This window comes from Mixophyes fleayi, chromosome 1, assembly GCF_038048845.1.
Source record: "Mixophyes fleayi isolate aMixFle1 chromosome 1, aMixFle1.hap1, whole genome shotgun sequence".
In the NCBI taxonomy this organism is placed as follows: domain Eukaryota; kingdom Metazoa; phylum Chordata; class Amphibia; order Anura; family Limnodynastidae; genus Mixophyes; species Mixophyes fleayi.
The window spans coordinates 412,053,877-412,125,965 of record NC_134402.1 but is presented as its reverse complement, the minus strand read 5'-3'; the positions used below and the strand labels follow the sequence as shown (position 1 = coordinate 412,125,965).

Here is a 72,089-nt window from a genome sequence, read left to right as displayed (position 1 = left end):
GTTATAATTTTGTGTATTGAATTATTTATTTATAGAGCCCAAGATTGTGTTTCCATGAGAGTATTCAATTTTTTGATTGATTATACATGGGATTATAAAGAAATATTTGTAGATTTTTATGCTGGCTTTTGTGAAAGTCTTTCTATTTTTACACTCCTATCTGAGGTGCATTTAGCGCGGCCTATTCAGCCTTTTTACTGTTTTTATTTGGAAGACTGCAATATCTCCTATGTGGCCACCAGCTTTCTGTACCTCACATAGCCGTATATTGTGTACATTGTATATTGGCCACATCACTTTGCGCCAGAGCTTTGTGTTTTTTACTTAAACTCACTAAGTGTTATCTTTGGCTCAGAACTGTCCTTTGTTCCCCATACAAATACTGTTGCATACTTCTAAGAAACACCTCCGAAATACACGTTTCTCATGCAAGAAATTGCATATAACCTCCTGTCACTGTGTGTAGCCCAGGGGGGTGCATAGCAAGTAATGCACCTCCTAACCTGCGCTTTCTGCTCTGCCCTGGCTAGCTCTTGGGTGTGGCCATAAGTCACCAGAGGGCTCTCACACATGTGGGTTTTACAGTAATGTCTCTTAAGTGTGGACACATGTAAGTTTAGTGCTAGACCACCACTATATATCAAAATAGGAACTCTTATTTACACTCCTCCTTCAACCCAGCACATTCCTAAATGGTTCCAATAATAAATAAGATATATAGAGCTCCCTTTCTTCTCCTGCATGGATCTTAATAGTTACATGTGTATATATTTCAATAAAAAAGTTACAGTTAAAGTAGTGCGTCAGCACACATCCATTCTCTCTCAACAGGGTTTCACTCACCCTTCTTCTGCGGGGTTAACTATTCATTTGTTTAGGCTCTAACACTTATTACTGGTGTTCTCTCAACGCTGCTTACCCCTCTGTGTGGGAGTAAGAAAACTAACTTATTTGGGCTCTGCCACTTACTTGCTAGTGTTCTTTCAGCACCTTCAATGTATGTTGCTTTTCTGCTCCCAGCAGGATGGCTCTGGGACCACTCACTCAGATGCTGTGTCTCTCGGTCATACCGTTATATTTTGAGGAAATGCGGTATATTCCCCCTGACTGAGCACTCATCTGTCACACAGCCATATTCTCAGGTAATATCTAGCTCAAATCTGTCCTTATATTTTCATTGTGATAATATAATTTGGCCCACGTGACAGCAGGACACGGAAATGATCCCTCCCCAGATTGCAAGGGTAAATGGCTGACACTCCTTCATCATGCAGGTTCTCATACAAGCCTTATGTTGGTAAGCAACCATTCCTGGTGTGAACATGCAGAAACTTTAATTCATCCCTTTACAATCTCCCACACTACCCCCTAGCTAAACTTTTATCCCTACATTCCATTTTGAAAACAATGAATAGACTAATTTTCCTTGCCAAACGTTCTAGTGCTACTTTGTTCTGCCAATAACTACATTGGTTGCCTGTACTTTACCGAATCCAATATAGCTTACGTCTACTAACATACAAAGCCTTTAACAAAACTGCACCAGCATAACTTATCCCACCACAAGATATGTGCCTCTAATCAACACTAAATACTTGCTTCTGGTCCCTCTTTTTTGGCTGCACCCACTCTGTTGGATTCCCTGCTTCTTACTACAAGACTATACCCTAGACTCTAAGGGCCTGAGTCATTAAGGAAAGTAAGGCAAAAAGAAAGGAGTAAATGTTCTCCGGGACAAGCCATGTTACAATGCAAGGGGTGCAAATTAGTTTATTATTTTGCTCGTAAGTAAAATACTGTCTGTTTTTTATGTAGCACACAAATACTTGATAACTTTATTTTTATACTGAAATTTAAAGTCGATCTAGGACATGCCCTACCCCAACTATAAATATATCTCCACGTTTTAAATTTACCTCCCCCTCCAATGCAACATGTTTTTGCCCAGGTGCAAAGTTACTCATTTTTTTATGCTTTATCTCCTTATTGACTCAGGCCCTAAACATTCAAGTGTTCACTGAAAACACACTTCTTCAAGGAAGCTCATCAAATTCACAACCATTCTCTTAAGATCCGTAGGCTATTCGATCTGATTACCACCCACCTACACAGTTACACAAAACTTCCTATTGCCAAACAACCAACTGACGACCCCAAACCAACACTGGTGTCAGACTGGATCATATAAGCACTTTTTCCCATTACAATATGACAATCTGGGGCACTTAATATCATGTAACAAACTCCTATTTTCCCATAACCTGTCAATGCCTTTCTAAATTAATCCCCAACTTGAATTTGAGGTCATGGCAAGAGTTGGGTATTAACTTATGTCTCATTTTGGAGGACACCTCATTCTCTTAAAAAAACATAAGCGATATGTCCACATCCTTATTGCTACTAGAGCAGCGATTTATACAGTCCTGGAAGTCCCCCCCCACCCCCCCCGACTCTTTAAATTATTGTAGCCAAAATCCAGAGGAGCTATGTTACAGAGACTCTAGGTCTCCCATAATCCTCGTCAGCCTCTTCCCATTTGATTAAATGGTTTGATTGGAGTACTTATTATCCAGAGAACACCAAGCCCCATCACAGGTTATCCCTCTTTGTAAATACAATATAACACTACCAGCTTCTGAAGTACAACTTCTACTACTGTCTGGAGTACACGTTTGATGTGTATTAATGTACCCCCAATGTCTTCCCCTCCTCTTCTTTCCCTATTATTATGTATGTGTTGTAATTTGTTATCAACCCTAGAATCCCAATAAAAATTTCATTTGTTGAAAAAACAAAAAACAATGGGTTTTTACCCCCATGCATGGCACAAGTGTTATAAACACTAGTAAAATGAATGTAATCAATGCTAGTGGCTATGGTGCCTCACTGTGTACCTTTTCAACCGTTACTGTAGCTTCTATATTTATGTTCAATACCATGTATCTTCACAAGATGGCGCTATCAGCACACCTTTATAAGCTATACATTTTCTGTATCACCCATTTGTTATCCTTTAACATCCATTACATATTACAGATTCCTTTATATAAAAATTCACTTGTTAACAACTATTATGTTTTTTTTTTTAGAGATGGTCTCATACATAAAACAAATACAGAATGGTTCTGTTTTACAAATGTTACAGAAACCTTTTGGGACTTGATTCTATAGCTACACAGAATGGAATAATTACTCTACGCAATTGACATTCTGCAGGATATAGTCATCAGTAAGTCAGTATAACAATTGTTTTTATTTTATCTAAATATTGTTTTACGCTTTGGTGAAATTAATTTGCTTTAATTTGTTAAACATATCTAAAGCACAAGAAATTATATTATACAGTTTTTGGCTGGCTGATACTCTATATGAGTCCTATATATAAATTCTTCATAGTAAAAGCATTGGAAAGATGTACTGTATGCTGTGCTATAACAGGCAGGTTTAGTTTCTGTATATGTCCCTTGCAGTATTGACATTGCTATGACTTGTTAATATCTCATATACACAGTGTTCCTATTTACTCAATGATAAATATTATCAGTACAGAGAGGTCCAACCTATGCATGCTTTGTGTCTGTCTGATTTCCTGCTAGTCTCCCATTGGTCGGTCTGGGAGGTGGGGCAGATGGTCCCATTCCTAAGGAGGCTCTACAGCAGTTTCACATGTTTAACTCTTTAGTACAATAATCTTATGACCTTTCAACGGGGAAAATACATTCCTCTTTTTAACATAAATTTACAGCATATGTCTTTTAATTGATTTTTACACTAATCAACACCCATGAAAAATGAACCCTTTAAAGACGTAGGAGGTCAGCAGAAGGGGATGATAATTAGTTTGTATTGCTCAATCAGGCAATATGCAGCTGATGAATAATCCAATTCAGAGTGGAATACAAATAATGCAAAGGGTGACATTATTGTTAAATAGAAATCAGCAGACGGGATGTCGTTTGTACATTGCTTCAACACATTGCGGTTTGTTTTAGACAATAGTAACAGACTTTATTATATAGTTGCTTACATTTAAATATACATTTCTGCTAGACAGGCTCATAGTACAAAGCACAATGATTGATAGGACACCCTAAGCATGATACCCCATAGGGCATGTTTTAATAGGCTGGGTACCTACAGATGTTTGATTTGTATTTATCACATTGAGTGAATCAGGCAGCAGCGGGACGCTGACTCAGCGCTCCGTTACATGAGTGATATCGCAAGTGGGTATAGGTTCATTGGAAACTAAGGTTTCCAGTTACAGACCTGTTGTCGTGCATTGCACTAATGTTAACAGTTCTAGTACGATGCACAAATTGGGTGCCAATGGGAATAAGGCCTTTTTTTCATATTTACAAAATTGATGCCAGTGGACAGGCGACATAATTTTTAAAATCATGCACATGCAAAATTAAGGCACTGTACTATACTTATATCACAAGAGAGTAAGGGGCACATATTATTACCATTACAACAGTAATTTTGATGTGGATTTTTTGCTTCGAGTTCAGAGCTGCGAGCAAAAATCAGCGTTGAAATTACCGTAATAATGTGCAGCTATTACCGTAGTAACGGTAAAATGAGCAGGTATTACTGTAGTGACGGTAATTATGCGCAGCTATTACCGTAGTAGCGGTAATTATGCGCAGCTATTACCGTAGTAGCGGTAAGCATGCGCAGCTATTACCGTAGTAGCGGTAATTATGCGCAGCTATTACCGTAGTAGCGGTAAGCATGCGCAGCTATTACCGTAGTAGCGGTAATTATGCGCAGCTATTACCGTAGTAGCGGTAAGCATGTGCAGCTATTACCGTAGTAGCGGTAATTATGCGCAGCTATTAGCGTAGTAGAGGTAAGCATGCGCAGCTATTACCGTAGTAGCGGAAAGCATGCGCAGCTTTTACTGTAGTAGCGGTAAGCATGCGCAGCTATTACCGTAGTAGCGGTAAGCATGCGCAGCTATTACCGTAGTAGCGGTAATTATGCGCAGCTATTAGCGTAGTAGAGGTAAGCATGCGCAGCTATTACCGTAGTAGAGGTAAGCATGCGCAGCTATTACCGTAGTAGCGGAAAGCATGCGCAGCTTTTACCGTAGTAGCGGTAAGCATGCGCAGCTATTACCGTAGTAGCGGTAAGCATGCATGGCTATTACCGTAGTAGCGGCAAGCATGCGCACAATGCAGAACAATGCAGGGAATTGTATCTGTCCTTAAATTATTCACTTTGTTATGATCAAGTACTATTTATTAAAGTATTCTACTAAAATACAATATGTTTAAAGTTTTAACAACATTTCTCAGGATTCGTATTTTATAACTTATAATGTAAAGTGCATTATTATGAGGCAAAAAATAAACATTACTAGACATGTTTACAAACACGTCCTCAGGTCCTCCTAAGTGTGCCAGACGTGTATTGCTACACCTATACTCTGGTAGGAAAACTGGTAAACATTCACTGAGGGCAGGTTAGACAACCTTAAGGTGGAACTAAAGCATTTTTTTTTATTATTATATGAGGTATCTGTTCATACATTTTTAAAATGACAAATTGATTTTAATTGGTCAAATAAAAAAAAAAAATCAAAGTGAAATAAAAAGTAAAATAAAGTAAACAGCACATATTGTTGCTCAGGAATTGATAAAAAAAAAGTGAGTAAGGCCTCATACCCACTAACATTGCATTACATTTTTTAACACCAATACAAATGGGGTGGGGTACGAGAGTGCGAATCCGAAAATCCCGACAAGATTTACCCCGACATGGTAATGGCGAAGACTCTCATTGCCAACATATTGCAATGACAGACTCCTTGAAATGACTACCACAAAGATGACCTGTAATGACTACCACCGCGCACACATCATAACCAGAGTTATTTTGTCATTCAAGGGAATGCAAAACAATATTTTCTTTTTTAGATTTAGTTTCACTTTATAAAAAGGTGTAAATTCTTATTACCGTACTGGAAGGGTGTCCTATTGTTCCATACTCTTTTGTTTGGTAAAGATATTGCCTCTGTCACAGATGTAATATAAATATTCTGTCAATGCAATGTAATAAGGGGATCTATCCCAAAGGAGCACTGTGCACACTAAGAATAGAAAGTCGTATTTCAGACCTGGTAATGTTTTTTTCTGTGACTTCATGACAACGTATTAAGCAGACAGAAGTGAGACATAACATGTAAGCCAGTAGCAGGAGATGACATGTAAGGCAGCCAGTGGTTAGGGATAATATGTTAGGCAGCCAGTAGAGTGTGATTGCATGTGAGTGAGTAGTGGTAGCAGCTACTAGCAGAAGGTGACATGTCTGTCAATCTCGGGATCACGTTAGGCAGCTAGAAGCCGGAGGTGACAAGTTAGGGAGTCACTAACAGGAGGGGACATGTTAAGCAGCCTGTAGGGCAGCCTATAGCAGGATATATATGTTATACAGTGAGTAGTGGTAGATAACATGTTATACAGTGAGTAGCGGGAGATAACATGTTAGGCATCCACATGCTGGAGATAATTTGTAAGGCAGCCAGAAGTGAACATGTTAAGCAGTAACAGAAGATAACATATACAAAAGTGGAAGCTGCTCAAATCAATTTATAGGCCATAACAGGTGCTGAAAGGGTGGGGTTATCCTGCAAGGAACATACACACAACATTTTTCCCCCCAGCACACTGCTATAGCCAGCAACAGATCTGCCATTTCTACTGTAGATAAAAATGCAAAAGTCTTTGTTGCACACATTTGCAAATGTATGTTTAAGCCATCCTGCCACGCCAAGGCGCTTTTGCATATAGGATGGTCCTACTCTAAACAATGAGAGTCCCTATATTTGGGCCATACATATGTGTTTTTAAATTGAGAGCTAACTTACCAAAGAGGTACCCCAGAAGCCTCCAAATAGCAATCCAATGTCAGCACTCCCCCTCAGCTACTGACACCAACATGCCTCTCAGACAAATACAAAAGTGGAAGCTGCTCAAATCAATTTATAGGCCATAACAGGTGCTGAAAGGGTGGGGTTATCCTGCAAGGAACATACACACAACATTTTTTCCCCCAGCACACTGCTATAGCCAGCAACAGATCTGCCATTTCTACTGTAGATAAAAATGCAAAAGTCTTTGTTGCACACATTTGCAAATGTATGTTTAAGCCATCCTGCCACGCCAAGGCGCTTTTGCATATAGGATGGTCCTACTCTAAACAATGAGAGTCCCTATATTTGGGCCATACATATGTGTTTTTAAATTGAGAGCTAACTTACCAAAGAGGTACCCCAGAAGCCTCCAAATAGCAATCCAATGTCAGCACTCCCCCTCAGCTACTGACACCAACATGCCTCTCAGACAAATACAAAAGTGGAAGCTGCTCAAATCAATTTATAGGCCATAACAGGTGCTGAAAGGGTGGGGTTATCCTGCAAGGAACATACACACAACATTTTTTCCCCCAGCACACTGCTAAAGCCAGCAACAGATCTGCCATTTCTACTGTAGATAAAAATGCAAAAGTCTTTGTTGCACACATTTGCAAATGTATGTTTAAGCCATCCTGCCACGCCAAGGCGCTTTTGCATATAGGATGGTCCTACTCTAAACAATGAGAGTCCCTATATTTGGGCCATACATATGTGTTTTTAAATTGAGAGCTAACTTACCAAAGAGGTACCCCAGAAGCCTCCAAATAGCAATCCAATGTCAGCACTCCCCCTCAGCTACTGACACCAACATGCCTCTCAGACAAATACAAAAGTGGAAGCTGCTCAAATCAATTTATAGGCCTTAACAGGTGCTGAAAGGGTGGGGTTATCCTGCAAGGAACATACACACAACATTTTTTCCCCCAGCACACTGCTATAGCCAGCAACAGATCTGCCATTTCTACTGTAGATAAAAATGCAAAAGTCTTTGTTGCACACATTTGCAAATGTATGTTTAAGCCATCCTGCCACGCCAAGGCGCTTTTGCATATAGGATGGTCCTACTCTAAACAATGAGAGTCCCTATATTTGGGTCATACATATGTGTTTTTAAATTGAGAGCTAACTTACCAAAGAGGTACCCCAGAAGCCTCCAAATAGCAATCCAATGTCAGCACTCCCCCTCAGCTACTGACACCAACATGCCTCTCAGACAAAATACAAAAGTGGAAGCTGCTCAAATCAATTTATAGGCCATAACAGGAAATGGCAGATCTGTTGCTGGCTATAGCAGTGTGCTGGGGGGAAAAATGTTGCGTGTATGTTCCTTGCAGGATAACCCCACCCTTTCAGCACCTGTTAAGGCCTATAAATTGATTTGAGCAGCTTCCACTTTTGTATTTGTCTGAGAGGCATGTTGGTGTCAGTAGCTGAGGGGGAGTGCTGACATTGGATTGCTATTTGGAGGCTTCTGGGGTACCTCTTTGGTAAGTTAGCTCTCAATTTAAAAACACATATGTATGGCCCAAATATAGGGACTCTCATTGTTTAGAGTAGGACCATCCTATATGCAAAAGCGCCTTGGCGTGGCAGGATGGCTTAAACATACATTTGCAAATGTGTGCAACAAAGACTTTTGCATTTTTATCTACAGTAGAAATGGCAGATCTGTTGCTGGCTTTAGCAGTGTGCTGGGGGAAAAAATGTTGTGTGTATGTTCCTTGCAGGATAACCCCACCCTTTCAGCACCTGTTATGGCCTATAAATTGATTTGAGCAGCTTCCACTTTTGTATTTGTCTGAGAGGCATGTTGGTGTCAGTAGCTGAGGGGGAGTGCTGACATTGGATTGCTATTTGGAGGCTTCTGGGGTACCTCTTTGGTAAGTTAGCTCTCAATTTAAAAACACATATGTATGGCCCAAATATAGGGACTCTCATTGTTTAGAGTAGGACCATCCTATATGCAAAAGCGCCTTGGCGTGGCAGGATGGCTTAAACATACATTTGCAAATGTGTGCAACAAAGACTTTTGCATTTTTATCTACAGTAGAAATGGCAGATCTGTTGCTGGCTATAGCAGTGTGCTGGGGGAAAAAATGTTGTGTGTATGTTCCTTGCAGGATAACCCCACCCTTTCAGCACCTGTTATGGCCTATAAATTGATTTGAGCAGCTTCCACTTTTGTATTTGTCTGAGAGGCATGTTGGTGTCAGTAGCTGAGGGGGAGTGCTGACATTGGATTGCTATTTGGAGGCTTCTGGGGTACCTCTTTGGTAAGTTAGCTCTCAATTTAAAAACACATATGTATGGCCCAAATATAGGGACTCTCATTGTTTAGAGTAGGACCATCCTATATGCAAAAGAGCCTTGGCGTGGCAGGATGGCTTAAACATACATTTGCAAATGTGTGCAACAAAGACTTTTGCATTTTTATCTACAGTAGAAATGGCAGATCTGTTGCTGGCTTTAGCAGTGTGCTGGGGGAAAAAATGTTGTGTGTATGTTCCTTGCAGGATAACCCCACCCTTTCAGCACCTGTTATGGCCTATAAATTGATTTGAGCAGCTTCCACTTTTGTATTTGTCTGAGAGGCATGTTGGTGTCAGTAGCTGAGGGGGAGTGCTGACATTGGATTGCTATTTGGAGGCTTCTGGGGTACCTCTTTGGTAAGTTAGCTCTCAATTTAAAAACACATATGTATGGCCCAAATATAGGGACTCTCATTGTTTAGAGTAGGACCATCCTATATGCAAAAGCGCCTTGGCGTGGCAGGATGGCTTAAACATACATTTGCAAATGTGTGCAACAAAGACTTTTGCATTTTTATCTACAGTAGAAATGGCAGATCTGTTGCTGGCTATAGCAGTGTGCTGGGGGAAAAAATGTTGTGTGTATGTTCCTTGCAGGATAACCCCACCCTTTCAGCACCTGTTATGGCCTATAAATTGATTTGAGCAGCTTCCACTTTTGTATTTGTCTGAGAGGCATGTTGGTGTCAGTAGCTGAGGGGGAGTGCTGACATTGGATTGCTATTTGGAGGCTTCTGGGGTACCTCTTTGGTAAGTTAGCTCTCAATTTAAAAACACATATGTATGGCCCAAATATAGGGACTCTCATTGTTTAGAGTAGGACCATCCTATATGCAAAAGCGCCTTGGCGTGGCAGGATGGCTTAAACATACATTTGCAAATGTGTGCAACAAAGACTTTTGCATTTTTATCTACAGTAGAAATGGCAGATCTGTTGCTGGCTATAGCAGTGTGCTGGGGAAAAAATGTTGTGTGTATGTTCCTTACAGAAGATAACATGTTAGACAGCCAGTAGCTGGGAGATATTAGCAGGATATTACATGTTATACAGTGAGTAGCAGGAGGAAACATGTTAGGCAGCCAGCAGCTGAAGTTAACATGTAGACAGTAACATATTAGTGATCGGGAGATAACATGTTATACAGTGAGTAGTGGGAGATAACATGTTATACAGTGAGTAGCGGGAGATAACATGTTATACAGTGAGTAGCGGGAGATAACATGTTATACAGTGAGTAGCGGGAGATAACATGTTATACAGTGAGTAGCGGGAGATAACATGTTATACGGTGAGTAGCGGGAGATAACATGTTATACGGTGAGTAGCGGGAGATAACATGTTATACGGTGAGTAGCGGGAGATAACATGTTAGGCAGCCAGCAGCTGAAGTTAACATGTAGACAGTAACATATTAGTGATCGGGAGATAACATGTTATACGGTGAGTAGCGGGAGATAACATGTTATACGGTGAGTAGCGGGAGATAACATGTTATACGGTGAGTAGCGGGAGATAACATGTTATACAGTGAGTAGCGGGAGATGACATGTTATAAGAGAGTAGCGGGAGATAACATGTTATACGGTGAGTAGCGGGAGATAACATGTTATACGGTGAGTAGCGGGAGATAACATGTTATACGGTGAGTAGCGGGAGATGACATGTTATAAGAGAGTAGCGGGAGATGACATGTTATACAGTGAGGAGTGGGAGATAACATGTTAGGCATCCACATGCTGGAGATAATTGGTAAGGCAGCCAGAAGTGAACATGTTAAGCAGTAACAGAAGATAACATGTTAGACAGCCAGTAGCTGGGAGATATTAGCAGGATATTACATGTTATACAGTGAGTAGTGGGAGATAACATGTTATAAGAGAGTAGCGGGAGATAACATGTTATACAGTGAGTAGCAGGAGGAAACAGGTTAGGCAGCCAGCAGCTGAAGTTGACATGTAGACAGTAACATATTAGTGATCGGGAGATAACATGTTAGGCACCCAGTGGTGGAACATAACATGTAAAGCAGCCAGGAGTGGTAGATAACATACAAGTAAGCAAGTAGTAGGAATTTACCTGTTTGGCAGCCAGTAGTGTCAGATAACATGTTAGGCAAACAAATGTGGGAGATGATATATTAGGCGCCCAGAAGTGGGACATATTAGGCAGTGACCATAAGATGACATGATAGACAGCTAGGAGATAAGTTAGGCAGTAGCAGGTGAGGACATGTTACGCAGACAGTAAGTAGTGGGAGATGACATGTTAGGCAGTTAAAGGGTTAGGCAAAGGGCCTAATTAAGGGTTCTGGTCGCCCTTGGCTAATACACCCCTAGCGCCCCACTATTCCCCCCCCCAATCTACAGGCGCAATAACATACTTCTGAATATGAATGTTTACAATTATTCTCCGACATTCACATTTAGTCAGATTGTGCCATTATCCCTTACCTGTTCTTGCTCTTCTCTCTTGCTTGTTCTTGCAGCTTTGCTGTCTGCTCGCTGGATTCTGGAAAGTCAGGGTCCTGTTTTGAAAATGCAAAAACTGTATTATAATGCAAAATGTTAACAAACCCTGAATGATTAGGCCCTTTAGTTAAAACTAACCCATTGTTCAGGCATAAATAAGCAATATCTGAACATTTGTGGTCAATCGAATACAAACCTCTACCAGCCCCATCTTACTAGTATTTAGTATTCTTGTGATCCCTGAGACCACAGAGAGCATCCATATAACCGCCACACAATAACGAGATCATGCCCCCCAAGCTGCTCTATTTTTTAAATACCCCCTGCAGTCACCTTCATTACCTTAACCCGCCCTGCATCCACTTTCATTACCTCCCACAATGCAGCTATTCCCCCCCATCTCACCCCCCCGGCAGCCATTTTCCTCACCCCTTCTGCAGCCATTTTCTTTACAGTCCCCCTGCAGCCATTGCCCCAGGCGTGCACCCAGGAGGGTGTTTCCAGTTGCCTGGAAACTTCCCTTCCTCAGGGGAAAATAGTGTGGTCGTGGACTCGGGACAGTATGTTTACAGCTGCCTGGCCCCTCCCCAGGACCTGTCGCCTTGTATGTGGCCGTGCATCATCTTGATCCTTTCCCCTCTGTGTGTCCACGCTCCTCTCTATCCTGCTGATACTTCTCGCACAGTGCGCACCACCAGTGTCACAGAGTGGTATAGGAAGAAACTCCATCTACCGGTATGCTCCATCTAAAGGAACCATCCAATAAAGCACTTTTAAGTAGGTAGAACAGCAGGGAAAGTTTTAATTTGACATCTAGGTTCTTCTTATGCAAAGTGTTTCAAAATCATCAGAGTTTTGGACTAACTGTAATGTACATATTTGAAGTACATAGAAGTCCATTTTATGTAGAGATGGTCACTGACCCCCGTGTTTTGGTTTTGGATATGGATTACCTTCGGGTTTTGGTTTTGGTTCTGTTTTGTTTGGTTTTGTTTTGTAATTTTCTTTAAAAATCAATTTTTTGGGGCTAAAATAACCTAATTTAGTGTTCCACCTGTTTCTTGGATAAGTAAGGTATTTCTAAAGCTAATCAATTATGAAAAAAACTGTTTAATTCCTGGTAGGCCGTCCTTAATTCTACACACAAACCAGATTGTCTTCCTCTCCATCTATGCCTATTGGCAATGCAGCCATCGTCTTTGGATGTATATTACACCCTACACTTATAGTTAAATATAAAAAGAAGCAGCCTGCAAAGACAATTTTATAAATACAAATGATCAAAGCAGATGTTGTGTTTGGGTGTATAATATTCCCTTAGATTAAAATATAAATAGACAAAGGGAGTTTGATGACTGTCTGTATTTCACCCCCTCCACATATAGGTAAATAGAAAAGAAGACGGCCTGCATAGACTGTGCACTAAAAATAGAAATGGACAAAGGCAGTTTGGTGTCTGTCTGTATCAGTCCCCCCCTGCACTTGTAGTTAAATAGAAAAAAAGCAGCCTACATAGACTGAACAATAAAATAGAAATGGACAAAGGCAGTTTGGTGTCTGTCTGTATATTACACCCTCCACTTGTAGTTAAATAGAAAAAAATCAGCCGGTATAGGCTGTACAATATAAATAGAAATGGACAAAGGCAGTTTGGTGTCAGTCTGTATCAGACCCCCCCCCTTCCACTTGCAATTAAATAGAAAAAAATTCAGCCGTATAGACTGTGCAATATAAATAGAAATGGACAAAGGCAGTTTGGTGTCAGTCTGTGTATGACACCCTACCCTTATTGAGAAATTGCCAAAACAGCAGCCTTTCAAGACTGTACGTGATATAGAAATGCCCCAAGTCCCTTTCCTATTTGGGGGTAGATTGCACCCTACACTTATACTTATACTTATTATTTTTTGGGTGTGTTTTGTTCCCTGATTTAAAAAGACTATGTACTTTGACATAGGCTTTACCAGATGACATACAGGGAAGACTACCATCAGGACTGGTGCCAGCTTGCTGATCCTGCTCATATGTGGACTGATTTGAATCCATTTTAATGAGCCCAAAGCACTTGTAGTGCAAAATATTCAATAGATAGTGCTGCTAGATAAAACTTTCAGCACCAGAAACATTGTTGTTTTACACTGGGGAATATGGGACACCCCAAAGCACTTGTAGTGCAAAATTTTAAATAGATAGTGCAGATAAGACTTTCTGCAGCCAGAACAATTGTGGTTTCACACTGGGGAATATGGGAGACCCCAAAGTACTTGTAGTGCAAAATATTCAATAGACAGTGCTGCTAGATAAGACTTTCTGCAGCCAGAAAATAGTTTCTGGAGGAGGGAGGACACCCCAAACTGTTGGTAATGTTTACAAAAAATGCCTCCTCTATCCTCCTCTCTTCCTGCTATAACAATTGCTAGAAGAATTGGTAGAAGAATTTCAATAATAATTGCAAGAATAATGTATAGAATAATTGCTCTCTCCCTGCTCTAATGCTGCCTGCGACCTAACCCTGCTCTCTCCCTCCCTGTCAAATGAGCGTTTATTATTGTCGGGTAGTGAAAGCTAAAACACAATCTGCACACTGACCTGACTCTGGTGGTGCAGTAGTGGTTATTCAGTCAGGACTGCTTATGAAGTGGGAGCTGCATGCATGCAACTTTTCCCATGTATTTGAAAAGGATGGGAACGGAATGGAGAGTGGCCTAGTGCTGTCTAAAATTATAGCCACGCCCCATGCTGGTCATGCCCACTTGTGGCGTGGCATGGAAACCCCCCTTTTAAAATCTTCTGCCTTTGCTCCAGTGCTCCCCACCTGCAACCATGAGGGAAGGAAAATTGCTGCAGGATGGCGGGGATGGATGCAGGGTGACCTGGGGGGCATTTTTTTTTCTTTTAAAATTTCCCTAATAGGCAGCTGAGTCCTGTCTTGCCCCTCAGGCTAATATTTGCCTGCCCTTCTCTGCTTGTCCTGTAGGTATTTTCCTCACCCCCTTCCAGCAATTTTTCTTAACCCCCCCACCCTGCAGCCATTGCCCTATCTACAGCAATATTCCTTACCTCCCACCCTGCATCCATCCCCCCCTCCTGCAGCAATTTTCCTTACCTCACACTCTGCATCCATTCCCCACATTGCTAATTTTCTCACTCCCTTCCCCGCAGCTATTTGTTTCACCCCCCTCACAGCTATTTTTCTCACCCTCCCTGCAGCTATTCCCCCTCCCCCACAGCTATTTTTCTTACCACCCACCCACCTGCAGCTATTTTCTTCATCTCCTCTCTTGCAGCCATACCCGCCCCCCTCCCGAATCAATCACTTACCTCATTACAGCAGTCATCATCTTCTACGACGGGCAGCCTGTCTGTCAGTGCAGGGGCAGAGAATGCATAGTCAAGTCTCGCGAGATGTGGAAATCTCGCGAGACTTGATTAGGAGCTCCGTGGCTGCACTGACAGGCAGCTAACGGCATGGGATTTGCTGTCAGGTTGTCTGTCTCCATAGTGACAGTCAGGAACGCCCCCTTTGGACCAGGGGCAGCCCCAATGTCAGACAGCAATGTAGGGCATCATTTTAGGAAACAAAAAATGTTAAAAAATCAATTGTCGGCAGGGCCGGATTAAGGGAATGGAGGCCCCTGGGCTAAGGGGGCCTCCATTCCCCCGTGAGGCCCCCAATGTGAGCTGCTCGCTGCCCCCCATGAGGCCCCCCAAAGCGCTTACCTGTCAGTGCAGTCCTCCTTCCGCGGCACGCTGTAAGCTCCTTACTGAGGAGATCACGAACTGTTGCGAGATCTCCTCGGTAAGCAGATTACTGAGCGCCGGGGACGGAGGACTGCATTGACAGTGCTCAGCAGCATTGATCGGGGTGGGGGCGCCCCCGGACCGATCAATAATGCTGCTGAGGACTTTGAAGGGCCCCCTGGATGCCCGAGGCCCCTGGGCTATAGCCAGTGTCGGACTGGGGCATGAAGGGCCCACCGGGGGCTGCAACACCAGGGGCCCACCAGAAGGGGTGTGGCCAGCCATCAAAGAGGCAAGACCGTCAGACACTAGAGGGGGTGTGATCAGCCCACAAAGAACAGCTAGCACCCTAGTGTAGTATATAAAGAATGCAGTGTGTATATAAAGAGTACACAGTCTTCACCTGCCCCATAGATTGGGCAGAACAGTCACCAAAAAAATAAGCTAAAATCAGGATTTTCCCACTAAACTCAGAACATTTGACAGACTGTCCTACCTGTTCTTGTCACCACCTGTGGCTGCTGGTTTCTTTAGTTGCGGCTTGTCTGGATCCTGGAATTTTGGGGGCCCTATCTGGAAAAAAATGAGTACATTTAGAAAATTCCAACCAGTCCGATCTTAAATCAATAGGACCCACAATTAATACTTAAGTCTTCCTAAAGCCCCAACATTAAAGTAATAGCATTCCCATTTAATAAATTAACCTATTTCCCTCCCTTCAGACAACCCCAGCAATAAATTAATAGCATTTATGTATAATAAATATACCTATTTCCTGCAACCGTCACTGCCATTAAATAATTCATATTCACATTTAATAAATAGAGCTCATGCTCCTTACAAAATAGCACCCATTAGTTAGCCACCACCTACCACACACACATTACACTTCCACAAGCCCGCTGTGCCATCACACATTACTGTGCCCCTTCATCACCATGCTGTGCCTCCTTATGATCAAACTGCGCCCTCCATGCTGCTTTTGCTCCTCCCTTCTCCTGGCCCCCCATCATCACCCTGTGTTATGCTGCTTTGGGCCCCCCCTTCACACTCTGCCATGCTGTGCTCTGCCCCCCCTTCACACTCTGCCATGCTGTGCTCTGCCCCCCCTCACACTCTGCCATGCTGTGCTCTGCTCCTCCCCGCTTCACACTCTGCCATGCTGCACTACCCCCCCCCCCCCATTCACACTCTGCCATGGCAGTTCACATGCCCTTATTTCCCCTCATCTTTCATGCCAATTTGTTTCTCTCCTCTCTTCCCCAAAATGACAGGCTGCACGCTATACTGACCTTATCAGAAATGGCTTCTGCTGCTCCTGCATTGTTCATGTAGCTCCTCTGGGCGGCAGGAGCCAGGATCTCTCCAACTGCGGGCGGTTCTTCTTTCCAGATGAGTCATGTGACATGACTCATCTACCAACCAACGACTGTGCTGTACAGCGTATGTGCAGAGAGCAACAGTCGCGTCTGGGCTCTCTGCACTTCAATCAACTGTCACCTATTTGGAACAACGGACACAGCGGGGGCGTGGCTAACGGACCCAGCGGGGGCGTGGCTAACCAGCGTCGGGGCCTACCGGTGGATTGTCCGGCTCCCCGGCAGGCCAGTCCGACGCTGGCTATAGCCCAGTTAGCCCTAGGGTTAATCCGGCCCTGATTGTCGGCAGCGTCACTCCCCCACGGGACCCAGTGCCCAGGCTGCAGCCTAATGGTTGATCAGGCTCTGGTTAGGCAACCAGTAGCAGAGATAACACAATAGTAATTTAGTTCCGAGAGATAACATGCTAGGTAGCCACTAGTGGGATATAATATTTTAGGTAGCTAGTAGATGAAGACAAATGGCCTGATTCATCAAGAAGAGATAGAACGCACGGAATTCGGGTCTGTGCGTGCCCGAATTCAACAAGGAACAAATATCAAGATATGTATGCTGATGAATTCATGTGTAGGCATTCTTCTTCTACACAAGACACTGCGCTGATATTGGATACGTCCAATATCTATGTGGAACATAAATTCCCGAATACAGGGAGAGAAAAAAAATCAGGCATTAATGAGAAAACAGTAAAAAAAAATAATTAAAAAAATATATATTTTTTTTCCTTCCCATGAAATACGTAGTTGTACCTGATTGCAAACATATTTTATAGCATGCATGCGCGACTGTCATCACTAGTAATCAAGACTGAGACTAGCCCTGTAGCTGGAGCAAAATATTAGACTGATATTAAATTGGTGCCCAGAGCTTGAACCGGACACTTCTGCGTGCGCTCCCAATTGGCACGCCCCTACTGTACATTGACTATGGCCAAACACCTCTTCCGCTGCCCTGTTCTGCCCCTGAAATCGTAGGCTGTCCTAATTTTTGTTGTCATTTGCGTTTGTAGATGAATCGCTGTGTTCACTGGTGTATGAACCGATTCGGGGCATACGTAGATACGTATGATACGCACAATATCAACAGATACGCTCTTTGATGAATCAGGCCCAAAATGTTTAAAATGTTTGGCAGCCGGTTACATGAGGTAACATGTTAAGTAGCTAGTAACCAGAGAAAGTATTTTAGGCATCCAGTACTATGAGGTAACATGTTATGGAACGAGAAACAGGAAATGACATGATAGGCAGCTAGTAGTAGGAGATTATATACATTATACCACTTATTCCAGTTGCTGCTGGTGGCAAGAGAATAATGCAATAACTGTAGGTGAAGTAAAGATAAGATAGAAGAGTGGCAACTTACCTATGATCAGGGCAAACAGAAAATAACAAACAAGAGCAGGTATATTGAGTTTGGCACAGAAAGGACAAATTAAAGGTGTTTACAACTCAATGATCAGGATGGTTATCACAGTTTAGTAATGTTTCATGTAAACCAGAGATAACTTTATTAGAGCTCGTATACATGCATAGGCAAACCAATGGGGGTTTCCAGGCACTAGGAAACCCCCCTCCAAGCCTGGGGCACTGTATAATTAAGGTGGCTGGACCCTGCTCCCGCAGCACCCAGCTCTGCTTCAAAAGGGAGAGCTGCGTGCACCTAACAGTAGTGCACGCAGCATTGCCCATGTAAATTATGTGGATAGGAAGAGTTGGAGAGCAGCCAAGCACTGTCTAAAATTATAGCCACGCCCCCATGCATGCTGGTCACGCCCACTGGTGGCGTGGTGTGGAAACCCCCTCTACAAATCCTGTATTTGCCGCTGGCATGGGCATTCATTTTAAGCGTTTTTTGCCGAGTATTCCCTTTGAGCTAATATCAACGCTGCCTTCAGCATTTAAATGTGTTTATAAATTAAACTGGAGTTCTATGGAGTGCTCAATAAGTTAAACAAAATGTTACACAGTGCTGCAGGAAAGAGAAGAAGCTTCAAACGCTCTGTTAAACTTAGGATAAGTACAAGATCTTCATTTTTAACTAGTGTTATTTTTTAATGTTGGGTGTATGAGCCCTTCGGCTATTCGAGTGATTACATTTTTATTTTTATGTTTGGAGAGTGTACACACAAAGGTTTCTTATAATAAATATATTTTTATTTTATAAGGATATCTTAATAGGAGGGACATCTGGTACGAATGTACTTAGCTGCTGACTTAGCTTCCTCTTCTAACACATCGCTCCTATGACATTGTACCATCGGATGAACCTCCGTTCGATCCATGGATTCAGATGACTCAACTTAACTCCTAACATACATATTGTGTTTTATTTTTAAACAGAAGATATTGTGATGAGTTAAAAAAGACTGATGAGTTTCCCCTATTGTGTAATCTAGTGGAATCATAGCTGACATGCCATCTGTTTTCAGTGATTGGGAAGCTGGGAACTAAACCAAACGACTGACAGCAGCCGTAGGCCTGCCATTGGCAGTAGAGACTGTGGACATTTAGAATTGCACGTAATTGTATTTGTGCATTGTAGCTTTGCGTAATGTGCACCTCTATTTTGAGTTGTACTTACAGCTCATTCAGAGTGTTGGGAGTATTCTTTGCAAGTGCAGTACAGTTTCTAATAAAAATAGAGGCTATAATGGATATCATGTGAGTGTATTCACAAAGGGGGTGCAGAGAACTCACTTTTTTTTTGAGACATTTTATATTTTTACTATTTTTTTGTTATTTTTCTTTTTTTTCTGCCTGTGATTGTACATATTATTAATGGACAAATATAAGAACTTTTTTATATTTAACTAGGTGTTGAATGATAATTGCTTTATTGCACAAGGTGCACTAAATGTTTATTTTTTGAGTTTAAGTGGCATTTAATACTCAAATTATATTCATATATTATTATAGAGCCTGTTTATAGAGTGCAGGCATCTCATTGCTCATACGTGAAAGGTGCATCCTGGAACGCTGTATGTAATGTCTAGTTACTCCTAGGATGTTTATAAGTGTTCTGGGGTAGTGAATGTAGGTTTGTAACACTGCTTTGATTCTATGGAGGCTTATTACATAAAGATCCTTACAAAGCCAGACCGTGAAGAATGGGGAGGGAGGGGATTTCCGTGCGGTCTAGAACTTGTAAAGCACTAGCCACGCCCCCACAGTAGGTTGACCACGCCCACTCAACGATTGCCACTCCCACTTAGATGGGGGCACCGGTGCCCTGTCTCGCCCAGGGCACTAAAATGTCTAGTTACGGCACTGTGCATAGGTAAATTGTGGTAGTGGGTCCTTAAAGACTCCTACCTGAGGCTGGGTACACACTACAGAAATCTCCCCTGATGCGATATAGTTAACGATTTTACCAATGACTGAGAGAAAAAAAATAAATCCTGATCAGCATTCTGATTCATGTGCACACACTTAACACATTTCATTTTCAGATCTGTTTTCTTCATCTGTCATAACCATCAGCTGAAAAGATCATGACACTGCACACTGCATAGAGATCTATGGACACTGCCGGTCATGAGTGCCTACACACTGCAGAATTGGAACATCAACAACATTGTTCCATTGTTGAATGAGATTTTTAGTTTGGTTTAAAAATCAAATGAAATGGTACTATGGGCTTTAGAACGATAATAGTCCATTGATGGAACCTACACACTAATGGGATATCGGGCCGAACGGCCGTTTATCGTGTGATTGGCCCGATAATGGGCTGAAAAACCTGTAGTGTGTACCCAGCCTGATAGTAGGATTAAGTCAGTCCCCCAAACATGGAAAGGTATGCACCAAAAATGCTCCCTCTATAACCCTTTATTACATTTCAATATATCGCTCCATAAAATGTGGCGCAGCAGTGTACTTTACTAGGATCACCTTGCCCTCTGGTTGTGTGTGTGTGTCTGTATCAGGAGTTCTTCTCTGGATTCTTGCTTCATAAAACCGTGCAGAAATCCTGAGCACAACAAATCAAGACATGTGACGGGTCCAAGCTGCTGGCGCACAGCACAGCCAACGTTTTTTGCTTCAATAAATGTCGTCCTGTTCATCTTGCACAAATAAATCTGCCCTTCTATAGCAAAAGGTGCGCCCTTGCCAATTCTGTGAAATGTCAGCGGCACTTGCAGGAACCCTGTGCTGCACCGCTGGTTCATACATGTCTGAATTGTTACTGAGGGTATAGTATAAATGTATTAATGAAATCTAGAGGAGCAGCGGGAGAAGAATGGGTCCTCATTCAAACCTAAAACATAAAAATAGATATAAAAGCAACACTTAGCAATCAAAAAAGAAATGCAAACATACATCATAAGAGGGTATTAGTTGTGGATTTCACTGTATTATACTTTAAAAGAATACAGTGAAATAGTTATAAAGAATTGTTGCAGAAAACCTTGCTTCTGTGTGCAGGTGACATGGTTCACATCGCCAATGTTCATTTCTGTTCCGATATTATACATATCCTAGGACAGTGATGGCTAACCTGTGACACTCCAGGTGTTGTGAAACTACAAGCCCCAGCATGCTTTGCCAGTAGATAACTAGCTGAGAGCTGGCAGAGCATGCTGGGACTTGTAGTTCCGCAACACCTGGAGTGTCACAGGTTAGCCATCACTGTCCTAGGAGATGATAAAGCAAAACACAAAGTTGAATAGTGAATGATTAATTTGTGATTAAATTACAATTCATATTCATCTACAAAAGTGGGAAATGCAAGGCTGGTACATTTGTTCCATGCTTGAAGACTTTGCAGACCTACTCTTCATGAATGCAGAAGACAAGTCTACAAAGTCAGAATGAGCGGGGTCATGCAACTTGCATCATCACAACCTGCTCTCTGCTGTAGGATGATGCATTTTGTATTGTGTCATTGGGCCTTCATCCCTGCCCATGTCTCTGGGATAATTGGAGACTTGGCAGAAGGACTCTCAGAAATCTGGAAGCTTCCTAGACATCCAGGAGAGTCGGCTAGCATGATTTGTGTTTATATTCCAATTCAGTGTACGTATACATTCAGACTGTACAGACTGCACCACTAGGCAGAGATATAAGCCATGTCCGCAACAGAGGACTGAATTTTTACTTTTTGACATATGTGCTGTATCATCTACTTTTTGCTGAGTATACTGTTTACATTGTGGTTCTCTGGAATCTTGGAGTCTCCACTGGATGAGTGCACCAAGCCGGTACGGCCCTCACACTGCTCGTGGAACAGGATACAACTGGTTACAATCTTCTTCTGTAACATATAACTAAAAAAAAACAGAGAAACCCATATGAGAGGGAAAACAATGTATTTAGATTCACAATCACCTATATTATGGGCAAACTGATTAAGACTGGTTACCCACTCATGTCTGATTCAAGCAGCAGTGAATCTCCATGCATTTTGCACGCGGTTGCGTTACTCACATTTCGGATGTCGTAGGCGGTCACTCCATTGACCTCAATCTTCATCATCATCATTTTGTTTATATAGTGCCAGCAAATTCCGTAGCGCTTTACAAATTACACCAGTGGTATGAGGTTATGTTCACATGTTATATAGATCAATATCTTCTAGGTTATCCTGTAAAATTTATTGTTTTTTTCTTCCTAGTTTCCTTCTCAGACATACCTTTGTATCACTGGGCAGAGTTGGTACTTTTTATTTCCATTGTATCTGATACATAGTATGGATTCCCTTTTTGTCTTGCAAAAACGCATGTACAAACCAAAAACTGAAAGTCATCTGAGGATGGAAGCCCCTTCACTAGTAATAGTATGGTGATGTATCAGTCATTGCTAAAGCATGTTCATGCTTCTGTAATATTTATGATTTAGTAACTAATGCTCTTGGGCCCTTCAGTTTTCCCCCCTTTCTCTCTACGTTACTATCAATAGCTTAAAACTCTTGGGATTTTTGTAAAATTGTGTTATATCATGCCGGAGTTCAATATAATTATGACCACCACCCACTTAGCTAAGTTCTCTGGAAATGATGACTTGAAAAGCTAAACTGTTAACATGCTGTTCAGTGAAACCCTGTGCAATGGATTTTGTCAATGCATCTATTCAGTTTGGAGTACTCATTATATTGAACTTTAAACTCTTTAATTTCCACATTGTCGAACTAAAAGCAACAATCACACAGTTTTTTTTTCTTTCAACAGCAAGTTAAGTACCTTTTTAACTATGCATCTTTTTAGCTGTCCTCCTACAAATCATCATCTCCTTTTCAAAATCTTCCTGGAGGACTCGCAGCCCCTAGCTGTCATGTGAAAGCAAAGGTGGAGAAGGAGAAGGGGGATTTTACAATGCACAGTGCAGACACAGGTCATATGGGCGTCCCAAAGTGTCTCCGCTCACTACATCATATGCCATGTGACTGTGGTTGCCATGGTAGTCACACGACAAACTGTAAACTCTGTGGAATTAAAAACCAAGTTAAAATAGTAATTACCAAGATTCTTCGTATAGCCTGCCACAGTGATTTATGGTGAAAACAATACTCTTATTTTCGCAGAATTGCTGCGTTAAAGGAAACATTGTACCACAATTGCAAGTTAGTAATTCACTAAGCACACAAATGACTAAATATAATATAGCCAAGTGTCATTCTTATATTGACCTTACAAGAAATGACTACCATATGTAATGAGGGAGTGGGAGATTATGCACAAGCCATTCTCCGACAGCAATTTTAACAACATGCTGACAGCTAACCTGGCCGTAAAACAAGAAGTCCTAGGGCAGTTACACCCTGGGGCTCCGAATGTTTAGCTTGATTAAAATACAAGCTAAAAATAAAACTCAAATCTCATTTAGAACCTCTCACATCAAATATTGTTGTATAATAAAAGAGAACATATACAGATCAGCCACAATATTAAAACCACCTGCGTTATATTGCGTAGGTCCCCCTTGTGCCGCCAAAAAAGCTCTATCCCATCAAGGCATGGACTCCACAAGACCTCTGAAGGTGTCCTGTGGTATCTGGTTCCAAGATGTTAGCAGCAAATCCTTTGAATCCTGTAAATTCCTCAGTTGCTCTATCGGATTGACATCTGGGGCATATGGGGGGGCAACACCTCAAAAACCTTAAATCAAACCTGAACAAATTCTGCTTCCAGTGCAGACCCGGGCCCCAGTATGCCCCACCCCCTTCTCGGCGCACATGCCCATGACCCTCTCTTCGATTGTCCTACCTTGGACCACTTTTGGTAGGTACTAATCACTGCCTATCGGGTACACCCCCAAGACCTGTCGTTTCGGAGATGCTCTGACCCAGTCATCTAGCCATCACAATTTGGACCATGTCAAAGTCACTCAGATCCATACACTTGCACATTTTTCATGCTTCCAACATATTAACTTCAAGAACTGACTCTTCACTTGCTGCCTCATATAACCCAGCCCTTGACAGGAGCCATTGTAATGAGAATATCAATGTTACTCACTTCACTTGTCAGTGGTTGCAATGTTGTGGCTGATCGGTGTATACTGTCGACACCAATAGCATCCATGTCTCTAGTATGCTTCAGCATGTGCTGAATACCGAAGGAAGTGACGACAAAGGTTAAAATGACCAAAACAAAATGGGAGGGTCAAAGAAGCAGAACCCCTCCGCCCGCAGTCAATCTGAACCCTCTCCTGAATAATGCATGTACCCACTGCCCATGCACTGGACCACGTATGCTCAGAAAAAGCTGGGGGCCCCCGGGAAGCTACATTGCATCATCAGGCCTCCCCGTTCTACCCATGAGTCTGAAAGTTGTCATCATGAATTTAATAAAAATAATTTTACCGAGCAACTAGTGCAGACACTTGATTCTTATGATCTGACAAACATGAAAATTCCCAGTATGGAAACATACCTGGGTGTGTTAATGTTACATTTAAGTGAGATCCTGGAGGCATTTACTGAATTCTAGGACAAGCAGCACAATTCTTAAAACAGCACAGCAGCTAAACGTCTTTGAACTTGTCCATATTACCATACACTGTACTGGGAATACTGAAGATTGAACTAGCAGCTGAGAACATATCAATCACTATCTGGTTCTTTGCCAAGATCACAAGCTCCCTGATCTAATGAATACATTGTTCACAGGCTCATTTGTGACAATTATCAGACTGCAGTTCTGGGTAAGTGTAATGCATTAATGTTCATTAATAAAAGATTTAATTTGTATGAAAGTCACCGTTTTACAATTTCCAATTTATCTCTGAGAGCTGGTTCTACTTGCATAGCAACACCTTCTTGTAACATTCAAAGACCATTTACAAATATAGATGTAAAGGTTTCAAGGGATTATCAGAATGGAAAATATTGAAGACAAAGTTGTGATTGCGGTGAGAGTCATTTCAATGCACTATAAGACTATTGCAGACAGACTGAAATAGCTGATATAAGAGAATAATTGCATGCACTCTGCTCTATCAATATTGTTAGGTAATGTCAAATATTTCAATTTATGGTAATTTTGACATACATGCTTGATAGTTTTGGTAAAAATGTCTTATTTGGTATTTAAGGTAATGAAAATGTAACTAATGGATTATTTTCTTTTCACCTTCAATAAAGCAGAGTACCAGGCTACACTGTGCCCATATTGTCCATAAACCTGTGATTGACCACTTACAGACAATACCTATTGATCTTACCTGTGACCTCTCTGAAAGTGGATAGCTAGAGAAATGCAGGATGAACACACACGGCAACATGGGGGTTCTGGTAATGTTGATGTAACAACTGCTGTTCTAGAAATGTTGTTCTAGAAGTGGGGCCAGCGCCATGCAGCAATCTGCTGAATAAGCTACAATTAGCGTATGAATAATGTAAGAGATGATACTTAGTCTTGCAAGCAAGTACTGGGTTGTAGATAAATATATTCCTGACTCTCATTTCATATTAATAGGGTAGTAGTTGCTGAGTTAACCTAGGTCATGTCACTGTGTAAATCCATTTTATCTGTATGGGGTGACTGAAATAAACATTCTTTAAAAATTCGAGAAAAGTATCACAAAATAAGAATATGAAGCAGTCATGTGTTTTCATTTTGGACTTGCATAACCATAAGTAGCGGTACATAACCCGGGGGCATCTGCCCTCCACCCCCACCAGGCTGGTCCCATAGGGCTACCTTGGGCTGGATCCCTGGGCCACCTGCATTTTTTTCCTTTTAAAATGTTCCGAATAGGCTGCTGAGTCGAGCCTTGCCCCCCCGGGTTACAATTTGCCAGCCCTCCCCTGTATTTAACCCATAGTTAGAGTAAATCTTAGCAGAATCCATAACATGTATGTCATCATTGTGCAGATATAAGTATTCTCTTATTTGAGCTGTGATCTTGAATGAAATCAGATAATATGGATTTCAATTTTGTTTATGTTTCTAAAACCCTGAAGCAGTTTGAGATGTTGATTTTGGGCTGTGTAAGATCTTGGTTGGAGTTTTGTGATCTCAGAGGTATCTGTTACCCCCATCTTGCATTTATATGTTATGGATGTTCAGTGATTTAAGCGAACGACCACAAATCATGTCAATGGATCACATATGTTTTAAAGATGAAGGTGCTAACTTCTAAAAATAAATAGTATTTCGGAGAAGCACAAGAAATCTAAACTCCATTGATTTCAGCTATTAGCTTGAAGTTTCCAGTCATTGGTGTATGAAAAACCTATGAAAACCACGTTGTGCGAGATTTGGGCTCATGAGACTGAAGTACAAGGACACTTGCGATCCATCGCCCCTTTCTGCGTATTAAGCTGTCATCATCTCGCTGCTTTACAGTTTATTGTAATTTATGTTCATCTGTGTTTGTTAACATACGTTATTATATTCCATGCGTATTTATGTTACTTGTTACATGTTAAATAGATGTTTACTTAAATATCACCAGGTGGAGTAGTTACTCAGGGATAGGACAGAACAATATGTCTGGGCTAAACAATGAGCGTATACAAATACAATACTATCAAACTTATCATCTGACCAACAAGGTCTCCTAAGCATCTTCTCCACAGGGAACCAACGGTCCACAACCAGCATGGGGAGGATACTTCGGGATAATTTTCAGAGATTCAATCTCATCAGGCTCAGTACCAAGGGATTGGCGAATAGCAGATGTGGTGCCGTTGTTTAAAAAGGGGACGAGATCACAACCAGAGAATTATAGACCTGTAAGCCTGACATCAATAGTGGGGAAACTACTGGAAGGTATTTTAAGGGACAGTATTCAGGATTACTTGGTACGCAATAAAATTATTAGTGGGAATCAACATGGATTTGTGAGGGATAGGTCATGTCAAACTAATCTAATTAGTTTCTACGAGGACGTTAGTGGGAACTTAGACCAGGGCAGGACAGTAGATGTGGTCTACTTAGATTTTGCAAAGGCCTTTGATACAGTGCCACACAAGAGGTTGGTTTACAAAATAAGGGAACTGGGTCTAGAAATCAAAATTTGTACTTGGATCGAAAACTGGTTAGAGAATAGGGAACAGAGAGTTGTGATAAATGGAACATTTTCTAATTGGTCAAAGGTCTTAAGTGGAGTTCCTCAAGGTTCCGTGCTGGGACCACTCCTTTTTAATATATTTATTAATGACCTTGGTGATGGTTTAGAGAGTAAAGTTTCTATTTTTGCAGATGACACTAAACTCTGTAAGGTAATAAAATCAGAGCAAGATGTAGCTTCTCTACAGAGGGACTTAAATAAACTGGAGGATTGGGCGGCTAAATGGAATATGAGGTTTAACACAGATAAATGTAAGGTTATGCATTCAGGGATCAAAAACAAGAACGCAATCTATAAATTAAATGGAATTAATTTGGGAGAATCTATAATGGAAAAGGATTTGGGAGTGCTCGTAGACAGTAGACTTAGCAATAGTGCTCAATGTCAAGCAGCAGCTGCAAGGGCAAACAAAGTATTGGCATGCATAAAAAGGGGCATAGATGCAAGGGAAGACAGTGTAATTTTGCCACTGTATAAATCATTGGTAAGACCTCATCTTGAATATGCAGTACAGTTCTGGGCACCACTCTATAAAAAAGATAATTTGGAACTAGAAAGGGTTCAGAGAAGGGCGACAAAATTGATAAAGGGTATGGAGTCATTAAGTTATGAGGAAAGGTTAGCCAGTTTAGGCATGTTTACTTTAGAAAAGAGGCGCCTAAGGGGAGATATGATTACTATGTACAAATACATTAGGGGTCAATACAGAGAGCTTTCATGGGAACTTTTTACCCCAAGGACCATACACAGGACACGTGGTCATCCCCTAAGGTTAGAGGAGAGGAAATTTCACAACCAACAAAGGAAGGGGTTCTTTACAGTAAGGGCAGTCAAGATATGGAATTCATTGCCAGGGAAGGTTGTGATGGCAGATTCAATAGATATGTTTAAGAAAGGGTTAGACAAATTTTTAGCGGAAAGGTGTATCCAGGGATACGACCGTTAATTTAAAATAAAGGATAGTAGTGGATATAGGGTAAAAATTGGATTGCAATATTGAGTCTGGGGGGATTTTCAAAATTGAAACAGATGGGCGGTTGCCTACTCTGGATTAATTTCAAATATAAGTGCAGGATCGCAGGAGATCCAAAATAGGTTGAACTTGATGGACTGGTGTCTTTTTTCAACCTCATCAACTATGTTACTATGTTACTATGTAACCATTAATCATCTTCCTACCTATCACAAGCTGGTTACCATCCTAATCTGCCTCTCACTCCCATTAGCTTTATCACCGTGGGAATAATAAGAGGTATATAACCTGTGCTTCTTGACTGTATTGTCTCTCTTGGATTAGTGCGCTTCCGTAAGATGTGTTCATGGTGCTTTTAAGGACTTCAGTGACTGGTGACCCGTCTGTATTGCCATCTACTGGATAAACTGCGTTTTGGTTGAAACAATCTCCCCAGAATATTACAAAGAACCCACCAGGATGTATGGTCCTCGCAGAAACTACCAATGATATCACTGGACTTATGCTGCACTTATCTCAATCATGGTCCTGATTTAGAGATGTACATAAGTGCATTTGTATGATGTAAATAAGTGTCTTGGTGAAAAATTGATGCATTGCGCATGCAGACAACTTGTGTCTGTATTTAGCATCTTTCACTTGCATGCCCTGGATCTTGGAAGGTGAATCAGGGGGTGATGTGCAACAGCAATGTAAGGATGCGCAGACACAAGTTAAGCATGTCCCATTTTATGTATGTATATATTTTTAGTACAACAGATCTTGGAATACTGAATACAATAATGTTACTAAGGGAAAAGGTGCAGTAGGAAGGGAATAAGACTAAAGGGGACTCAATTGAATGTTGGTTAGTATTAAATTGTGTTCATGTTCATACTGCAGATGTCACTGTCAATTTAAGAAGGATGGGGGTTTATACTGCTGTTGCAAATATTTTTCGACCCCTATTCCATCTCCTGTATAACCCTTTTTGTGTTGGAAGTGATCTTCCTTCATTATAATAAGTTTTTTCCTTTTAAACATATATGTCACAAGGAATAGTTAAGTGCATTCTAATTTCACAATATCAAACAATTAGATCAGAAGTCAACTATCACAAAACAATTTACATCCACTGTTCGATAGATTAATAATTGAAAACATGTGGATGTAGTTCCTGTGTCTCTAAATTCCTAGAAACAATAGTGTTCCATTTAAAATAGTTAATTAATCCGATTTCCACTCATTGCAGTCTCTAGATACGATGGTAACTTGATTCAGTGTAATTGAGTTCTCTACAGTTTCTCCATTAGCAGATTACATGTAAAACAAAGAGAAGAGGAGATCGACCATAGTTTAGTTTTGTTCAAAATTGAAAACATAGCGTCTTTACGTTCACTGTCACACAGGTCCCATATTTCATGGACTGTAGCAATGGGCTATTGATGTTTGCAATATAAAGTAAACGCAAGGTAAATATATGCATTGCAATTTAATAAAAGATCCATGAATCAATTTGCTCGAAATAGTAAATTGTTCCACAATCCAAGCAGCAGAATATTTCTTAATTTGCAGTTGTTCCTTAAATAAGCTCCAAAATGAAAATTTATGACCCACAAAAGCCCAATGCACAAATTCTCTTTTGTGACAGTGTGCCTACTTTAGCCAGTTTTACTATGATGCACTTGTATTTGCAGAGCAAGTTAGCAGCATCTGTGTGCAGCTTAGTGGTTAGCACTTCTGCCTCACAGCATTGGGGTCATGAGTTCAATTCCTGACCATGGACTTATCTGTGTGGAGTTTGTATGTTCTCCCCGTGTTTGCGTGGGTTTCCTCCGGGTGCTCCGGTTTCCTATCATACTCCAAAAACATATATAGTATGTTAATTGGCTGCTATCAAAATTGACCCTATTCTGTCTATGTGTTTGTTAGGGAATTTAGACTGTAAGCTTCAATGGGGCAGGGACTAATGTGAGTGAGCTCTCTGTACAGCGCTGCGGAATTAGTGGCGCTATATAAACAGCTGAGGATGATGTGTGTGGATGACAAAGTTTGCACCTAGTGCTGGGAGGCTCTGTGTGGCTTGGGGGAGCTCCTTGATAAGTACGGATTAGGTGCATGAGTACGCCTACTTTTGAACCAACATGCATAAGCAAGATTTTGTTTTGCAAGACAATAATATTTAAATTATTTAAAGGGTTGAAGAGGATGCGCAAAGTTTTCCTTCACCGCAAAAGTACTGAAATTTTCCACCACCTCTAAAGTGCCAGAAATCAGGTTTCCTCCAATAATTTGAAAGGGTTGCATTTTGCACTTTCCAGTTGCACCTTTGTGTAAATGTCAATTTCTAGACAACCAATGTTATAAAAGCCTTCACACACAAAAGTGACACATGTAATAAAGACAAAACGTCTCCTCATTGTCAAAATGAAATGGCTAAGACATAAGTGAAGCTATACGGAGCAGTGTTTTAAGAGTAAAATTGAATTCTGCATCTTCTTGGTCTCCATCTTTTTCAGGACTCTTTATCCAAGGCTTATGGGTTCCTTATTATTGTTTGATTTAATAATGGTATGGTATTGTTTATATCAGATCTGATATTGTGGCTGTTATTTTATTCACTATTATTTTGATTAGGTGAGTTCCTGTGTTAATAAGGTTGGTGTTAATTTCCTTTTAGTATATAGTATAGTGTCACGGTGCTGGCAGCTCCCAGGAAAGAACCTCTTGGCTGGGGTAGCTAACAGAGATACACCACGTTAGGCCAAGCTGCTTAATATTGAGAGGACTGGCCATGAGGTAGAGGGGGCGAATCCAAAGTCAAGGGATTGGAGAAGGTAGGGTTGTGGGGGTTAAAGCCATGGTCAAAGGATTGCTGTAAGTAGAGTCGTGATGTACAGTCAAACAAAACAAGTCTTCAACGTACAAGATGAGAAATCCAAAAAAAACCTTTGTTCATGCAAAGGTTTGGTAAAACTGAGGGACTTTATAAAGGACACAGACAGTTGAGATAAATTATTCTGATTGATTTGACCTTTTCACTTAAGGGCTGCTTGCAGGGAAAGCTGTGCAGTAGTCCAGGTAAGGTTACTAGATAGATTGCTGTTCTTAGCAGAGTGCTGATTATAGGAATTGAGAGCAGGTATGTGTAGCTGTCATCTGCAGCTAGTGTTGTGAATCCTTACATATAGGAAGTTTTTCTGTTTGTTATTTCTTTTGTATGCTTTGCTGAACATGTATTGTAGCCCCTAATAGTTACTCCAATGGGGGTGTCATCCAAATGGGGTTCTTCAAAGACTGGGTACACACTATACAAAATGTCTCAACATGCGATATCCAACCAATGACAAAAAAGAAATCAGCATGCCGATTCATGTGTACACAGTAAACACATTTTGCATGATTTACCTTCAGATCTGTGCTCTTCATCTGTCATAAACATAGACTGGAAAGATTGTGACTCTGCACACTCCATAGAGATCTATGGACACTGGTCGTGAGTGCATACACACTGCAGAACTGGAACAACATCATTACAGTCACGTTTAAAAATCAAATCAAACAATACGATGTGCTTTGGAACGATGATCGTTCTTTGGAGCGTACACACTAATGTGATATCAGGCTGAACGGTCGTTTATTGTGTGAATGGCCAATAATCGGCTGACAACCCTAAAGTGCATACCCAGCCTAAGTGTCTATGTAAACTTAAATTAATTTAAAATAAAGAAAACAATCTCAAGAAAAATCTCAGGTGTTAAGCATATATAGTAATTTAGAATGAGTTCATAATGGCAGCATGTATAAAAAAAAATCTGTATTTATTTTAATGATCACATGATTAAAATGAAGCATATCCAGAAAAATTCACAAACATGACTCACCATGAAAAATATTAATAATTGTGGAATTGTATAATCCACATGAATTATCGGAGTAATTTAGAACATGAATCATATTTGGAAATACAGTACATTTGCAAAATTTTACTCCAAAAAAAAAGTTATTCAAAAATCATTACCAAAAATCAAAATAACATGATGTCCCATGAAAAAAGTTAATTTATTGATATAGATATATATATATATATATATTTTTAGTGTCTAATGTCTACACAACTAAAATTCATCCATCACTATGCAAATTGAAATATATATTTCAATATATCTTCTTAAGAAAAATATATGTCATTAATTCATAATATCCAGGGCAATTGGGTCATGCATAAGTTATATGTTCATGTTCCAATTACATGAAGCTGTATTCATACTATAAAATGGCAATATGACTTATGAAACAATTCGAAAGTAAATTGCAGTCCATCAGAGGTTAACCAGGAACATTTTGATCAGTTTCTGAGCCCATACTGAGCCATCTTGGGGGCAACGGTCCTAAATTATAGGATGTTAATACTCCAATTCATTAGACAAAAATTGTATAATTCTCATTATAATGCTTCGATCTTCCTCAGCATTGTATTAAAAGAATGCAAAACTTTCTTCTGGCTTGCAGAAAGCACGATTGCTTTTGCTATCTATTGAAAGCATTTACCAGATGTTACATTGATGGTAAAGTGTAGAATAAAACTGCAACAATTGAAAGGTGTTAAATTTATTGATATCATTACACAAATGGCTGAAATGATTAAGTTACGTTTTTAATCAAACTGCCTATCAGAACATAGCACAAATTAAGTTTAGAATTATAGTGCTGCGGAATTAGTGGCGATATATAAATAAATGATGATGATGATATGTGAAACAACACAGATGCCTTTAACGTCTAAATTCACTCTAGTTTTTTTTCAATCTGAAAATAATCATTTGACGAATGTTTAGGACTGATTAGTAAGAAAAGCCACAGACTTGAGAAAATACATACAGTACATTTCAAAATAGTGCATCCAGATATGATATGTCTTGTGAGATTGGATTGTGTGCCCTGCAGGGGAGGACTGGCAAAGGGGTAATGCCCCCATTGGTGCTTTATTTTTTACAGATGAGGGCCTCCACCGCGAGAGTAACTAGGCCCAGCTGGACACTGTTGGGCAAATGACATATGTGACTACATGTCTGCATATTGGATATGGCTGGCTTACAAGAATAGGCATTCAGCTTATTTAATTACAAGGTTTCGGGAATTAATTATCTTGCTGGTTTGACTGCATGGAAACAGCAGTGAAACCAACATGGTTTCTGCATTTCTTTTTATTACCTTAGACTAGTATTATACAGATTACTGTGCAAGAGTCCTCTTACATCATCTGAAAGTACTCTCCTGAGCCAACTTTTTTCAGCCCGTCTCTAGTATCCCAAGCTAAGGGTTCAATACTACTCCCGATGCAGAATGAGAATGCAATTACCTTCCTGAAAAGTGAGGTATTATTTATTGTATAAAAAGATCATAACTTTTTGTTATAAAAAATCTAAATAATGTACAGTAAAATTACTCCACTGAAAACTCACGTTGCACAACCTCTGGCAGTTGCAGTGTCGGACATATTGACTTCCCAAGACCAATTTGACTCATGGTTGTGGCCAGAACCATAGTAAAGAATGTAATTTGCCACAGGTGAAGGACACATCCACTATTAAATAAAAGCTGCACAATTGTGGTGGTATAATTTCATAGGCTGCCGACCAAAAGGTGGAAGAGTAGTCAGGGCCATCGCAAGGTTTCACGGCACCCTAGGCAAACTTTGTCTTCTGCCCCTACTCCCCCCAATACCCATTTCACAGCCCATCACACGCGTGACATTTGTAAAATTAAAATAAATCTTACGTCCTCTTCGTTGGCCATCCTGCTCTCTCCTACCTGTTCTTAGAACTTTCACTACCTATGGCTGCTGGTGTTTTAAGTTCCATTGCTATTTATCTGGATCCTGGAATGTTGGGGCCCTATTTGTAAAAAGGTCAGGTACATAAAACTTAGAAAGCCCCGACCACCCCCCAGGCTAAATAATTATCACCCATGTTTAATAATTAGGCCTCCCTCCCAGCAACGACCCCCAACTATTAAATTTAATTTAATGAATAGTATTCACACATAGTAAACAGACCTATTTCCCTCCAACCAGCCCTGACATTCATTTAATAGCATACACATTTAATACATAGCCCTATTTTCCACCAGCTAGCCCCAATATTAAATTAATAGTATTCCAATTTAATAAATAAACCTATTTCTCTTCCCCAAAACATCCCTGGTAATAAATTAATAGCATTTACATTTATTAAATATATCTGTTTCCCACAACCATTCCTGGCATTAAATAATTCATATTCACATTTAATAAATAGCCCTACGTCTCCCCAAACTCAACATTTAATCAATTAATAGCCCCCAAGCCACCCCATCATTAAATTAAAGAGCCCATTATCCCACCCTAAATTAATTAATAGGCCCCACAATTAAAATAAAAAAAAAACATTACCCCAAAAATTAATTAATGGCACCCACCGTAAAGTAAAGTGCCCCCACCCACAATCCACCATTAAATGAATTGGCCGCCTGTCATCCTCATTACATTAAGACAAACCCCCTCCCCCCTGTCCCCTTATTACCTTAAAACATCACCATCAAAGTAGTGTAGGAAGATTGGCAGGAACAAATTGAGAAACATAATTTGGTTATAGGTAGCTTCATTCATCAAATTCAGAGCCTGGACAAATGGTAGGCAATCAGAAATAAAAGCTTGGGGACCAGGTGATACTGTTGCTGTTGTCTAGCTGCTTGTTGCTATTGACAAGCATAATGCCGATATCAGATCAATTTCCTTTCCACAGATTGCTATATTTACCACAAGAGGAAAGATTGAATAAATGGTGTTTATCTTACTTGTCAGATCACAACAGGGAATATGAGTTAAATTCAAGTAAGTACACAAAAACATAATAGAAAATAACAGCTAGTTTCTGTACAAGGAAAGAACACAAACATCTAATATAGCAAAGTCGAAGACAGCTGAACGAGAATCTACCACAGGCAAAAAATAGGCCTCAAGACAGGCAGCAGACAACGAAGTCCAGAAGAGGCAAATTACAAAACCAGGCAATCCACCAGGAGGATAGAGTGCAACCTGGGCCAGAGTAGGACCAGGGAGATGCACATTCCAGCTGAACTGAACAAATGAAACTGTCAGGGAGGCATCTAGACCATATAGCATCCCTGATTGCAGAGACAGGTGCAGAGGTGTTGCAGGACCTTTAACTTTAAACTAGAGATGTTCACTGACCCACCATGTTTTGGTTTTGATTTTGGATCTGGAATAACTTTGTGTTTTGGTTTTGGCAAAATCGCCCTCATGTGTTTTGGTTTTGGATCCCTATTTTTTGTGTAAAATCCCTATTTTCTTTGCTAAAATCACATCATTTGGATCTTTTTTGTTGTTCCTACATTATTATTAAAGTCAATAGCATTAATTTCCAGTCATTTCCAGTCAATTTTTGTCAAGTGACAAGAACACTGCTACCCATCCTGTTTCTGTATGAGCAATGGCACTGGAGACTGTAGAGTGCCAAAAATACTGCTACCACTGTTTCTGTGTGAGCAATGGCACTGAGCAATGTCACTGGAGACTGGAGAGTGACAAGAACACTGCTACCCATGTTTCTGTATGAGAAATGGCACTGAGCAATGTCACCGTAGAATGGAGAGTGACAAGAACACTGCTACCCATCCTGTTTCTGTGTGAGCAATGGCGCTGGATCTCCTGGGGAGGAAGGTGCTTATGGAATACAAAACCCGCGAGATTCAACAACGCAACAATGACGTTTTGCCTCGATTCAGATCCGAGGACGCTCGCAAGCCTGCTTGGATCCCCTAAGTTCGGGTGGGTTCGGTTTTCAGAAAACTGAGCCCGAGCATCTCTACTTCAAACGTGTTGGACTGCATACCAAAGTAAATGCTGCAGAGAGGAGCACAGGATCTTGACAACTGGGTCAGGTGATTTTGTACCTTTCTGCCTCATTTATTTACACAATTCTACCAGTTTAGCAGTGGGAATCCTATCAATCCATTTTGCAATAAATCAATAAACATTTGCTGTCTATTGAACTATAGTTGTTTTGTTTACAGCACAATTTCATTGAGGACTTACCTGTCCACTACAATTTACCATGCTGACTTAAGATGTTGACTTAAGAGATTAAGTGATTATATGTGTCTGTGAGGTGTCAGAGATATCACTGAACACAGTGCGCATGTTTCAACAACTTTTGATTTACAAGCTGCTTCAAAGCAAGACAGATCTGGTCCAAAACATCCATGATATCTGCACCTTGTCGGGAAAAATCTCCTACTAAAACACACACACACACACACACACACACACACACACACACACACACACACACACACACCCACACCTTTTATCACATTCTGCATTCCTTCAGCTATTGTCCTCCGAGGAGTAAAAAGCATAAAGTCACTAGTATTCTGATACACTCTTGCCTACTCAATTGCATAATGTCTAGCAGTGTGTGATTTTGTGGCAACTGCACTGCATTGTAATTTTTAGGCTAATCAATCCTCCATGATGAAATGCATTGTTGTACGTGTGAAGGTTTCTTCCCTATAGCAGTTCCTAAGGCAGCAGCCCCCACCCCCCTCTCATGTACATCTCTGAGCTATTCCAGCACTTCTCTTCTGGAATGTGTAGAGGCAATGTGGGTGGGTGTATAGCCCAATACATAACTTTAATGTCTATTCTAGCTTCTGAATATTGTTCTAGCTGTAACCATTCCTGTGCCTGTTACTGTATCATTAGTCTGTATTCCATTAGTCTGAATCGATCTCCTACCCAATTTTCATGTTTTCTTTAACTTACAGTATTTAAAGCATAGTCTTGCAATTTTTCTTTATAGTTCCTCAGTCAAATAGACCAAAAACACTCTTTAATGAGAGACAGTTTGTCATGGACTGTCTGCATTTCTACATCCATTGCCTTTTGAAGCAATGTCTTTTTTCATCATTCGTTTGTGAGAACAACTGAACCATTGAACCAACAGCCGTCTGCTTGGACTTGTTCATGGGGCTTAGATCAAAAGACTGATACCAACAAAAAATAGTTCCCAAAATGACAAAAAAACATTACAAATATAATTTTTTTTGCATCATTCTTAACCCCAGTCACTGAGTGTTCAACCCTGCATCTGGTACCAATTAGTGTCATGTTGTTAATTTGCACCTCAGTAAAGCTATGTTAAAAAAATGACACCACACAACACCAGTAAATTAGATAAAGTGTTTTACTTAGCTTCGAGTATTAAATCAGCACACAGGAATAGTAGCTACCAGATTCAAAGTCTGAGGAAATCTCATCTAAGTACGAGATATCCTGCAGAGGAGAAGCTGTTTCACACAATCTGGGTGCAAGATGTCATCAGAAGTTCTCTGAACAAAGGGGCTTCCCTACATGCATGTTACCTATCTCAAAGCAGCAAAAGATGACCAATCTTTACTATTAGGTCGGCAACAAATGCAGTGCTCAGACAATAATAATTATTAAATTATTTTATATGTCTACTCTACACAATAGTAAGCCTATGAGGAAACATTAAACATGGGTGAACGTTGAAGTTGCATTTGTTCGCATAAAGTGTATGCAGTTCTAAACACGAAGCACGATTGCAGTCACAGAGAAGAACATTCAGTTTTACCCAGAAAAGAGAACCGTAAAAATCATATTGCAACCAAGATTCACTAAAAATTATGAAAAGGTTACCTGTCTAAAAATATTTGTGTGGGGCTGTGGTTGGGCCCAGAGTGTCTTTACATGGAGCTCCCGTGCTGGGAGGGTTAATACTCGGCATGGAGGGTGTAATAAGCTATTAATGTAAAATGTTTTAATTGAATAAAATTGTTTATTCAAATGTGCGCTGTGGTGCTGGGGAAGAGTTAATGGAATGAGCTAACCCCTGATGCTAGACGCCCGGGAGAGAGTTAACTCTGATGGAGTAATAGGTGTGTCCACAGTGAATGGCAGCTAAGGGAACTGAACCCTTGAAACAGTAGAAAATACCCATCTATATTACACACTTTTGTTTTTATGTTTCTCCTCTATAGAGGTACTTAGGTACTTGATATTTGTTTATCAGATGGATTGTCTTGAAATAAAGCACCATTACATTCTATTGTTTCTCTTTAAGACTCTAGGGCAGTGGATCCCAAACCTTCTCAGTTCGAGGCACCCTTAGGCTCTCCATAATTTTTTAAAGGCACCCCTAAGCCTTAATTATCACTGGCCCTAGCCGCGCCACCCATGTGAGATCGCCACGGCACACTAATGAGCCACGGTGCACACTTTGGGAACCACTGCTCTAGGGGGTATATTTACTAAACTGTGGGTTTGAAAAAGTGGAAATGTTGCCTACAGCAACCAATCAGATTCTAGCTGTCATTTTGTAGAATGTACTAAAACTAGAATTTGATTGGTTGTTATTATAGGCAACACCTCCACTTTTTCAAACCTGTGGTTTAGTAGATATACCCCTAGAAGTAGTAACATCCAAAACATTTTTTACATTTTTAAAATCTCCCAAAAATCCAAATATAAACTGCATAAAACACTTACCCTTGATCTATTGTTTGTTACACACTTCTCAAACCAATCAAAAAAAAGTTTATAGTCCTTTTTGCTTAGTCCATAATATTGTAAACTTCCAATAGCTCCCTTTCATTTAGCCCTTCCTTACTCGGGAGACTCTAAAGAATAAAAGCAAAAAGTAGAAAAAAAGCAAGGGGTTGGGGGGAGCAGGCGCGCACGGAGGATTGTCGCCGACCCAAAAAACCCCCCAAAAAAAAACCTGAGAGAGAGCTGCTGCGCATGCGCGGGCGCATGCGCAGCAGCTCCATTTCACCAGCGCTGTCCTATACAGCAGCCTGTATTGTATACAATACAGCACCGCCGCGGACGCTTCTTTGACAGCGCCGCGGCTGCTGTATACGACAGTGGCCACTTAGCGCAGGCGGGGGTTTCTAAAGACTCAGAAACCCCCCCTGCATGCGCCTCTGGGGAGGGGTATGATAGTGCAGCATCTTTTTATTCAAATTGAGATATCAGGATTAAAAAAAGTACATTAAAAACACTTTGTATCTCCCTCATAAATCGCCACAGAATGGAATTCAATAGCCTGGACTCAGTTCAATACCGATCACCTTTAGTCCTTGTCTAGACAATGTTATCTTCATTGCTGCTCACAATTTTGACTAATAACTAATGAATAAAGAGTGATAACAAAACTTCCTCCAAGAGTAACTTCTCTCAACAATCCAAGAACAGTTTGGTGATGAACAATGCCTTTTCCAGCATGATGGAGCACCTTGCCATAAGGCAAAAGTGATAACCAAGTGGCTCTGGGATGAAAACATCAAAATTTTGGGTCCATGGACAGGAAACTCCCTGCCAAATTCTAACAAACTCCAAGCATTGGTCAGGTAGTAATGGGTGGCCATCAGTCAGTATGTGGCTCAGAAGTTGATTGAAAGCATGCCAGGGTAAATTGCAGAGGTCTTAAAAAAAAAAAAAAAAAAACAAAAAAAGGGTCAACACTGCAAATATTGACTCTTTGCAAACTTAAAGTAGTTGTTAATAAAAGCCTTTGACACTTATGAAATGCTTGTAATTTTACTTCAGTATACCATAGCAACATCTGACAAAAAGGTCTAAAAACACTGAAGCAGCAAACTTTGTGGAAACCAATACTTGTGTCATTCTCAAAACTTTTAGCCATGACTGTATGTGTAGCAGCATGCTTGGATACCGCTCACCAAAAGACAACCTTTCATAACAGATACAGCAACCCACCAGGTACAGGGACCTGGGGTTGTCCACCATATCACTAGAAAGGGGCGAGAACCTACTGTGATTTCTATTTTACATTGTCCCAACAACTGTAACTTGCTGTCCAGTTGTAGATTTGAAATGCAAGAATGGAGCAGAAAGCACATGTCCTGCTGCACTGTCAGGTATTTTCAGCAGGCTGTGTGCTCCTGTGTTTGGCCCTGATAACCTCATCATGGACTCCTTACCTTCTTGCTAGGGGCTCCCTTGCGGAAAGAGCCAGTGTCTCCCACAGCAATCACCATCCCAGTGGAGGCAGGAACTTCTGAATTTGTCACCAAGCTATTACCAAACGTTTCCTGGCACCATTTGGAGGTGGTCGTGGAGGGGAGGAGGTTCCTGCATGCCGCAGCATCCATCCCCTCTGCACAATTGCAGGTAACCATTGACTCCTTCATGGAGTCTCCTCTTGGCAATCTGAAACGCAAACATCTGTGGTCGGGAATCTGGACTACCGAAATCTGAAGCAGATACCTCAGCCTTTGGAACCAGAATATCTGTGGTCATCTAGGACAATCTAGCAGCAGAAGATTTAAGTAAAGATGAACAAATATATATGAATGGAATTGAAGTTCATAAAAAAAATACCAGACCCATAAATTAGCCCTGATTTGTAAAAAAAAAAATTGTAGAATTCAAATATTCAAAGTAGATTCTAATAACAGTAAGCGAAAATAAAAGGATCCAATCATAATGCAGCAGCCACCATCACATGGTCATAACCCTTTAAAAGTAGCACATAGCCAGTTTGGAAATTATTCCTACTGGTTGTATAAAATGAGAAACCTTTCTCTATACTTTGGGTCTCTTACTATTCTTCTTGACTTTTCAACACAACTCTACATATTGCACTGATGGAGCACTTCAACATACACACTAGGGATGTGCACCGGCCACTTTTGGTGTCTCATGTTTTGTGTTTTGGATTCGGATTTGCTTGAGGTTTTGGGTTCGGATTTGTTTCGCAAAACACCTGACAAAAGTTTTTGGTTCGGATTTAAGGTTTTGGATTCGGATTTATTTTGGAAAAAACATAAAAAGTGCTAAAAAACAGTTTTGTGTGTTTTTTTTTTTTTCACTCCTACGCTATTATTAACCTCAATAACATTCAATAACAATCATTTCCACTAATTCCCAGTCTATTCTGCAGAATCAGTGAACTTTGTAATATTGCAATACCAATGGACTTATACTGCAGGATTGTTTTTATAACTTTTTTTTAGCTGGGCTGGGCTGGGATGGGCTGTGTCCTTCTAAGGGCATTGTTATTTCCCCAGCACAGCACGAGATATAGCAGGACAGAGGACCACCTAACACAACCTCCCTCTACCCTGATCAATGCCCGAGTGAAGATGGCGGCGGCTAGCGGGGAATTTATAGGATCCGAGTATCGCGAGATCCGACAGCGGGATTATGACTCAGAGCCTCGGTTTCAGTTTTGCAATTGGCGGGAATACCCGGATCTGTCTCGGATCCGGCTCGGATCGGCAACGTTCGGGTGGGCTCGGATTTCAGATATCCGAGCCCGCTCATCTCTAATACACACCACTCTTTACATTGCCCATTCTGTACACTCATTTGTAAAAAGGAAGAGCAGCATATTTGTCGGTACAATTTGCATTACACAGGTTGTAAAAGAGTTTTTACATTGACAAACTTTCGGTTCACCCAGCTTTATAAGTACCTTTTTTTCAGTCATCAAATAATGCAATAGGTGGTGCAAATAATGTAAAATAATGCAATAGGTGATTCATATTGTTGAAATATATAGTTCTAACGGTTGCCATAGAAAACCTCCTCTCTTTATAAGCACATTTTCAGTTAAACAAATATCACAATGGATAGCTACTGGAATGTACTTTATAACAAATTAGACCAAACATTGTCTCTCTTATAAATATCATTTTTCAGTTCAAAAGGTGGTTTTAATTAATGCATTAAATTTGAGAGATCTCTAGTCATTAATGTTCATGTTATGTACATTTTCTAGTTGTGGCATATTATATATGTTAAATATGTAGAAATTCAAATCCTGTACCGCTATATATAAATTTAATTAATTATATACTCACTATGCACGAAATACTTGAAGAACCTAAACCACTTATGTTTGTTTAGCTCAAGGCTTAAAATGTTGCTAGCCCCAATGTTATTTGTTCTCACACAGTGCAAAAAACTATTTAATTAAAAATAGTTAAAAAAGCAATCATGAAACGGTATTGAGATGGGTTAAATTTTTCCTTTGTTCCCCGTGCTGTTCAATAATAAAATGACATTAATGTTTGTGAGTGCCAACTAGGCAGTGTTTAGAAATGACTCTGTACTTTTTCACATACTGCACCTTGTAAGTGTGCACACATGTATGAGGATAGTGTGAAACTAAATAAAAATACTAAAACTATCTGCATGCTTTTGCAATGTGTCTGCCTCTCCTAAGCAGGCCCCCACTCCACTCATAATGGAGTTTGTCTAAATGCTCTATTACAAGCAAACACAAAAGACTGTGCTGGATTGCTACACACTTGTATGTGAATGCAGCTCATCTTAATATAAGCTGGGGGTCATTAGCATGCCACAGAACAAACACTGGGTCACACTGTCTATCTAAAAGAGCTGTGCTATATCTGTGCATTTGAGGAGCATTGATATGTTCCTCTTTTCTGTTTACTCCTTGTTACTTGGACCTAATGCTCCTTGAATCATGTAATCAGTTGACTGGACAGAGAACCAGTTGTTGCTATTTGAGACACATGTGTCTACTAGAAACATCCATCCATCTTGTACCATCTGTTGATGCTTCTCGACTGCTGTGAATTTTCTTAGATCATGTTGCATGCTTTTAGAAGAAGAACACCACATGACCATAAGCGTCAAGATTTGTTTTGTTAAATTCATATTTTGATGTACCGAGAGCTAGATAGATTTTTAAATACTTAAATGTGTATCATGTTCTTTTGTAAATTGCCACTGAGTAGTTTGTCAGCCAAGCATTTGGAAACTCTGGGAGTATCATTCATTATGGTTTCAACACGGCTAGCTTCTCAGTTAAAAAAGGAAAAACAAAGACAAACCTGTAACAAAGTGATACAGCAGAGAGGATGTAATCAGAGCTGTGGATTTCCTGGAGGAGGCTTGCTGATGGTGTCCATATTCTTATGGAAATGTTGCTGGTGGTGAATTGGAGACTACTTGGACTATCCTAAAAATGGAGATGTGACTATTGGGGTCTTCTGGTTCAGGAGTTAGACAAGAGCTTGTGTCACATACAGTTATGTTCCTGCACATACCATATACATGTAAGATAGATTCCATCCAAGTCTAGTAATGCAACAGAATAGAAATGCACCCTATCTGGGAAGATCAAGTTGGGTTCTATAGCTGCAGTCAGTAGAGTTTTTCTCTACAAACAGCCATGTAGTTGCAATGCTATATATGACTGAGAATTCCAAGGAAACTTGCGTGTTAACATTAGTCAGTTGACATTTAAAATTTGCACATGTAAAAGGACACTGAAATATTATCGGAGAGTTGAAGAAGACAAAGGGTTTCATTTGTGACAAGCAAAAGCTGCACAATTGTGATGTTATTGTTGTCTACTTTTGAGCTGTGACCTGGTTGGACAGACATAGCACCTGCTCTTCGAATCAATAGCCAGCGCTTAGTAAAGGCCCATGGGGTCACTCCTGAAATCCATCCTTGCTATATGTGGTTTAGGACTCTGCTCAATATAGTAAATGTTTGGTACCTAGGGGAATATACTCACCAAAGTACTATTACTGGGAAGAGAGAGATTTAGTAGAGATAATACTTAAAATGAGGAAAACCTCTTTACTCTTCTGCACCTGATGTAGCAAAAATACAGTGGATTTGATATACATCCTTTTGAGAATGGCCATCAAGGTTCAAAACTTTTAGGAGATATTTAAGTAAAATCCATAGACTCCTGCTATTAGCGCATGTTGTTTAATACAGATTATATCTGTTTTCCCCATCTTCAGATGCAATTACTTTAGATATAAGTCTTCTCTTCAGCTTGTGGGGATGAATCAGGAGACACCTTATACCCCAACATAATCTACACTTAACAGCAAACACAGACTGACACATTGTTTCTTAAAGACAACCTCTGTATGTTTATTAGGGGGGGGGGGGTAATTAAGATGTGGTTGTCAATGTGAAAATACAGTGACTGTGATAAAGATTAATGGACAATAAGGATGATAAACAGAACAATGTTTCTAATGGTGTAAACTCATTCACCTACACCCCCACACAATGCTAGACAATCACTCAAGGTTCATGCAATCACCGTCTTCTAGCTAATCACAATGCTAAATAAACACTATTACAGTAATAAATACATTGTGTTACTGTTGGTGCACATACTAGTTTGGTAAACTTGGTTATATGTGGATGTAAGACCTCTGCAATTTGCCCTGGCATGCTGTCAACTTCTGGGCCATATACTGACTGATGGCGGCCCATTCCTCCCTAACCAATGCTTGGAGTTTTGTTATAATTTGTAGGTCTTTGATTGACCACAAGTTCTCAATGGGGTAAAGGTCTGGGGAGTTTCCTGGCTATGGCCCCAAAATTTTGATGTTTTGATCCGCGAGCCACTTAGTTATCACTTTTGCCTTATGGCAAGGTGCTCCATCATGCTGGAAAAGGCATTGTTTATCACCAAACTGTTCTTGGATGTTTGGAAGAAGTTGCTCTTGGAGGATGTTTTGGTATCATTTTTTAAACATGGCTGTGTTGTTAGGCAAAATTTTGAGTGAGCCCACTCCTTTGGCTGACAAGCAACCACACACATGAATGCTCTCAGGATGCGATACTGTTGGCATGACACAGAACTGAAACCAGGCGATCCTCCAAAAGTCTTCGCCTCACTGTGCGTACAGATGCACTCTGCCAGCTGCCATTCCTGAGGACAGCTGACTCAACTTTAAGAGACGGTCGTGGCGCTTGCTGGATGTTCTTGGACGCCCAGAAGCCTTCTTCACAACTATTGAACCTCCCTCATTGAAGTTCTTGATGATCCGATAAATTATTGATTTAGGTGCAATCTTACTAGCAGCAATATCCTTTCCTGTGAAGCCCTTTTTGTGCAAAGCAATGACGACTGCACGTGTTTCCTTGCAGGTAACCATGGTTAACAAAGGAAGAACAATGATTTCAAGCACCACCATTCTTTTAAAGCTTCCAGTATGTTATTCTAACTCAATCAGCATGAGCGAGTGATCTCCAGCCTTGTCCTCGTCAACACTCTCACCTGTGTTAACGAGAGAATCACTGATCTGATGTCAGCTGGTCTTTTTTTTGGCAGGGTTGAAATAGAGTGGAAATGTTGTTTTTGGGATAAAGGTCATTGTCATGGCAAAGAGGAACTTTGAAATTAATTGCAATTCATCTGATCACTCTTTGTGACATTCTGGAGTATATGCAAGTTGCCATCATAAAAACTGAGGCAGCAGACTTCGTGAAAATTGTGTCATTCTCAAAACTTTTGGTCATGACTGTAGTATGAAGGGTAGAACAATAACAAATAAGCTCTTCGGCCCAATCACAGTTTCTCTCTCTAATAGCTTCTCACACTTATTACACATATTCCGGACTTGGTGGTTATATCCTCTGACACTGTATATGTGATATATCTTTTATCTAGTGGGTAGTTACAATTGGCAGGACTTGTATATCTTATACAAGTAATATATTACACAAGTGTAAACTTATATTTAAGTGTCACAAGTCGCGGCGGTGCCGCAAGCTGCCGCGACTCACTGTGCCTGCATTAGGGGCAGATGGGCGCGTACGCATCTGGTTAATTAAATTATATTAATCAGCCCCTGAGGCTGATTACTCCCTGCTGAGCTCCTCTGCTACATTTGGCCAGTCTCTGTATATAAGGAAGGGAGGGCTTAGCCTCCCTGCCGGTTATAGTTCTCAGTCTCTGTTTTCTGACCTGCTCCTGTGCCCTGCATCTGCTTTTGGATTGGATTTCTCGTGGTTGACCCTTGGCCTTGTTTATTGGACTTTGATTCTTGCCTGTTGCCCTGACCTTTGCTTTGTTTCTGACCCCTCCTAGTTTAGCTGCCAACCCTGACATCTTGCCTGTTTCTGACCATGGTTCCTGCTTCGGATCTAAGTCCTCGGCCTGTTTCCTGACCATTCTTGATTCTCTATTTCCCGCTACTCTGCGCTACAGTACGTTCATAAACTTGTACTACTCTGAGTTTAAGACCTGGGGCATCCGAGTGCATGTGAGCATAGCGAGCTCAACAGGAAAGGTGGCTGCTATAAGTGAAGACCTCTCCATCTTGTTCTACAAGTTTATGATAAGGCCGATAGCCATAAAAGTAAGTGCTTGGATTCCAGAAAGCTGAAATATTGCCGCTGTTTCCCTCATCAAGTCTATTTATTAATAGAGGGTCACTGATATCTGCTGCGATCTCAGCCACTTCAAACACAAATGCAGTCCCCGTAGGTGGCTAGGGGGACTGCAAAAATGCTCTGTTCAGCAAACTCCAAAATTCAGAGCTTGACCATGACAGCTAATGCCATCTGAAGATAGCGTTCGCTTTTCTATCCTATGGGGAAAGTATCTCAGGAGAGGGGTGGCCCATGACGGGGCATCCTGCTCCTTCCCATCAGAAATTGTGCAGGGCTGAAAGAACCTGTACTATATATTATTCGTCACAACAGGCTCCTATCGGTACAGCTGTCCCAGCTAATCAATTTTAATAAATTGCCTCTTTGATTAACTTTTTATCATTGTGTTAAGAAATGATAATTAATAGTGTCATAAATTGACCCCTATGTCTGCTCTCTCCTCAGTCTCTCCTCTCCAATACCCTTCACTCTTCTTTCTTTACTCTCCTTGTTTCTCCTCATTGCTTTAGCCACAGTCACCCTCTTTCTTGTCCCTACTCATTTCCAGCTCAAGGCATGATCCAGAATGGGGGGCCCATAGCTAAGAACTAGGGGGCACACGCACGATGCATGGATAACAATGTGAGGGAGGGGAGGCAGTGTGATGGAAAAGGGGAAGCAGTGTAATGATGGAGAGGATGCAGTGTGATGAAGCAGGGGAACAATGTGATATATATATATATATAATATATATATATAATATATATATATATATATATATATATATATATGTACATGTACATGTACATACTTGAGAGGCCCTGATATTGTTTTGTTTCTGTTGTGTGAAAGTGTTTTAATTTGTTTTTTTCCAGCTAACAATAAAAGTATAATTTCTAAACTTAGATGGGGGGGGGCACAGGGTGCTGCTAGACCTGGGGCCGGCTCTGTCCCTACTTACCCATTTTCTTTGGCACAGAGTCTCTCTCTCCTATTGGGATCTCTTCCTTCCCCTTCCTGAGCTCTCACTCCGCCCGCTCTCTATCCCTGCCTGTGCAGCACACACACCCAGTTTTTGCGGGAGCGATGACCCATGATCAGTACCCCTGTACAGCAGATCCTGTCAATGGATCCTGGTGCCAGGGTTACATTTACGTGGATTGCAACATATGTATCAAATCAAAGTGGTTTTTACTAGTTAATTAAAACTATACACAGTGCATTATCAATTTGAGGAATATAAACTTATATCTGGATATGCTGTTACCATTATTCATGTCCTCTCGCTCCTTCTATAATAAGTATATACTAAGTGTGAATTGGATGATCAATGCTTATTACATGTGGTTTGCTTGCTTTACCGCTATTATTGCTTTTACGTTTATACCCTGAACTACATGCTTTATGTGCTGAGCACATTTAGTTTATATATCAGTGCTTCACCATTCTCTGTTCATTAACCTACATTTGTGGCTGGAAGGACAAACAAAGCACTTAGCTCCCAGATGCATGCATGGAAAGCAATGTATTTAACAGCCTGAAGCTAGCAGAGCAGACTCTTGTATTGCGCGCACACACACACACACACACACACACACACACACACACACACACTTTATCCACGATCTCACTCCCCTGAGTCATTTAATCACAATACGAGTGTCAAATGAGCAACCAAGCAACAGTAATTTGGGTAAGTAGGTTCAGCAAGAAGGATGGACCTTGTACTGAGCTCAAGATAGGCTCACAGAAGGGCTATAATCTCATCGCACATGTCAGGGATTTCCAGGGTAAATGCATATAGACATACTAAAGATGGAATTCATACATAATGAAAAAGATTTTCAAACAGCATATAGATTGGAAGAATATGAAGGATCAGCACGGTGGGGCAGCACGGTGGCTAAGTGGTTAGCATTTCTGCCTCACAGCGCTGGGGTCATGAGTTCAATTCCCGACCATGGCCTTATCTGTGAACAGTTTCTATGTTCTCCCCCTGTTTGCGTGGGTTTCCTCCGGGTGCTCCGGTTTCCCCCCACACTCCAAAAACATACTGGTAGGTAAATTGGCTGCTATCAAAATTGACCCTAGTTTCTCTGTCTGTCTGTATGTCTATATTAGGGAATTTAGACTGTAAGCTCAAATTGGGAAGGGACTGATGTGAATGAGTTCTCTGTACGGCGCTGTGGAATCAGTGGCGCTATATAAATAATTGGTGATGATGAAATGGTGATGAAGAGTCATAGTAGGTGGAAGGTCACAGTCTGTACTGCATTGTAATCAGTACATCCCTTTCAGCTGTCCAAAGAGGAGAGTCAGGGGCACATACAGGTACTCAAAGCTGGCTGGCCCTGCTCTGGTCAGATCCAGGGTGACTCAGGCATGGCTCCTGGTGCCAGAGCCTGGCTATACCCTCATAGTCTTGTACATTTCCTTCTTTCTTTACAGAGGATGGGTATTAGGCTGGATAGTCTCTCTATTATTTTAATGTTCCCCTATATTGGACAGCAGTCCCAGCAGGGTCAATTCAAGAGACTAATAACCATTTTCTTCTTTTGAATGTTATACTAGAGTCTTGTGTGGTTGGACAAGGACTTATCTCTGGTTTATACAGGAGCCTCTGTCCATTATAGGAGAGGTGCCACATGCTGCCGCTTTCCTAGCGCTGGACACACTCTCATTCAGGACAGTGCTCAGTTTCCTTCTGCCAACATTAATAAATACAGCTCACCACCTGCTGCAGTACCTGCATGTGGCTGAATCACAATTAAAGGGACAGATGTTCTACATGGTTACATGTATGCACATATAACCAACTGAAACAGCAGCAATTAGCTTCATCTTCTGTACCTATAAGAAAAGTCTTAGTGTATTTCAAAGTAATAAATATATAAAAGAAACGCATTTAGATTTGGCTACGTTTGTCCCCTCTTTATAACTCAACTAGACATCAGTCTTATAATAATGACCACACTTGGGGGTATATTTACTAAACTGCGGGTTTGAAAAAGTGGAGATGTTGCTCATAACAACCAATCAGATTTTAGTAAATTTACTTAGTACATTCTACAAAATGACAGCTAGAATCTGATTGGCTGATATGGGCAACATCTTCACGTTTTCAAACCCACAGTTTAGTAAATGTACCCCGTGATGTTAGTCTGGAAACACTATAACTCCACTATAACGCTATAACTCTAATATTTATGCTGCCAAACAAATCAAGGAAGAACTGTCATAATATGTAGATTATTATTTAACCTCTTGAGAAAAATGCAAACATTGCCAAAGGACCAATCACCATGAAACTACTGATTCAAAAGTACAACAAAACCAAGTGATAAATTAGCAAATATTTGTTTATTAATGTTTTTTATTTCCGTTCTCTACCTGTCCTTTTTAACAGAGAGGGCACTAAAGGAGAGTGTGGTGAAAGTACTGTATTCACATGTATGCAAAATAGGCACTCACCTAGGGGAGCAGTGTTATATGGGTTTATGTAAACGTTAGTACAGTTTTACCTTCCTTTTTGTCATGTTGCCTTTATGAGCTACCTATATTTGCTAGATGATAACAATGGACAGTGGGGTGGATGGCGGTAGAGGGGTATGAGCTTGTATAGTGTACAGTTACTAATTTATGTCCTACTGGCTATGGCAGTGTTGGCTAACCTGTGACACTCCAGGTCTTCTGAAACTACAAGTCCCATCATGCTTTGCCAATATATAGCAACTTATTGCTGGAAGGGTATGCTGGGACTTATAGTTTCACAACACCTGGAGTGTCACGGGTTAGCCAACACTGGGCTAGGGTAAGATCAATTCTGAATACAACCACGTGAAGACACAGATTTAACAGGCTTTCTGGTACTTTAAAAAGAAAGCTGGCTGCCACCAGTAAATTAAAACCTGTGTCAAAAGATTCTTATTTGTAAAGGAACAATGGGATCTTTTCATTTGGCATTGTGTTGTAAAAGAAGAAATGAAATCTAAGTAAGCCAGTCCATGCTGCTGCAATTTTAATTGATTGCTTGTGTTAAATTGATAACGATATAAAAAAAAAACTCCATGAAATATTATTGACCTAGGAGAAAGTTGAGCCAACTCACATTGTTTTTGATAGGTTCAGTAACACTGGTCTGGCACCTGCGACATGCCGGTTGACTGGTTTCTGCTTTTTCTCATCTAATTTCCCCACTGTTTCATACATTCTGTTTATAAACTCTGTTTTCTTCCTAAGCTGCAGATTTAACTTTTATGTTTGCTGAGCGAGTGCTTACTACTAATTTATCATTTCTCTGTTTGAGAAGAGTAACAGCTGCTGTTGTATTTTTGTAATTGACCTACTTCCTACATAAAATTCGTGCTGCAAGTCATATTGCTTAGGACCGTGCTGTCACAAATGGTAAATCCATGCAGATTCTTTTTAGAAAATCTAACATATTGCACTATTTTGGACTTTGTTTTAAAATAGAGTACGTAGAACAGAATCAAGATTTTATGTTGGTTTAATTACTTTATATAACTTTTTATTACAACTGGTGGTAAATGTATCATACTCCGGTTTCTTCAACTCGCGGGAGTTCGGCGAGATGACAGCTACAATTTAAAGCAGCGCTGCCTTGTAAAGGGAAACTTGCCTTTACAAGGCAGCGCCGCTTTAAATTTTAGCTGTCCTCTCACCGAACTCCCGCGAGTTGAAGAAACCGGAGTATGATACATTTACCCCCTGATTTTGTCTTTATTGAATGTGAAAATGGCATATAGTGTTTGCCAAGACAAATATATGTTGTGCTGATTAGGATAATTAATAATAATAATTATTATTATCATGATATTATAGGGTATAATGTATAGCAGTCTCTGAGGAATAACTTGACCTTTATATGGTTATATGTTATAATGCACAGTAAATTATTATCATTAATAATTACTATAACTCTGTTTTAGCTGCATGTTTTTAGTATATAAAATGTAAATAATAGATTGCAAACCAGAACCAATTTGGTTGTATACATTGGAGGAAATACATAGTATTTATAGAATATTTTACTGAACATAAGATTGAGTGGCACCATCAAAGCCTTCACTCTCTGAATCCAAGCAAAGTACATTTTCTGGGCCTTAATTCTGTATTTTATTTGCCACTAGCAGAAAGGTCATTTTACTGGTCTGCAAAAATGTAGAATGTAGGTTTGTTCACACATCTCAAATATCCTTTTCTTGGATTCTCTCCCTCATTTTAAATTGTCCCTCTTTTGATGTTTAGATCTGTATCCAAAGCTCTGAAAATTGCTTGTTTGGCTTCAATATATATAATATTGCCAACCCATTGTACAGACCCAGCAATTTCAGGGTTGTTTTTCCAGTGAGATGTTGTCAGGAACATGTTGTCACACAATACCTAATTCCTACTTTTACTTTTACATAGCATGCTACAAATGAATGCATCAAATTAGACAGCACGGTGGTAACAGTAGTTAGCATTGCTGCCTCACGGAGCTGGGATCATGGGATCGATTCCGACTAGGGCTCTATATACAGTCAAGTCCATAAATATTGGGACATCGACACAATTCTCATATTTTGGGCTCTATAACCACCACAATGGATTGAAACTAACAAGATGTGCTTTAACTGCAGACTTTCAGCTTTAATTTGAGGGTATTTACATCCAAATCAGGTGTAGCAGTGTAGGAATTACAACGGTTTCTATATGTGCCTCCCATTTTTTAAGGGACCAAAAGTAATGGGACAGTTGACTCAAAAGCTATTTCATGGACATGTGTGGGCTATTCCCTCATTATTTCATCATCAATTAAGCAGGTAAAAGGTCTGGTGTTGATTCTAGGTGTGACATTTGCATTTGGAAGCTGTTGCTGTCGACTCTCAATATGAAATCCAAAGAGCTGTCTCTATCAGTGAAGCAAGCCATCATTAGGCTGAAAAATCAAAACAAACCCATCAGAGAGATAGCAAAAACATTAGGTATGGCCAAATCAACTGTTTGGAACATTCGTAAAAAGAAAGAACGCACCGGAGAGCTCAGCAACACCAAAAGACCCGGAAGACCATGTAAAACAACTGTGGTGGATGACAGAGGAATTTTTTCCCTGGTGAAGAAAAACCCCTTCACAACAGTTGGCCAAATCAAGAACACTCTCCAGGAGGTAGGTGTATATGTGTCAAAGTCAACAATCAAGTGAAGACTTCACAAGAGTGAATATAGAGGGTTCACCACAAGATGTAAACCATTTGTGAGCCACAAAAACAGGAAGTCCAGATTAGATTTTGGCAAACTTCTAAAAAAGCCATTACAGTTCTGGAACAACATCCTATGGACCGATGAGACAAAGATCAACTTGTACCAGAGTGATGGGAAGAGAAGAGTATGGAGAAGGAAAGGAACTGCTCATGATCCAAAACATACCACTTCATCAGTGAAGCATGGTGGTGGTAGTGTCATGGCATGGGCATGTATGGCTGCCAATAGAACTGGCTCCCTTGTATTTATTGATGATGTGACTGCTGACAAAAGCAGCAGGATGAATTCTGAAGTGTTTCGGGCAATATTATCTGGCTCATATTCAGTCAAATGCTTCAGAACTCATTGGACGGTGCTTCACAGTGCAGATGGACAATGACCCGAAGCATACTGCAAAAGCAACCAAAGAGTTTTTCTAGGCTAACAAGGGGAATGTTATGCAATGGCCAAGTCAATCACAAGACCTGAATCTGATTGAGCATGCATTTCACTTGATGAAGACAAAACTGAAGGGAAAATGCACAAGCAGGAACTGAAGACATTTGCAGTAGAGGCCTGGCAGAGCATCACCAGGGATGAAACCCAACGTCTGGTGATGTCTATGCCTTCCAGACTTCAGGCTGTAATTGACTGCAAAGGATTTGCAGCAAAGTATTAAAAAGTGAAAGTTTGATGTAGGATTGTTTAGTTTGTCCCATTATTTTTGGTCCCTTAAAAAGTGGGAGGCACATATAGAATCCGTTGTAATTCCTACAATGTTCACCTGATTTGGATGTAAATTCCCTCAAATTAAAGCTAAAAGTCTGCAGTTAAAGCACATCTTGTTAGTTTAATTTCAAATCCATTGTGGTGGTGTATAGACCCCAAAATATGAGAATTGTGTTGCTGTCCCAATATTTATGGACTTGACTGCATGTGGAGTTTGTATGTTTTTCCAATGTTTGCATGATTTTCCTCCAGGTGCTTGGGTTTGCTCCCACACACCAAAGACATAGCGGGAGGTTGAAAAAATTAACCTTAGTATGCATGTTCATATGGTAGGTGGCCTAGATTGTAAGCTCCACCGGGGCAGGGACCAATGTGAATGATTAAATGTTCTCTGTAAAGCACTGTGGAATATGTAGATGCTATATAAATAATAAATAATAAATAAATAGTAATTAGAGTGAAATAGTTGCCATTAGGGCAAAGGTAATATGTAATGTTTTGCACATGGCAATTGTAACAAGCATTATGGTGTGCATAGATTATCACCAAAATTAAACATAAACATGCTATTGCATTAAAATTAATATACAATGAACTGTATACCTGTCATGCAGAAGCAGGCTGGGCTGGTCCCATAGTGACTACTTTTGGCTGGGTCACTGGGACACCTGCATATTTTTTCCTTTTAAGATGTTTCTAATTGGCTGCTGAATCAAGTTTTATCCCCCTGGGCTAAAATTTGCCAGCCCTCCCCTGCTGTCATACAATGTTTTGTGAAAAAAGACATACCCTGTGTAATATAGAAGTGAATACTTAGCATACGCATTAAGGTTAAAAGATATCACATACAGCAAAGCTGCCAGTATTTAATGTCCATGATGAGGCAAATAATTTGCCATGTATAGTAGTTATAACAGTCCCTTTAAAATAAATGCCTCAAAACTGCTTTACAAATACACTGCAGAAAGGCGATGAATGACGAATGATAAAGCAAAAGGGGAACTCGAAGATTGTTTTGCGGTTTTATGTCAAAGCTCATCTCTTCTCACATACGCAAATGCAAATAGATAGTATGCACCATATAGCCAAAGTGCACACAAATCAAAATGTCTACATAGTTTCCTATGTCTTCATATAATATATGTAGATAGATGAAAGTATGTACTTTATGGGCCTATATTTTTTTTTATTATTTGCATTTTTGCTCTGTTAAGTAACATCTGTCACTGCAGCGATTTCATACTTGATGGAGCATTTTACCCATAAATGCATGCCAGGACAACGCATCGGATAACAGGCAGTCTTGGCGATGACTCTGTTTGATTGATAACTCCGGTTTTTGACCCAGTGTCTCCCTGCGCTGCTCATACGCGATCCAGGATTGCGCATGGGCAAGGAAGAATACCGCAATCAATGCAGGGGAGAGCACAAAGTTGAGGAATACTAAATTCTCCTGCATTAGGCAAAGTATTGCATAATACGGTTTATTTCCAATAGACAGCCAAGGTACTGGCATAAGGTTTTTAAGTGCATGACAGTGTGTTTTTACTAAAAATCATAAGTACTCCACTTGGGTATTTAAAATTGCATGAGCTATAAGTTTGTTTATTAAATTATGTGCCATTCATGAAAGTCGTTTTTCCTAGGCACTTGCCTTGTCTTGTGTGTAATCTGAAATTTTTTACTGCTACTAACAATTTGGATGTATCCTCTTATTTAATGTAGAAGTGCATTCAACACAATCTTCGTGCACTTGAAGCCTCACATCCTTCATCGTCGTTATCTTTTATTTATAAAGCGCCACTTATTCCACTGTACAGAGAACTCACTCACATCAGTCCCTGTCCCATTGGGGCTTACAGTCTAAATTCCCTAATATAGACACACACACACACACACACACACACACACACACACACACACACACACACACACACACACACACACACACACACACACAGGGAGAGACTAGAGTCAATTTTGATAGCAGCCAATTAACCTACCAGTATGTTTTTGGAGTGTGGGAGGAAACCGAAGCACCCGGAGGAAACCCATGCAAACACAGGGAGAACATACAAACTCCCCACAGATAAGGCCACGGTTGGGAATGAAACTCATGACCCCATCGCTGTGAGGCAGAAGTGCTAACCACTAAGCCACTGTGCAGCACATCCTTCCAGGTTTGTCGAAGTCCCTTCCACATGAGTTCCCCAATTGGATGAATTGGGGTGGGGGGGGGGGGGTCTTAAACATGTCTGCTAGCAGTTTCTAAAAAACGCCTGGTCAATAAGAGGTTGAGACTGGTTTTCTTGTTTACCTTCTCTCATATAATTCCACTCAGAACTAACTATTTAGTTTTGGGTGGATTTATCATTAAAGTCCCAGGATACTTTAAATATTATAGTGCTGTTTTTTGTGTTTCCTAAAATGTCCTTGATTTGAAAGATAAACAGAATTAGAATATCATTAGTTTATATGGTTCCATTACATGACAGAACCCCTTTGCTACATTCCTCTAAGGGCACTATGCACACATTTATCCCAAACAATATTAACAAGTTGTTTTTTTTGCATAGGAAACTCCTCTGTGTCCAACTATTGAACCTTTTTCCGATGTTTTTTTATACTGTTATGGTGGCATAGAAGCAATAAATGAAACCTGGCCAAGGATGAGAGAGAGAACGAACATAACATTTCATATTAAAGTTAAATGAAAAATCCTTGGCTTCCTAAGTACTGCAGGGAAATAAGTCAGATGAAAACACCAGAAAACTATTTACAACTTTCTAGTTCATGTGATATTATATGTCATTGAATAAAACGTCATTATAATTCACAGTCTAGAAATAAGCTATATCCACCATCATCACATATGTGTGCTTTTATTATAGATGTGTCTCACTGCACTGTATCCTAGCACAGAGAATTACTGGGTGGTCAGTCCTCACAGTTATTCAGCACTTCATAAAGTACATCCTTGTGGATATACTTCTGGCTAGTCCATTGTACAGACAAGCTCTTGTGTGCCTCTTTCATTCATTGCATCTTCTTTAGATCGTAAGCACTTGTGAGCAGGGCTTCTGTTTCACTAAGTGCTCCCATTTTGTCATTGTATATACTAGAGATGGTCACTGACCCCCGTGTTTTGGTTTTGGATTCGGTTTTGGATCTGGATTACCGTCGTGTTTTGGTTTTGGTTTTGGTTTTGCAAAACCGCCATTGCGTGTTTTGGTTTTGTTTGGTTTTGTTTTGCTATTTTTTGGGAAAATCCATGTTTTTGGGCCTAAATTAACCCAATTTAGTGCTCCAACTGTTTTAGAGACAAGTAATCTAATTGTTGAGGTAATAAATCATCCAAAAAAACAGTTTAATTCTTCGTTGGTAGGCCTTCATTTATTCTACAAACAAAACAGATTGTCTTCCTCTCCATCTATGCATATTGGCAATACAGCCATCGTCTTTGGATGTATATTACACCCTACACTTATAGTTAAATATGTAAAGAAATGGAAAAAGACAGTTTGCTTTCTGTCTCTATAGGCCCCCCTCCACTTTTTAAAAAAAACCAAAAATTCAGCCATTATAGACTGTACAATATTAATTGACATGGAGAAAGCCAGTTTGGTTTCTGTCTCTCTAGGCTCCCCTCCACTTGTATAAAATACTAATAAATTCAGCCGTTATATAATCTAGAATATAAATAGAAATTGAGAAAGGCAATTTGGTATCTGTCTGCATCATAATCATCAACATCATCATTAGCGCCCTCGTCGCCTACACAAATCTCCCCCTCATCCTCTTCTAATTCCAAAGTGGCATCCTCAATTTGGGTATCACCGGCTACACTCGGGCTATTAAGGCACACATCAGAAGAATGCTCACGATTAGACATCCTACTGTTGGATGGACTCTCCACAGGGATTGTTGTCATTTGTGAATCAGAGCAAATATTCTCCTGTAATGCCTCACTGTTATCTTGCAGCTCGGCTTTGACGCGTAACAGTAGTTGTGCACCAATTGTAGGCTGGGTAAATTTTTGGGATCTGCCACTAATAGCCAAAGGTGAAGGCCTCATTCTCTCTTTGCCACTGCGTGTGTAGAATGGCATGCTTGCAATTTTTTTTTTATCGTCACTTAACTTTTGCTCAGTTACACTTCTTTTTCGCTTCAATACAGTAATTTTTTTGGGGGTTTTTGTTTTTTGCACTAATTTGAAAACACTCTGTTGTTTGACATCGCCTTGGCCAGATGACGTACTGGGAACACTAACATCAGGACTGGTGACAGAACCTGGTTGCTCATTTAGATCATATGTGGACTGCTTTGAATCCATTCTGAGCGCAAACCACTGGGGAGTGCTAAAAATTATTTAGTAGATACTGCTGACAGATATGACTTTTGACAGCCAGAAATATTAATGCACAATTAGGGAGGACACCCCAAAAACACTGAGGAGTGCTAAAAATTATTTAGTAGATACTGCTGACAGATATGACTTTTGACAGCCAGAAATATTAATGCACAATTAGGGAGGACACCCCAAAAACACTGAGGAGTGCTAAAAATTATTTAGTAGATACTGCTGACAGATATGACTTTTGACAGCCAGAAATATTAATGCACAATTAGGGAGGACACCCCAAAAGCACTGAGGAGTGCTACAAATTATTTAGTAGATACTGCTGACAGATATGACTTTTGACAGCCAGAAATATTAATGCACAATTAGGGAGGACACCCCAAAAGCACTGAGGTGTGCTACAAATTATTTAGTAGATACTGCTGACAGATATGACTTTTGACAGCCAGAAATATTAATGCACAATTAGGGAGGACACCCCAAAAGCACTGAGGTGTGCTACAAATTATTTAGTAGATACTGCTGACAGATATGACTTTTGACAGCCAGAAATATTAATGCACAATTATGGGGGACACCCCAAAAGCGCTGGGGAGTGCCAAATATGAAGAAAAAATAATAAACCTCTATCCTCCTCTCTGCACTAGCGATTTTGGTTAGAGCAATTGCAAGAACAATATTGTATTCTCTGTCCCTGCTCTAATTAGCCTATGACTACACCCTGCTCTCTCCCTCTGTCAAATGGCGATGGATTGCTGTGGAGGCGTGTATTTATAAAGTTGAAGTATCGCGAGAACCGAGTCCCGAGATCCGACGACGTCACAATGACGTTCGGCCTCGATTTGGATTCGGAATGGGCGGGAGAGTACCGAGCTGCTCAGCTCGGTACTCGGATACCCAAAGTTCGGGTGGGTTCGGTTCTCGGAGAACCGGACCCGCCCATCTCTAGTATATACACATTAATCTTCCTGACTGTACAGTGCTGTGGAATAGGTTGGCACTATGTAAATAAAGAATGATCATCATCAATTATTTATATAGCGCCACTAATTCTGCAGCGATGTACAGAGAATATTTGTCACTCGCATCAGTCCCTGCCCTATTGGAGCTACAGTCTAATTTCCTTAACACACACAAAGACAGACACACAGACTAGGGTGAATTTGATAGCAGCCAATTAACCTACATATTTGTATATTTTTGGAGTTGTGGGAGGAAACCGGAGCACCTGGAAGAAACCCACACAAACACAGGGAAAACATTCAAACTCCACACAGATAAGGCCATGATTGGGAATTGAACTCATGACCCCAGAGCTGAGAGGCAGAAGTGCTAACCACTAAGCCATCGTGCTGCTAACCATTAAGCCACCGTGCTGCACCAAGGAGATGATAACAATTATACAGGTTTGGGATTTATTAGCCATAATGTTTGGAACTTGAGGTCTTCCAGATAAGAGGTTGTATCTAATTTGGAGCACCATCCCTAAAATAGTACATTCCATTAACAATAAAACCTACTTTTCTTAATACCCATGTGGAAAGTTACCAACTGTAATCCAATGTATGTTCTTGTGTGTCTGTCATTCCTAGCACCAGGGACTGTTGAAGCCACTGTTAAGGGAGAAGGAGAGAAAATGCTTCCGGTGATCCAGGGGAAGAAAAAAGTGTTTTTAAGAGTTAATTTTGGGAAGTGTCTGAGGTCTCTCTGCTACAAGGTACTATCTGACCATTATTCTCTGTATCTATCAGGAATTGTGTTACAGGACCCATTGCCAGATGTAGTGGAAACCGTCACAGTGAAGGGTAGTGGAGTAGTGTTGAGGGCCTGTACTCTATAGGCAGTTCCTCTTTTATAAGTTTGGCCAACTGCATCCCTTTTGCAGGGTACCTATCTTCCATAACAAAAAGGACATAAGTGTGAGAAAACGAGAGCGTGTAAAGGTCCCACCGAACATTGTTGGAGTCAGGAATGACTGGGGATTATAGATCTTGTTGGTCTGTGAAGAAGAAGATTGTGCTGAATGTAGTTCAGGCCCAAGCAGTGTCAGTTTTCAAGTCTTTGGCGCCAGCAGTGGGTCCGGTGCCATCAGTACATAGGAAGTTGATAAATTATTTCTTTTTGTGTGAATATGTAATTCTTTCTCACTCTTTGGGTGAATACTTGGTGTTACTGTAAGGAGAACAATGTAGTGGTCATGTTTGCTTCCATGGCTAAACTGCAGCAATTATTTACTTTTTTTGCTTTCTAGTTTTTGAAACTTTCTCTATAACTGATTTCTGGATAAGAAACAATATACTTGTAATAGTAATATAAAAAAGCACACAAATAGCTTGCTGAATAAAATAAAGGCAAAACCGTTTCTAAGAAATGCTTTGCTCAGAAATTGTTCAATAGTTCTAGGTAAACTTTCTACCATTTAATGATAATCCTGGCACTGTTCGGTTATACATGGGTAATATTCCATTTTAAGAGCAAGCAATATGGCTGCTCACGCAGATGTTAACAGACACTAAAAAACGCTGAGAAGTTCGATTTTCTGAGCAATAAAACTGGATGGTCATATTTTACTGAACAGCTAGAAACCAGTAAGTGGGTATATTGTACCTTAACCTATATATATTACATAGGTACAAGTTCTTCCTATAGTCCTCTTGTTGAATTATTTAACATGTTTGAAAAACTTTTAATACATTGACAATAGAGATGAATGTCTAATGGTTTGATTAAACATTTTAGATCTATTTTAAAAAAAAAAAAACCTCTAAAGAAAGGTTGTAATTTGTTAGAAAACTGATGGGCAAACTGGTAAACTTCAAGGACCACACATTATCCTGTATGTCAGTAATGTTAGAACAACATTTAATCAAGGAAGAGACAATAATCCTGTAATAACGACCAGCAGGATTTTGATGACCGATAAGTGTTATGAAGCTGTAACAAATAAATGTGACAATTCCATGTGACTTCTGGGTGACCACATATTTCACCCAGTTTTTAAAGTTTTTGCAAAGAAGTTTCCATCCATCAACCCACATGTGTAAGCAGAACAAATAGGTCCTGGGCCGTCCTGTTGGCCATCGATTGTGTATAGAGTTTATAATGCACATTTGTTAAAAGTGCGTTTAACCTTTCTTCTATAGAACTTGTTAACAGGAAATGTGGTCCCAAATCGAAACATTTATTCCCAAGAGACCTTCAAAAACTAATTCACCTGTTACAGAACACTAAAATGTATATAACATTGATTAAATTGTTCCACTCATTTTTGGCAGCATGGAGTATTGCGTAGAGAGAGCAGCAGACAGGCTATTGGATAACAGAATATTGCATTGTAATAGATTGTGCGCTCCCTTGAGCAGGGCCATCTCTCCTCCTGTTTCCACCACTTCTAACTCTGCTCTCCAGCTACCTAGCCCTCCTCCTCGAGGACCCTCTGCCTTCCGACCCCTGTTGCTTCTCTCGTCCCCTCTGTGGGTCTTCCTGTCATGCGCGATCTCCCTCCTGGGCCCCGGCGTATGTGGATCTTCCCTCTCCCCTTCCACCCCCCTCTCTAGCTGTGCTTTGAGCTCACTGAGTTACTGTGCTTATTGTTTACTGTACCGTGCCGTCTCACCTCGTACTGTAATCGTTTGTCCCTGTACGGCGCTACGGACACCTAGTGGCGCCCTATAAATAAAAAGTAATAACAATTGCAGCCTTTATGCTTTGAGGTGGGTGGCCACTGGCTTTGGCCTTGTATTAAGACATGGAAAATATTCATTCAAGTGTTATTTTCAGGGTGTTGACAGCACAGTATTCATTTATGAAAATATCAAAAATAACATTCAGAATCTGATTTTATCACTAATGGGATTTCACCCTATTGTATCTGACTTTGGCATGCTATTACAATTCTATACATTCATTAACTTTAGCAAAGCTAAGTCTGTGATTGACTTAAATGTGTCTAAATTTCTTAATGGGCATAGTCATAATTCCAATAAAGTTAAACAAATACACGAAACGAAAGTCTAATCTTTCATGATAGCGCGAGGTACAGTTAATTAGCTTTATACTAAAACAAGTAAAAAAATATAGATTTTCTTCATATTCATAAAGTATAATTACATAGGGCCATTAAAAGTTCTGTTAACTAGATTGATGTATATTTATTTTACTGGATGCATATGGCACTCAGTGGTTGTACTCTTTATGAATGTCAAATATTTACAAAAGTCCAAGTATAGAAACAAATAATTCTTGGAAGCCTTATCTCTTATTGACATCTCCTGTTGATGTTGCCCATCTGCTGGTTTCCTGGATGCCTTGAGATATTGTGACGTTCTGGGGAAAAGCTGGCCCCAGACCACAGTGGCTCCGCTAACATTGACATTGACCTAGAATCTAGGTCCTAGATAATATGCGTCTAACATCCTTAATCAGTAACTCATATAATTTCATATGAGACACTAAAAAGCATAATATAAAGACAGATACAAAACATACAAACTTGTTTATTGCAACATGCGTGTGGAATTGAATACTTTTAAGGGTTCTGGAAGAGATGAGGATAAGAAACTTAAAAGATGGGAGAGTAAAAAAGAGTAAAGTTGATCTTATGTGTTGAGGTCCATTGTGGTCAGAACTAATTGATATAATATTGTGTATTTATAAAATATGATGGTTAATCTATTAGTAAGTTAGAAAAGTCTGACAGCTCTCGCAAGGAGTGTGGATCACTTCTGTTAAACAAAAACCAAGGCATTCAGGCATTTATGTGGGGTTTATTGATAAGATAGGTAGTGATTTTTTCCATGGCTGCAACTTTCTATGGGGAGACCTTAAACAAAACCACCATAGATCTCTTCTGATAGAACGTTAAATAATTTTACCAAGGAGCTGGGAAACCTCACTCCAAAAACTCTATTTCAGGAAAAGACCACCAGATTTGTAGGAAAGATCCAACTTCACCACAATTTCTCCAACAGAGGGTTGCGGATATGCCATATATTTCTGGAATCTGGTTGGTACTATACTATATTTTATATGAGGTTTCTTTAAGTAAGGTTGACATTGAAGATTTGTAAGCATACTCTCTAATGGTAGGTCAAAGCTGCTCCGGTTGTCTGCGTAGGTCATTTTCACAATTTAGTTTTGCAGTTAAAAACATATAACATATAATGAGAATATCGTGACTTTGTTTAAAGGGCTATAATAACATATCTCAAATGCAAAAGATTTCTAGAGACATTTTCCATAGGGAGGGAGTATAAGTGTTTGCGTTGGAAGTATTCAAAAGGATTGACTTTTTCCAAGTCATATTTTGTTGAATATTGCAGAGAGCAGCAAACAAACCACTCTTCAATATATCGGACAACATACTTTGGATTGTTCCATAAGTGGGCTAGGAGAGAGGGGATTTTAGATAATTAGAAGTGTGCATTTATCCCATATGAGACAAGAAAAAATAACTGTGTGTGAGCAGAAGGCAACAAGTCTCAATTTCATGGGTTCTCCCAGTACTGAAATCATAAAGGGAATACCAGTGATGACTCTAACTCATTTGTGTTGTGGAAAACCATTACTCCATCAGACCTAGATTGGAAGTGTAATGGTAACATTTGACATTAGGAAAGCCTCTCCCTCCATTAGTGGTTGAACTGCATAGAGTGACAAAACTAATTCTTGGGTTTTTATCCTTTAAAACAAATGTATTAACCATTTGTGAATCTGGGCAAGGGTGAAATTATAAATATAAAAACAAAAGTTTTGGTATAAGGTCCATTTTAACTGTAATAATTTTTCCCCAAGCAGAATATTATCATCATCGTCAGCTATTTATATAGCGCCACTGATTCCGCCGCGCTGTACAGAGAACTCCCTCACATCAGTCCCTGCCCCAGTGGAGCTTACAGTCTAAATTCCGTGACACACACACAGAGAGAAAGACTAGAGTCAATTTGTTAGCAGCCAATTAACCTACTAGTATGTTTTTGGAGTGTGGGAGGAAACCGGAGCACCTGGGGGAAACCCACACAAACACAGGGTGAACATACAAACTGCACACAGATAAGGCCATGGTCGGTAATCAAACTCATGACCCCAGTGCTGTGAGGCAGAAGTGCTAACCACTAAGCCACCGTGCTGCCCAGGATATTATCGGTTTCCTCCAATTAAGAAGGTTAATATTTTATTATGGCGAAGAGGGAGAATAGTTCTCTATATATAAGGTCCCATATTTACTTGTGATTTACAGTATATACCAATGTATTTTATTTTATTTTATTAGATTTTCAAGCAAAGTTACAGTTAGCTAAATCAATCTAGGATCTTGTATAAATGTGGAAGGGACGTATACAGGGTAGGCAAAGTGAGTAAACATCATCCAGGGGAAGAAATCAGAGGGGATAAGTCCCATTGGTATGTTTAAAATATGTGAAAAGGAGCCCTTAACAGAGACCCTGTCAGAGGGGGTAAAGTACTTGTATTCCTGTTAGTAAGTTGTTGGCTTTGTACGCGTCAAGACAAAGCAGAAGGGCTTGGTTTTTTTTTGTGTTAATTAAATGAATTAGACTGATGGTTTGTCTGATTTCTATTTCTATTTCTTTGCCTGTTTCTTGTGTGATGTTTTCATGACACACTTAGTCATGAAACAGGTATGGGAGGATTTTATTCAATCTCGTAACATCCCTATTCAAGATCGATATGCGTCTGTAATTAAGCCAACATTCGGGATTTTTGCTGTATTTTGTACGCGTGTATGTATTTTGAAAATCAGTTACTCTGAATTATGCTATTGAACATGGAGGCCACATAGGGGGTAAATATTATATTACAGTAGGAAGAGGTGAAACCATAGGGCCGGGATCTTTATTTGTTTGGCTTATTTCTTCTTCTGTGTTTGTAGCGTTTAGTACATTAAACAATTGCTGGGACAATCAGGCGAGGTTACTTTGTTCCAAAAAGTTGTTGAGATATAGACTATAATGATGAATTGTATAGTTTATTATAAGATGTAATAAATTAATTGGAAACTTTCTTGGGGTTATAGGTTAATGTACCTGAACTAGACTTGATAGGGAGGATGTTGTGGTGGGAAATCTTACCTCTAAGTTTTGTGGCTTAGAGCCTGCCTGACTTTTTCATAATATGACTGATTTAGCCACCTGAGAGTTTCCTCTGCATTAGCTGTGAACAATATGTTCAATTCTCTTGGTCTTCTGTTGACCCTGTTTTTTATGTTTTATGGTTTTATGTTTTATGTTTCTCTGTGAGTTCTAAAGCTTTCAGCAATCTCTGTGTTTTAGCATCTGAAGCTGAGCTAATGAGGTGCCCCCTTATGTCTGATTTATGGGCATCTATTATAGAATGTCATTTTGAAGGAGGAATACACTCAAACACACCACCCCACATGTGTGTGTTTCTATGTGTGTGCATATATATACAGACATATAGGTCATGGAACTCATCAATTAATTATAATATGTTTAAATGGCTGTAAATAATATTTTTAAAAAACAGGGGTCTGATGTCATCATTCCATGCTCATGAGGAAATCAGAAGGAATAATGCACCCCCTACAGTAAATTATTATATGTATTAGAATATACTGTATGTCCACAAAACTTCTAATATGCCTATAATTTACAATGGGGGGAGGGGGATTGCATTATCCCATATACACAAAAGTATTTCACCACACCTGTTAATTATTGAATTGAGGTGTTTCAATCAGACTCGTTGCCAGAGGTGTATAAAATCAAGCATCTAGCCATGCAATCTCCATTTGCAAACATTTGTGATACAAAATGGGTCGTTCTGGAGAGCTCAGGAACTTCAAGCGTGGTACTGTGATAGGATGCCTCCTTTGCAATAAGGCGGTTCGTGGAATTTCATCCCTGCTGGATATTCCACGGTCAATTGTAAGTGATGTTATTAGAAAGTGGAACAACAGCAACTCAGGCACGAAGCGCAAGTTAATGTAAAATCACAGAGCGAGGTCAATGACTGCTAAAGCGCATGATGCCTAAAAGTCGCTAATGCTCTGCTGATTCCATAGCTGAACAGTTTTGAAATTCCACTGGCATTAATGTAAGCGCAAAAATTGTGTGCTGGGAGCTTATTGGAATGGGTTTCCATAGCTGAGCAGCTGCATGCAAGCCTCATATCACCAAGACCATTGCCAAGCGTCGGATGGAGTGGTGTAAAGCACACCGACACTGGACTGTGGAGTAGTGGAAACGTGTTCCGTGGAGTGACAAATCACGCTTCTCTCTTTGGCAGTCAGATGGGCGAGTCTGGGTTTGCCAGATGCGGGAGAATGTTACTTGCCTGACTGCATTATGCCAACTGTGAAGTTTGGTGGAGGAGGGATAATGGTGTAGGGCTGTTTTTCAGGGTTTGGGCTAGACCCCTTATCTCCAGTAAAGGGCAATCTTAATGCTTCAGCATACCAAGTCATTTTGGACAATGCTGTGCTTCCAACTTTGTGGCAACAGTTTGGGGAAAGCCCTTTTCTATTTCAAAATGTCTGTGCCCCAGTGCACAAAGCAAGGACTACAAAGACATGGTTTGATGAGTTCGGTGTTGAAGAACTTGACTGACCCACACAGAGCCCTGACCTCAACCCCATCGAACACCTCTGGGATGAACTGGAGCGGAGATTGCGAGCCAGGCCTTCTCGTCCAACATCAGTGCCTGACCTCATAAATGCTCTACAGAATGAATGAGCACAAATTCCCACAGAAACAAAAGTGGAAGCTGTTATCTCTGCAAAAGCAGTCCCTGTTGGTGTAATGGTCAGGCAACCAAATACTTTTGTTATACAGAACAGGGTGCCGTTTCCCTTATAATGCTAAGATTGTCTTTTTTTGAAACATAAAGTTCACGGTGTTGGGAAATCGTTATTAAAATATCTTACAAGCAGGAAGGCGAAGGAAGAGGAACAAGTGGTACACTCAACATTTTTAGGATTTACAGATAATATTTTAGATAATATATAAATAAACATGTTACATAATATATATTTTAGATAATATATAACTAAACATATGTTACATTTACTGTGAAGTAAAGATTTTTAGCTTCTTTTAAATCTCCATTTTTTATGTCTGCATGAAATTAGCCATCTTCTGGGAGGTTAGAAATATTCATGAGTATTTATGAGAGAGTGATCATTCCATGTACTGGCAGGAGCATTGTGTGATATCATTAAACTCTAAAGCTGGGTGCTCACTGATGCGGTTATCATGCAGATCACACGATAAAGGACCATTTGGTCAGATATTGCAAAAGTGTGTACCGTTTGTAACCTATCTACCAATGAACCGATTGTCTGAGTTTACATGTATCGATTCAGTTCGAAAAGATACCAGCACAGCTCTTGTCCTCTACCTACTCACTATGTTTAAGAAAAAGTATTGAAAACTTGTCACATGACTCATTTAGAAAGTCTTCCCTGATGGATTGTGATAAATAATCAGGAAGAAGTGGGAGGGGCCTCAGGTGAAGGCTTGAGGGGCTGCATACTTTTTAACCATAACTGTAATATAGTTTCTTCGGTTTAAGTATGGAGTGTGTTGTGGGAAGAAGAGGTGACACTGTAGAAGGTGGGTAATACTTCACTACTGTTAATAAAAGTTGTTGCTTTGTTTTGTAAAATGAAACCCTTCCACACACATTCTGCTGATTTCTTGCTTCTTCATAAGTATAATTTAATAAAATGTATAAATGTAAAAGTAAAATGCACTTCGATAAGGGGAATCTATTAGTAGCTATGTCCCTGCTATGCTGTGTGTTAAAATTAGAGGTAAAATTTCAGTCCAATGAAACCCCATCATAAATGGTTCCACTGACAATCTGTTGTTCACTGCAAATCTATACAATGTTTTGTCTATTTTTAAACCGTTTTATTAATAACGTAAGCGCCATTCTCTTGCTGCAATAGTATCATACCCAAATCCTCTCCTTTCCAAGATTTGGACTTAGATGGGATCCCTCTCAGGGGAGGAAGAACTGTACTTAGCAGGGTCCTGGTACTCACATGCAGCAGGAACAACTGCCTGTCACTGCCGATTCTGCTTAAGGGACTCCAGAGCAGGAGAGCACCAATGCAGCTCCTGTGTTTAAATTCTCACATGCTCCAAAATTCCCTCTCATGCCTCAGACCTCCTCACATGACCCTCACATGATATTTAGATCTCCAGATGCTCTCCCACATTCCACCTAGATCTCCCCACACACCACTCAGACCTCTTCACATACCACTACAAGCAACTCAGACCACTCCACATGCCCCTCTGACCTCTGCACATGCCCCCACTGCCAGTTAGACTTCTTCTCACAGCAGTCAGACCTCCCAACATGCCCCTCATACCTTCCCACATGTTTTCAACACATGGCCTGATTAAGGGTTCAGATCACCTCCTCTCCTTCCACGCCAGAATATTGTGCTCTAGGTAAAAACTAAATCATCCTTAAATATGGAATCTGGCATTCTTCATTTCAGCTCCAAAATTCAAATCCACTTGGCTTTTTAAAAGGGTCATGGAAATCTATGTCACTCATTTCTCCATGAACAACTACTACTGAGGGTGAAGATGTAAAGGTGGAAGGGGCTGTCACACCTGCGCCTGTAGCCCTCCTTGTCTCTTCTACTCTCTTATTCTCAAGTGTTGCACCCCCACAAAAGCTTTGCACCCTAGGCTCCAGCCTAGTCAACCTATTGGATAATCAGGCCTTGCCCAACAAGCTACTTAGACCTCCCACAATCCACTCAGACACATGCCTCTCATTTGCCACTCAGAGCTCCATATATGCCACCCAGACCTCCATACATACCACTTAGATCTCCCTACATGTCAATCAAACTCACTGGCTAATCTAATATCCGTTAAATAAAATACTTACCTTTAATACAGAGACCGGAGCCCTCAGCGGAAATAGGGAGAGCACTCCATCCTTCTCCTCCTCTGATTGGATGTGCTGCATGACCTTGCAGTCTGCAGAGGAGGTCATGGAATGTTGAAGTTGGCTGCTCCTGTTCAGCCTCATTCTCTGCTTTATAAGAAAGCAAAGAACAAGTCAGATTTGGAGCAGTCAGCTGTGGGCTGAAGGTGAAGTCTTGTTAGACCCAGATGTTGTCCACCACTGTTCTATATTCACTGATCTTTGCACTGAATCAGTTGCAGGTTTGGCATAACTACTTTAGTGTTTGATTACAGTTTGATTCTAGCTGTTTTTATTTTAAGAGTTCTGAAATCATGGCCATACTGTTTCTGAGATGCCAGTAAATCAGAAATTTTAAGCATTAATGGGAAAACGAATGGCTACACATGGAAGTGATATTAAGTGAATTTTACATTTAATTTAGTCCACTATGTAATGTATCCCCAAACTGGAGAAAAGCATTTGCGTACCCCAAACAATGTTTTGCCATATATTTTTCAGCTATACTTCGAATATTCTGTTCTTCTCTTACAAGAGAAACTTTTCTATTTTAACTTTATCATGTCCTATTAAGGGGTAAGTAACTTGTAATTATTGCTTACAAATACAGAAAGGCAAAATATATTAGAATAATGGAACAATGTGTTGTTATATTATAAACCAGAGAAGAAATAAGCCCATTCTTGGTTACTCCCACATTATGTATCAAATCAACTTACAGGAGAGTGTTTGTCCGCCTCTTAAAGGGGCAGTTTCATACCTTTGATGAAACCGCGTCAGGTGACGCTATTGTGTGCAAGCTCTGGCAAAATATCCTCAGCTCATCATTGAACAGCATTTATATCCACTTATGTGAACAATGTTTATGCAGATATTCCAGCCTCATTCATATCAAGTGAAGATTCTTTCCGGACTAAGGTGAAGCAGACAAACATTCTCTAACAGTGAAGAGAACTTTCCTTATGGCTTCTATTTGGAGCCTAAAACAGATTGAATTGGTTACCATTTGAATGCTTTGTGGAATTGGCCCTTAATATTGTGAACATTTAAACACTGAATACTAACTGCATATATAGGATTATCCTCAGCATAACGTCGTTTTCAGTAATTCATCTTGGTTCAATTAAGGAGGCAAATATTTTGATTTCTACAAATACAAAGTTTGGAATATTAAATAAATCTGTCCGCAAGGTTTGGTATTCTTATGAGATTGGACAATCTTAATATGGATAACTTTTTATTATTATTATTATTAATTTTTATTTATAGGGCGCCACAAAGTATCCTTAGCGCTGTACAAGGACAAACAATGGCACAGTACAAGGTGAAACAGCACAGTACAAGTAACAGTAAGCACTATAACTCTGGGGGCTCAGGCACAGCAAGAAAGAGAGGGAGGGGAAAAGTGAGTACAGGCAGGTAACTATGGCCCAAGAGGGTGGGCACGGATGACAGGTAAAGAGTCACTGAGGGGAGCGGAGAGAAGCGAGAGGAGACAGAGGGCAGAGGGTTGGAGAGGAGGTGAACTGAGTAGCTGGAGAGCGCAGTTAAAAGTGATGGAAACAGGAGGTAGGAGAGCCCTGCTCAAAGGAGCGTACAATCTAAAGGGTTTGCTCAAACTTTATAAGCTTATTTATAAGCTCAAACTTATAAATAAGTTTGAGCTTGAGGAAATTGGACAACATATATTTGAATATGATTTTCGATCTTATACCTGCCACATTTAGCGGGGATATTACATGTGACATTGCACGTGTGATGTGATTGTTTTAAATTTTTGTTTTTAAATTAGAATATGATTATGAAATGTCTTTCTGATATTATAGCAGGTACACTACCTGTTAATGTTGTAGCAGATGTTAAGTGAGGCACCCAATATACCCATTAGCTCCTGTCTGTCTTGTTTTTTTTTTCTAGCCATATAATATATAAGTACCTGCTGTATGGCAATGTAAATGACTGAATTGACCTGTTATCACTGCAATCAACTCTTTTTTATTTCCCAGTTAAGGGACCCTAAACATCCTTTGTCTGGGAAGAACCATATTTGGGTCAATCCAAGTCCCATAATACATGTTTGTGAAGATAGCTATATAGATTTGTAACCTCTGAAAGCAACACAATAGCATGTGTCAATGATATATACAGGCCTCATAAGGAACTTCTAAAAATGGTGTCTCTTCCTTAGGAATGAGTACAACCAAATCATGTTTCCTATATATATGTGCAGAAGAATAAACCATATTTAGTGGAAGTAGTACCATATTGCTTCTATTGTCTAGACGGGAGTTATGGTATATTTGTAAGAAGCCATTACTAGAACTGTTCTTGGACAATAGGGAAATAAATTGGATGTAAAACAGATTATTTTACCAACACACCTCATTCAGTAATCAGTCATAGTTTGGAAGAAAGAAAAATATTTAGTGAAATGATTTGTGAAATTGACAGTTTTGGGAAATCAGTCTGATGCTAAGAAATTTTCCAAACGTTCTAGTCTTTCCTCAGGCATCAGCATGTGTGATATAGTATATTAGTGTGGTTCTTCTTTTTCTGTGTTTTATTTCTGATTTAGTTTAAGAATCCATTTTGCACTTGTATTTATGCATGTCAGTTTATCATTTTATTAAATAAGAATAGTGACTTTGTCATAATAAATAATAATAACATTCTGTTTTTGTTTTCTTAAAGAATTCATGTGTCAGGCTTCATTTTTATAATGCTACATTTATTCAGGAAATTGTTTGACTTATAGTAACTCTGATTAAATTAGGTTTTCTTTCCATTCAGGGACATGTCAGATAGTAACTGAAGCAAATGTATTGCTAAATTTATTGCATGATATATATAATACTTAGAGGGATAGCTAATATGTGAATCATTTTACAGGTTGCCATGACTATTGTGTTATATAGAAATGGCATGTGCTTACATTCAAAAACATAAGCTTCAATTTTAGTGACACATGATAGAAATCTAGAGGCAGAGTCTTACTAGACTCAAGGGGTTTTGGGGATTTGGGCAGCACGGTGATTAGTATTGCTGTCTCACATTGCTGGGGTCATGAGTTTGAATCCAAAAAGGCTGTTATCTGTGGACAGCCTTGCATATTTTTTCTTTAAAATGTTCCTAATAGGCTGCCAGGTTCTCGCCCCACAGCCTAAATTTTGCCAGCCGGCCCCTGTTAAACAGGGACCAGCTGCTGTCAGTGATAGCCTAGTTCTGTGCAGACAGCTCGTTATTATAAAATAAATAAGACATAACCAAAGGCATCCACAGGAATTTTTCAGAAAGGGAATAGTATGAATTCACGTGGGCCACTAAA

General features: G+C 40.1%; 1 long non-coding RNA gene across 2 annotated transcripts; it reads right to left on the bottom strand.

Moving 5' to 3' along the window:
• Positions 1-20,635: 20,635 nt before the first annotated feature.
• On the bottom strand, positions 20,636-25,730 carry LOC142099262 (uncharacterized). 2 transcript variants are annotated; one of them, XR_012678503.1, is made up of 3 exons: positions 25,484-25,730; positions 21,972-22,089; positions 20,636-21,080 (listed from the first exon to the last, which is right to left on the bottom strand). It is a non-coding gene; the product is annotated as an uncharacterized LOC142099262 (long non-coding RNA). The 2 variants fall into 2 exon arrangements; XR_012678502.1 differs by lacking the exon at positions 25,484-25,730 and adding an exon at positions 24,277-24,424.
• Positions 25,731-72,089: the final 46,359 nt, after the last annotated feature.